The sequence below is a fragment of the Daphnia pulex genome, chromosome 8 (genome assembly GCF_021134715.1).
Source record: "Daphnia pulex isolate KAP4 chromosome 8, ASM2113471v1".
NCBI classification, from domain to species: domain Eukaryota; kingdom Metazoa; phylum Arthropoda; class Branchiopoda; order Diplostraca; family Daphniidae; genus Daphnia; species Daphnia pulex.
Window position 1 is genome coordinate 2,655,466 of NC_060024.1, and position 72,089 is coordinate 2,727,554.

At 37.9% G+C, this 72,089-nt stretch overlaps 2 protein-coding genes and 2 long non-coding RNA genes across 4 annotated transcripts; 2 read left to right on the forward strand and 2 right to left on the reverse strand.

Annotated features, from left to right (window-relative positions):
- Positions 1–18,347: 18,347 nt before the first annotated feature.
- On the forward strand, positions 18,348–18,851 carry LOC124200442. Its single transcript, XM_046596677.1, has 2 exons — positions 18,348–18,559; positions 18,642–18,851. Exons 1-2 carry the CDS (start codon positions 18,402–18,404, stop codon positions 18,817–18,819), a joined length of 336 nt encoding a protein of 111 aa, XP_046452633.1. The 5' UTR covers positions 18,348–18,401; the 3' UTR covers positions 18,820–18,851.
- A 2,943-nt stretch (positions 18,852–21,794) lies between these two features.
- On the reverse strand, positions 21,795–23,377 carry LOC124199544. Its single transcript, XR_006876874.1, has 3 exons — positions 23,082–23,377; positions 22,565–22,722; positions 21,795–22,503 (listed from the first exon to the last, which is right to left on the reverse strand). It is a non-coding gene; the product is annotated as an uncharacterized LOC124199544 (long non-coding RNA).
- Positions 23,378–30,554: 7,177 nt separating this feature from the next.
- Positions 30,555–31,058, forward strand: LOC124200441. The gene is made up of 2 exons (XM_046596676.1): positions 30,555–30,766; positions 30,849–31,058. The coding sequence occupies exons 1-2, from the start codon at positions 30,609–30,611 to the stop codon at positions 31,024–31,026; spliced, it is 336 nt and encodes a 111-aa protein (XP_046452632.1). The 5' UTR covers positions 30,555–30,608; the 3' UTR covers positions 31,027–31,058.
- A 4,755-nt stretch (positions 31,059–35,813) lies between these two features.
- Positions 35,814–39,501, reverse strand: LOC124200444. Its single transcript, XR_006877308.1, has 4 exons — positions 39,360–39,501; positions 36,510–36,601; positions 35,993–36,150; positions 35,814–35,931 (listed from the first exon to the last, which is right to left on the reverse strand). It is a non-coding gene; the product is annotated as an uncharacterized LOC124200444 (long non-coding RNA).
- Between the last annotated feature and the right edge of the window lie 32,588 nt (positions 39,502–72,089).

Sequence of the window (72,089 nt, forward strand, 5' to 3'; positions counted from 1 at the left end):
CTGAATTTAGAAGAAAAAAAATTCCTAAACGTAACTAAACGTTCCTAAAACGTAACCGACGTTAAAATTTCAAAAAGAAACGAGAGAGAAAGAGACTATTGACAGATTGAGAAAGGTTGGCTACTAAATGGTAAAAAAAAAATGGGATTAAAAAACAAAATTCAGAATTTTTTTAAATTCCTCTTCAGTTGGGCGACAGATAACAATGTTTTCATTAAGCAAAACTAAACATTTGAAAAATTAAAAAAAAAATTAGGGGTGGCAGAATTATTCACCACCATTAACTCAAATTATCGAAATCAAGAAATTGTCTTACTTATTTCTTTCAATTGCTGGCGTTCGCTCAGTGTCACCGTCGACTTATCTCTTTCTGCCCTCACCGGATATTTACTCGAATGATGACCGGCTCCATTGCAGCTTTTACTCAGTGACCGTACCGGCGGAAGCTTCCGTTTTCCTTTGGCACTTTCCTGCACTTCAGCACGTGACGCAGCCCTAGTTGTCTTACGGTAAACTACGATCATTGAAAAGTGCAAAAAAAAACAAAAAAAGAGTAATCGTTTTACGTCACCCACTGGGAGAAAACGACTTCAATACCTGTTCGAGATTTAGAGCGGTTGGCTGTTCGATTTTTAGGACGGGAGCCGTGACGTAGATCGTCGTCTATTTTACCGGCGGAAGGTGTTGCGAGTGCCCCCGAAATTGCGGTGGGACGGCAGACGTTGCTTGCTCCTTCCCCATAGACTGGCATCAGAGACAATTTTTTTTGTGTTTAAGATGTAACACAGAAGAAATTCTAGCAATACCAGAATCTCCATCATGGAGCTTGTAAATGCAATGGAAAAAATAAAAGTGTGTTACGACGCAAACTCTCCAGCAGAGTACGCATTAAGGAAAAAAATTAATCGCCTAGACCACCGCTGCCGCAGAGAGCAACATTTAAAAAGAAGGATTAATAACGAGCGAAGCACCTCCGGCAAGAAGACCAGAATCAACAAAAGAGATTGTTTTTCTTGTACGCAGCACGTTTCGCAGCAATTCAAGGACGACGACATTCCTCTGCATCAGCGGCTAGTAAACGAAACCCTTGGCCTGTCGCTCAAGTTCAGGTCCAACATCTCAATCACGTGAACCAATCAACAACTTCTTCAACAAATGCAGAGATGTAACTGGTTCAGCAATGAGGCTTAGGCTTTACAAGATTCCCCAGGGTCGCTCCATCTCGCGACTGTTAAAATGAATAATAAAAAAAGGAAAAATCATTTCCCTCACCGAGTTCAGTTGCTGGGAAAACACCTGGGAAAGACTCATGGCCTACCAAAAATTCCCAGTTAAAGTTGAAGTTATAAGTTGTAATTAAACGCAATCGTCGACATCTACAGAAGAAATAGAATTATCAAAAGTAAATTTCAAAAATAGGAATAAAATCAGTTTGGACGAATCCACCAATATCGAGTCCGTTATAGGTGAAAGACCAAGAAAGCATAACATGAGGAAAGAGCAACGGGAAAAAAAAGAGTGCTAGGTATCCGACACAACACAACTTCTCTTATGGTGTCTCCATCTTCGGCGTCAAACACACCCCATCTATCTCTTGAGTTGATGTAGCATCAGTAGGCTATTACTGCCGTCATTTGAAGCCTTTTCTTCCGTTTCATCCTCTAACAGAGATTCTACATTTTGGGTGAAGTCAAGAAGACAATTCTCCAAGAAATCAGTACCAAGAATCCAATGTTAGATCATCCAAGAATTCAGTGGCTTCTCGACTTACTTCCTTATGAGGAATGGCTTCTTGGACAACATTTTCTGGCTTCTTTTTCAGTTTGAATCTAAGTAGCCACAATGAGTTTGCGTCAATAAAACACCGCCTTTTATCATTGTTAAATATACCTCCCTGCTTGAAAAATTTCCTTCCAGTAGCTTTATCTACTACAACTTTTGTTTGCTTGGTAAAATGGTGGTAAAAACATGTGAAAAAGTGGTCAGCAAGATGAACTGCCACTCCAAGGTCCCAGTCCATGTCAAAACGTTTATACCGATTAAAATATGTAAAAATTAAGGACATTTTTAATGGCGATCTTATTAAACTGTTTTCTTCGATAGCACAGTAGATTTGATATGAGTGCTGGAAATAAATTGAGTATAAAACTGAAGTGAATAAAAATTAATTTTTATCTGAATCAATACTGATCACATTGAATCAATAAAAAGAAATAAGATTTTAATTACAGTATTTTATCTCCTGGCCTAGCCATTCCTCAGTTCTCTTAGATATGCTTTGGAATGCTTCTTAGTAAGCCTCCCGAGCTGCATAAGCAGCTCTTTAAAGGAAATAAGAAAGTCTTGCCTCGTAAAAGATAGCATTGAAGAGGTCAGATTGTGCGGCTTTCGTCTTTATAAAGTTTATGGAGGGCTTATTTTTTTTACAACAATTTGGTGGAATGACAATTTTTTTCGTCGCTCCCTACACCTTAATCAGAAAGGTCACAAGATTGGTGGATGCAAGTCCTAGTACAGAAATACCATTTTAAAAAATTACAAAACCAGCAACAGTTTTGAGTTTGTTGTGGGTACCCTTAAATTTGCTATTAATCTTGATGTGCTGCATAAACATTGGAAGCAATACTTTCAACCTTTTCCGGATTTTCATGTTGGCAGCAGGTGCAGGATACGCAATTTCCGACATGTTTTCCGTCTGGTTGTCCTTTACATAGACTGGATTTAGTCTTATAGCCTTGATATATGTTACGATTGAAAGACTGGGTCATGTGATTGTATCATCCAACTGGCTTCACTGTGTTGAATACCATCTGTCATGCTTGGAAAAAGGGAAAGAAAGAATTTGTTCTGAAGATTAACATAAAAAACAAGGATATACTTTCCACAAAGAAACACTAGAAGTCCAGTATGAACTCTTTCACTTATGGATATTCATCCACACGACACAGAAGTTCATGAAGTAATCATGAAGATCAATCAACTACAAAAAAGGATAGAAAAATAAAGAAAATATAATATTTGGAACTCGAAACCATTGTTTGACAGCAAAAGACTATTACCGTAATCTAAATCTAGCTCTATTATTGTTCGAACTATAGACTACAATATATGGGATGGATATCTCCACTAGGCTATTTTTCGTATCCCTCAGGTGAATGCACTGACTTTTTATTAAACACTAAGAATCGTCATTTATAGCGAGTCATTTCTTAAAAAACCAAATCAAATTGATTTCTCATTTAATTCATTTGAAAAAATTTAGGCCTGAATGGCATGTAAAAAATGCTGAATCTGAAAGACGCAGGCCTGAATTACTGGGCTGGTATAATTAGGTGATTACTTATTAGTTTTTATATTTCACCCAATTTTCTACAATTGCGTTCAACCTATTTCATGTTATCTAAACAAGGAGTTCGTGCCTAGGTATCAGTATTATACAGCAGCTCATTCCAATTGTTCTTCCAGAGAAAATTTGGACTTTGTCACCGATAACTTCGCCGCCGAGTGGCAAAGAGTCAAGCTGAAGCCCAATACATCCCCTCTTACTACCGATAGGCTATCCGACCATATACTCCGCCTACTAGCAGCCCTTCTCACCAAGGACGAGGTGAGGTCTCGCAAAAGTAGTGCATCCGGGAAAAAAACAAACAACGCCAAACGGTGGAATGAGGCCACAAGCTCCAGACTATCTTCAAACGTTACCCCAACAGGCCGTCTGGGAGTTGCCAGGCGTATGTTAGTAGGGATACACGGGATAAATCCACACGGGATGAATCAGAGGCTGCAGCTTCATTCCTTAGAGAAGCCTACAAACAACCGCTCCTAACTGCCTACTAATATTCAGGAAACCGAGGGTACCTACGATGACTTCCATTGGTTTCAGTCATCTGAGGAGAAACCAGCTGTCTTGTTATCACTCCCTCAAAACACGAGATGAAGATTCCTCAGCCTGGAAGTTGAAGAGGGTATCCAACATTCCTCCACCTGGATTCCGAGAGTCAACAACTGGAGGTGCTTTACGCAGCGGTGTGGTGACTGAAGATTCTACCTTCCTGGAAAACTGCCAGCGCTATTCCATAGGCCAAGAAGGGAACCACAGAAGACTACGGCATCTTCTCTCTACCTTGTACAAATGGTGTTCTATTTCCATCGCATTGAGACTCACCACCGTTGCCTTTAATAACTCCTTGCTGTCTCTCGAGCAGAAGGGCTTCTTCCCGGGTGTTCGTGACATCCAGGAGCACACTTTTGTGCTTGAGTTGGCCATCAAAGAAGTAAAATTTAAAAGCGGAACCTTGCCATCTGCTGGTAGGTCCTCGCCAACGAATTCGGCTCCCACCCACACGAATTCCTCATTAAGCTTTTTCTGAACCTTCCATTGCCGACTGCCCTTGAAGACATCCTCTCTGACATCTGCGAGGAAAGCATCTTTTAGTTGGTCGTTTCCCAAGAGCTTATCCCGATACATCCGACATCCGATGTCCGCAAGGTGGGAGGCCTAATCTCAAATATTTTCAATCTTGTCGTTGAACCACTCATCCTCAGCACCAAAGAGGTCCCAAAACTGGTTTCCCGCCCTTCTCAAAGGCACGGCCTATGCTGACGGCATCTCTCCCATCTAAATGTCATGGTTTAGGGGTTGCAAAACTTGGCCTCCATTTCAACGGAAGCAAGTGCTACTCCCTCTGCCTTATCAAAGGGAAGACGTCCATTGCCCATCCACTTTTCAACACAGGTGTCAATCTTCGAAAGGGGAAAGCGATGCTACCTTGGTTTCCTTATGGGTACTCAGCTCACTTTACTCTCCGCTAAGGACCTGCCGGGCAAGTTTACGAAGGTTGCCGAATCAGATCTGGCCCCATGGCAGAAGTCTTACGAGACAACCCGCTGCCTTCCCTGTCGCACCACTTGGCCACTGACAGCAACCAGATTCGTTCACAAAAATAACATTAGAAAAAATTTTTTTGGGTAACGTTAAAGGAACAAAAACATAAAAAGCGTTAACAAAAAATAACGAATGAAACGAAATACAGCGTTATAGTTTTGCTATCGCCCTCTAAAGTAAAGGGGGTGACAAGAATTTTTTAAAATCACCATAGTTTGAATTTAAAGAACGTTTGTTATCCATTTTTTTAGTGATCAGTGTTTCGGGGACTATGTTACGAACATAAAGTTAAGTAAGGCACAAAATTAAAATATTTTCATTAAACTAATTCATCTAAAATTTTTTATTCTACCTTAATGTTTTAAAGTAAGGCTAATAATGGAAGGATCAAACAAGTAATCCTAGTCCAAAATATTTTGATTTCGACAGTATTACTGGCCAGACTTCTTGTAAAATTGGGGAGTGTGGGCATATCCTGAAAACAAAGCATGCTAGGAAGTTGGAAAAGCATATAAAATCGTTCCATAAGGAAAAATACACCAGTTTAGAAATAGAAAAAGAAATGTGAAATCAGAGGAAGAATAACAGAAACGGAGCAATTAATAAACGTGGGAAAAAAGGCATTGAAATAGATAAATAGACTTTAAACGAAGCATGCATCAACTTGGTGGCTGTCCACGCGGACTACCGTTCTAGATGATGGAAGATGAAGGATTCCTAAAAAAACCTACAGAGAAATATGTAGCAATAAATTTTAAAATGTAAGATCCCTAACTCAATCTTACGCGAAATGGACAAGAAAAATTATTGCAACGAAAAACTTGTTACGGTAAGGTTCGTTTCCTTTACTTGACTTAACATATCCCTAGTCCTTAATGTATAATTTATCAAAGATGAGAAACTTATCTTACAACCTTTGGGAATGAGTGAGATATATGTTAGGCCCACCGGCCAAAATATAACAGATATGGTTATGAAAATTCTTGAAAATTACGGAATCTGAAAGCAGTGACTGCCATGAAAAACAATTCAGCTGAAAGTAAACAAGGATCAAGTAGCGAAGAGCTTGATGAAGACGAAAAATACTCCGAAGATAAAAATAGTGAAGATATGCAAACAAGATGAAGAATTCGTCCAAAAATTGGAAGATTTAAGTTGAAAAATCAAGATGTCGGAGACTTTCCATATGCAGGCTATACTCTTCAGGTGGCGTTCCTTGGTGCTCTGAAATTATAGTCAGTAGACAGACTCGTCAATCGGCCCGTTAGCGTTAGGTAATAAAAATCTTGAAGAACCTGATTTTCAAGAAGATTATTCTGCGCAGGGAGAAAGGAAAGAAACCCATTTTGTTCGGTAAACAAGCTAACCCCCGATACACAAACAGCCCTGTGGTTATATAATCGTGAGATATCAATTTATAGTCCCGAGTTCGAATCTTTGTGATATGAAGTTACATTTATTGGTAATGTCCTATCTTGTAAATGGAACTTAACATTAAAATTCTGGTGTCTTTTAGAATTAAAAGATTTTATTCAGGAAATGGCGGAAACACTGAGTTATTTTTTTGATCAATCGGAATACGAATAAATTTATTCTGTCAACGAAATCGTAAATAAGATCCACGAAACCAATACAAGAAGCTGGTCAGCAATTTTAGTAAACGAGAAAGAGGAATCGCGTTTTTGGAGCTTCAGCGGTTGGGTAGCGAAAATTAAAGCATCGTTAACTACTAGTTTCAGTTGTCATTCTCGCCATCTGTGTGATTTTCTTCTATGGAAGTATAAATCAAGAATCGGAGGGCTGTAGGAAATCTTGACCCATTTCGCTGTGGAGGTGCAAGAACGAACCCAAGAAAAAATATATACAAATCGGAAATGTACTGCCCTCACTTCAAAAAAAAAAAAATTTTAAATCCATATCACATTTCTCCCTCCTCAATAGACTATTAAACAATTAACGAAAAGCTGCTCGATAGTTCTCGACAGACTTTGTCAGTGTGCCCCAAGACATCATCGAGTGCAGTGTTGGGGACATATTCGCGGCTACATGACGTGTATAACCCTACCTCAATTTACATTAACATGTTTACTTTTCCTTACATGGAACAATTGTAAACAAACAGCTGAAATATCGATGAAAAACTAGGCGATTTGGGAAAAATTTCCGTTTAATTATCACTTTAACTTTTCTTGTACAGTCCAGAGCGTGTGCTAGAGATAGAGGTGGGGCAGCAAGCACAGTTAAAAAACGGGAAGTCGCCGAATGATTATTTATAGCAGGCTAGGCCGTGGAACACAAATCACAAGACGATTTTTTTTTTTTGGGGGGGGGGGGCTAGTGTCTTTTACGGCTCGGATTCTGTCCCCCCCCCTTTGCGTGAACGAACTATGGGGGGGGGCTACTATCGTGACTTCCACACGATAGTAACCCCCCCTCCACATTTCATGGGGGGGACATCTTAGGGGGGGATACAATCAAGGGGGGACTCATATCTGGGGGGACATTATCTCGGGGTGGCTACTATCCGGGGTGAGCTGGGGGATAGAGTAGGGAGGTCTAACATCGCATTACCAAAAAAAGGGGGGGCCAAAAATTCCATGAGGACCGAACACCTTGCGAATTTTTTATTCCAACCCTTAATCCAATGTAGAAGAGACCCTTGCCCTGCCTCCTTACCACCTGTATAACCATAGACACATTTTTCCCAAACTTTCTACCCGAAATAGTTTTTTTTGTCTCTCTCTCTCTCTCCTCCTCTCTATCTATTTATTTTCCAAATAGCTCGAATATATGTATCGACAATTTTTTTTTCTCTTTTTCTTCCTCTCCATCTCACACCTTTCTTCAGCCGCCATTCTTGATATTTTGACAAGAAAGTGCTACCAAAATTTTCCGAATGACATTAATTTAACGCTTCCCTGTGTCCACAGTTCTCTCACTCTCTCTCCCTGACTGCATCGCATCCCAAGAATCACCAGCTTATTCTGAATTTTCAATTCAGAACTGGATTCGAAAGCGGCGGTAACCACAGTGGCAAACGGAAGACACGTCCGTGCATATTTTATCACCAACTTGGCGATCACTCAGATACGCCAATCCATCGCCACGGTTCTAGAATGTGTCCTTCGCCCTGTATTTGGTCCGGAAACGTCATTCATGAACCCGATAACTTACTGTAATTTCCCCATCCTCAGGGGAGACACGCATTCAAATCGGCTACGGTAACCACCCCGCGACAGTCGTAGCGTACAGAGTAGAGGACAACGAAATAGGCTTTCCTCTCCTTATGGGAATGGATGCTATCTTAGCGCTACAAGGGGTTCTGTTGGTCAACGGGAACGAACAGATAAACCCACTCTTCGGAACGTCAAACGAAGCTAACGACCCGGATCCAAGGCCAGTGTTGGCAATCTGAATCTGAAATTTGTCTCTCAAGAATGGGCATCGAGAGTGAAGCGATCGTAACCCAATTAAGTCAACGACAGCACCATGACTTCTTAACCAAAACAACATTTCCCAAATGGAATAGTAGCCGTACAAGCCGATGACGACCACACGTTCCAGGCATTCGTCTCATTGCTCGGGATTGATTATTTCAGACAAGCGGATTTTAAGTTAAAATTCACAGAATCCACAATAACACGGCCGCTGACTTTTACAGTCCACCGTTACCACCCCTCCGCTAGAGCCATAACCGGGCCGACATGCCTCAAATGTAAGGTAAAAGGGCACGTATCGTCGCGATGCACGGAAGCACGCGATTGAAGAATAGGGGAGGAAACACGGAGTAGTTTCTCCCTCTCTCCCATCATACTGTTTTTCTTTGCTTCCGAGTTTCAATAATGTGCCATGTATATACTCAACTGCTTTAACATAGTAGCTCATCTGTGTCACAACATGGCACATAATTTGTATTTCTATTCTTTCTTCACACCAATCACTCCCACTGAACACTCATAATAACACAAAACTCTTGCTTATTTTTTTTTTGTTGTTGTGACAAATATTCCTCGTATGCAAAAAATTTGTCGATAATTAGAACCTCCGGTATATACCTCCTTCATTCATCTCACCGGTACTTCCTAAACGCACTTATCTTCATTTTCCATTTATTTACCCACAAGTTCCCATATGTCAGCGATCCAGCTTTCTCTTTTTTTTTTGCCCCGGCTTATTCATTCAAACTTATTACACTCTAAATTTTGAGACCCGTACTACGTAGTACGGGTACGTACTATGTGAGTACTATGAGTCTTAGTATTCCTTTCGTGGTAGTGAAAATATATTTGGTTAGTATGCGTGGTGGACCTGTCGGAGTCCAGAAGGTCGCATTTTTCTGTTTCAAGTTCCTTCGTCGTTCTCAGAGTTAAACTCTTCTGATTGTTGAAATTTATTTTCTCCTCTTCTTACATTACCCAAAGTATATAATATTATAAGTTTTATTCTGTGTACCCATAAAAAATCCTGATTTGTGTCCAGTCGCCACCTCGGCCCTGAAGATTATTCGGCATTCTTTGGCCCCCACGTCGATAATTTATCTGTCATTCCTGATTTTGGGTAATATCTGCTTATATTTATTATATGTACCTGGCCCTTATCTGTGTTTCCCTTCCATCAGGTCTGATTGCCGCTTTACCAATTTAAAAAAAGTCACTCTCTCTTCTCATTTTGTGTCTGTGCCTGCAATCCCAGGTATTACTCGTTGTGAAACTCATTATCCCACACAAACTAACACCCCCTATCTTTCCAGAAACCACACATTGATCTTTCGTACCTGGTTCTCTCGCCGTCTCTTATCGAATACAACATTCATTCATGCAAAGCCTACAGCCAGGTTTCGAGGAATATCATGCAAGGTTCCACCAGTAGGAACATTTGGTAGTTCGAAGCGGAGGGAGATCACCTCCGAGATCTATTTCTGGATATCCAGTAATTCAAGAACCCAGACAGCCGAGTCCTGTCTTGCAGGCTGCCGTCTCAATTTAAGAATTCAGCCAGTCGAGCCCTCGTACTGGGAGTTATATCCAGACGAGTTTCGTCTCACGCCTCTCCACCTTCACTACACGCCGGTGTCCAGTTATCGTTTCTCCACCTCAGAGCTTCATACCGAGCACCAGCATCAATACCGTCTTCATCATGGCCGAAAAGGTCAAGCCAGGAGAAGATGCAGATTACGATGAAGATTACTCCGTGGAGTTGGCTATTATAAAGGCAAAGAGAAACCTGTCTTGAAAAAAGTTTAGAAGAATTAAGTCCAAATTAAAACCATGTTTTTCTAGCTATGTATACCAGCTTTGAAAAGAAAAGTTAATTCAGCTTCAAGTTTTTTTTTTATTTTATGACCAAGATTTTTTTTATTTGATATGCAGTAGGAACTCATGAAAATAATTTACTTCCTAAATATACTGCATGATGACCATACGGGAAAATCAAATAATCTTTTCAAAAGTCGTCGACGTCATAGCTGTGTCTCATCTCTTGAGGGATAAACCTCAGCCAACCAACAGTATTGTCCTGTAAATAGATCAAAGCATCTATCGTAAAGGTAGTCCTTTTTTCATTCTTCATGCCATCCAAAAAGTCACGTTCACAAATACATTTCTGGCCTTGGTAAGATAAATCTGAGTACCGGTGAGTGTACTTTTATTTCATATTAATTTTCCGGTAAAAGTGAACTGTAAATGTATTAGATTTAAGAGTGAGACATGCAATCAATAATAAGAAAATACCATCAAATTTACCTTCTCTCAGAATCCTTTCATAGCAATCGGCTTTCAAGGGAACTCCCTCTTTCATGATTACACCCCCATCCTCAATATGAACTTTTATATCAGCATAGAAGTCGTAAACTTTATTCGGTTTGCATTCTACTTCTTTGACATATTCCATTTTTTAAATAATACCAGCGAGAGTTCAGGTAAAATAAAACAACACAAAATCTCAAGGATCTTCGAAGTAAGCAAGTAATACCGATTAACTGAAGCAGACGATAGTAGATGACAAAGGATATTACTATTTACGCATACCCGCAGTGCGCAGTGGGATTAAAGAGAATAAGAATAGCAATAAAATAAAAAAAATTAAGAAAATTGAATAAAATTTTTGTAAAAATAAATTTCTTTTGTCTTTTCAAAAACAAATTAAAATTTAGTCATAATTATTGTTTTAGTTGTTACTCTGAATACTTGAAAATGAAATATTTTTTAAAGTATACTGTTTAGTCCACCTGTCAGCTGATAGGACTTAGGAACTCAGAATATGCTCATCCATTTTTAGGATCAGAAATTTGCAAGTATAGGAGTGCCGGCTGCGCAAGTTTAATCTTGTCTACATTTTCAAATTGTGTTCTTCGATTTTTGGAAACTTTGAAAGGTAACAAATAATTAGTTGGTTTCTGGCTTTGACTGCTGTGTGCAAGAGCTACTATAAACATACTTTTCGTTTCATCAGATTGCATCCTACTGGATTCTTGCTGACCACGTGCGTTGGAATGGTTGCCATGTTCGTCGTCGATTCTAAGAGCACTGTTATAAAGTTAACAGTACAGGAACTTGAGACTCATCTTTTGGGGAAAGAGTTCAGTGGAAAACCACAAATGTGTAAAGAGGTAAATGTTAGATTTGTTAGCTTTTACTTTGTCGAACAAGTTCAATTAGTTTTTTAGCTTTCTAAACCCATCTTTGAAAAGACATGTGTTGAGCAAATTCAAACAACTTTGTATAGGCTTAACAACTATTAGTGGAACAATTAGTGTCGAAAAAGTTGAAATTAGTTTTTTTAGCTTTCAGAGCTCAACTCACTTTTAACTTTTAATCCATCAATAGTAAAGAATATTTTTATTTTAATAGGAATGAAAGAAATCTATAACGATACACCGAGGGAATCTATAGATGATGGTATTACATAATTCTATTTTATTGGTCCACACATTCTTCCATAAAGATTTACAAATTTTGCCTACAGATTTTATTTATTACTTAATTATGTTTCCCTATAACAGGTTTACTGAACTCAGTTGGAATTCGTACATATGGACGGAAAACACCTTCAACAAATCATTCAAAATTTTTTGCAACTAGGTATAACTTTGTACTAAAAATCAATATTAACATTCATTATTTTTAACCACATTTTATTATACAGACTTCCATCAGGATGTGATGTGTCAATGAATTCAATTGATTACGATCCAAGTTTAACTAAACGAAAGGGGAAAACAAACGAAATTCCAACTAGGTATTACTTTGTAAAATAGCTCATTATTTTCAGTTGTTTATATTAAACGACATTTTATACATAGACAACCACCAGAATGTGATGCGTCAATGAATTCAATTGATTACGATCCAAGTTTATCCAAACGACAGGGGAAAACCAACGATCGGACGTATGGTCGGAAAACACCTTCAACAAATCATTAAAAATTTATTGCAACTAGGTATATCTTTGTACTAGAACTCAATATTTTTATTATTTATTTTTAACCACATTTTATTATACAGACTACCATCAGAATGTGATGTGTCAATGAATTCAATTGATTACGATCCAAGTTTAACTAAACGAAAGGGGAAAACCAACGAAATTCAAATTCCAACTAGGTATTACTTTGTAAAATAACTCATTATTTTCAGTTTTTTTTAATTTTTAACGACATTTTATTACATAAACTACCGCCAGAATGTGATGTGTCAATGAATTCAATTGATTACGATCCAAGTTTATCCAAACGACAGGGGAAGACCGACGAAGTTAAAAGAAAACTACATCATGGTGTTACCGGTAAATTACATATTTTTCGTGTGGATATATCGGATATATCCCATTGAATGCCAAATGTCTTTTTTTTTATGGTTCAATAAAGATTGCCCGCAAACGAAAAAAACATTTACCTGTATGCAATTTACCTTTTTACCTTTGCGTCCTTTGCGCTCACCTATAATAGAAGATGTCTTTTTCGACAATCAAGAGCTTCTCGATCTTGACCAAATTGGTTTGCCAGACGTTCTTTCCCCTTCAATATTAAGACTGATTACAGAAAATCTCCACCAGTCTCATCATGGAACGATGGTCGTTTGCACGGTGTGTGATCAAATTTGCCGGAAAAGCAAAACGACACTATTCACTGTAGACGATCTACCTTCCAACTTTTTCAAAGATCTCTTGAAACCTAGTGGTAAAACCAACTATGCTGCCATTTTACATCCGCAGCTTTGCAGTCAGTATAGCGTTGCTCAACATTTTCGCCAGAATGGAGTGCGTTTCCGGAATTTGTTGTTATCACAAAGAGGTCTAAAGCTACACCAAGACGATTGTATACAACCAAGTGATTTGTGCTGTGTTCCCAAACTGCACATCTGTAAATCTGGATGTCTCAAATCCATTCGCGCGGGGACTACGCCTAAATTCGCTATTGCTCAAGGGAACTGCATAGGCCAACTGCCGTCATGCTTACGGAACATGACATACGGCACTTTAAGTTTAGTAAGACCAATCCAATCGTTTGGAAGAATGGTGTCGTATTCGTCTTCGAGTGAAATGAGTGGTACACGGCTCACCGGTCATCTCTATTCAACAAAACTGAACACAACACTCGTGAGGTCAAAAATTCCTCTGCATCCCAAAGACGCCCCCGTTAAATGTCTAGTTGTAAGCCCATTTGCTTCGGACAATTCGGCTGCAGCTAAAGCAAAAATGGCCAACACAAAAAAAGACTACATTATTGAACCAGACAAGATCGAAAAAACGTTGGCATTTTGTCGACATGTCGGAAACAAACCGATGGCCAGTATTGAATGCGACAACGAAATTTTAGCCAATTTACCGCGCGGAGAAGTTTCAAACGAAATGTATCTTATAGACGAAGAACCTTTGCCGAAAAAGGCGAAAAAAAGTAATGCTGAAGAACCAACTCCTGTCTCCCCTGATCAATTTAATACCGTTTCTTACGAATTTTGCGGCGGATCGTCTTTTCTTCGATCACGAGAAGAGACTGAAAATGTTGTTCCGCTTTCTGCCACAATCACCGTCGGTGCCACTCAAACTACCGATGTAAATGTTCATGAAATGGCTGCCAACTTACTGCAGTCTAATTCAGGTGCTTCCCTACCTTTGCGTACTTCTATTGCATCTGACGGAACCGTTCAAGCAAGTGCTGACGAAGCGAACACTTTTGTCGTCTGTCCATCTACAGTGTTCGCTTCCGAATCAGATGAAGATTATTTAGAAAAACATTACCCGGACCTTTTCCCGTTCGGCCGTGGTGGTTTCGGAGAAAAAAGAAAATACCGCATATCCCGCAAAGCCTATTTATCGTATCTGTTAAATCTAAGCACTCGCCAATTCCAGCATGTCGACTTTTTGTTGCCGTTATACGACATGACAACTCGTCAAGAAGTAAGCAACAAAGCGTTCATTCGATCAAAACTGCCATCGCGAGAAAATTCATCGGGGGGTGCAGTTTCTAAAGGTGAACTATTTGGAAGAATTTCAACCCGTGCCTTGAAAAAAGCGGGAGAATTTAAAAAAGCTTGTGCTGAAGCAGCGGCTAGGGGAGTTCGTTTGCCGCTAGCTCCTTCTTTCGTCGACGGCGTCAGTTTGGAATTTTTCAACAGCATCAACATTTCTAACCAGCCGATGCAGCACTCGCAAGCTGCTGCTATGCGAAACCGCCAAGACGTTTACGCTGCCCACAATTCACTTGGACCAGCTCAAATTTGGTTCACAGTAAGTCCTGACGACACAAAAACACTAAAAATTGTCTATTACGCCCTCGGACCGGAAAAAACGCTGGTTCATGAAAAATAACTCCATCAGGAGAATTCCCTTTCAACCTTTTAGCCGATTGCCCCGTAGCGGCTGCGCTTCATTTCGAATTTGTTCTCGACGATATTGTCGAGCACGTCGTTGGTTGGTGTAAAAAAACGGGACAACCCAAAAAATTGGGCGGACTTTTTGGAATCTGCAAAGCCTATTTGAGGGCAATCGAAGAGAAATCACGATTGACTCTTCACGCGCATTTTCTTATTTGGATATACGGCCACGTTGATCTTAAAGAACAGCTGCAAGAAGCTATCAACAAGGATTTCTTCAACGCTGAACGAAGTGAGCTTATTCCCGAAGAAAACTGTGAGGCTGTTGTACGTCCATCATCAATTGGTGAATTTTTGACTACTGCAAATGAATCAGAAGAATCCCATTTGAAAAGTATTCTCGATAAACTCGAAAGAAACCTTGATAGCTACGCTGTGGGTGAACTTCAACTGCCCGCTCCAGAAATGGAAATGCACACAGCATGTAGTAATCCTGATTGTACCGGTCAATGGGAGCTCATCGATCAAGAAGTGTTGACAAAAAGGCGATCGCGTCCGACCAAAGATGACGGTGAGCTGGAAGCTCTGCAGTGTTCCGTTTGCAACATCAAATCGAAGTGCAGTGATCGCATTCAAATGGCCTTTCAACACGGTTACATGCGTTGCCATAAAAAATCCAAACCGAACAAACAAGAAATTCTGGACCTAATGTGGGTAGGCTTGCGACCTAAACCACAGATTGAAGACACGCATCAACTGGATTGTTGGCTTTTGGATGTGGCCGTCATTCATGATTTAGTCAACATTCATGACTGGCGCCACCGCGCTAGTTGTTTTAAAAGTCGGAAAGAGCAATGTCGTTACCACTGTCCCCACGGTGAATCGACGACTCATGCCACACCCGAATACAATGAAAAGATAGCAGACAAGGCCAACGAATCAGCACCAAAGGAGATAATCAAAATTAATCTTCAAATCCAAAGACGAGCAATATTCATGTTCCTGACCGATTGCAACTTGGCCTTCCTCGCCGTTCTCAATTGCAACAATTGCACCCGATACGTCCTCAATCAACTCATAAGTATGTATTACGGTTGTTACACAACCAAACATACCAAAGAAAATGAGAAAGCTCTAGTAGAAGTAATTCGTGCGCTCAACGCGTACCAAGACAAATTGAATGCCGCAAAAGCAAGAGCCAATCAAGAAGAAATAAATGGAAGTAACAGTTCCGCGACGACGGAAAAATCGGATTGGTCTATAGGTTACAGTCGATTACTTGTTGCTACAAGAGCGTCAACTAACGGCGAAACAATCGGAGCCCCCTTGGCAGCTTTTCTAGCCAGAGGAAATCATCTTTTTCAAATGTCTCATGAAACTGCCCCACTGCTTCTGCTGCAGGCATTAGCATTCCTCAACGGAAATCATTTGAACGCTTCGATCAACAAGAACGGAATAATTATGGCCGCAGTTTTCGATTAAGTTTATCGAACCACCGATGATCCTTCTTTCTCACTCATGAACATGTGGGTATTCGTGGTGACTCAAGAACAATGCCTTTTAAGTAAATCAACTAGGCAGAGAAAAGATGACGATAATATGTCAGACGAATACGACCGTGTTCTCGAAGACGACGACAACAACAAAAACGGCACCAGTTACCGGACTCAACATCGTTTTCAACCCTCTCACCCTCTCTATGCAACTCATGGGCATCGCGAACGATATTGTCATCGATGGTCGAAATATTCAGCCAAAACATTGCCTGATATTCTTGATTTAGATAACCAAAAAGACAACATGATTGAAACGCGTGACGAAAAGCGAGAATTATACGCTCAGGGCGTGTTGATCATGTTCGTCTCGTATTGCACTCTTTCCGACTTACAAGAAGAAGGGGACACTTGGTGGGCGTCTTACTTAAAAAGAAAAGAAGAAATTGAACGCAACTCAACTACCATGACAATACTACACAACATCCAGAATTTTTATGAAAGCTTCTGTCGATCCGGAAACGACGTTGAAAATGAAGCACACTTTCATCGTCCCAGTGAAAATGTCGCCGGAAAACCGGACGATCTCGACAACGACGCCGTCGATCTCCTCGACGTCCAAGAACAACTTAACCAAGCCGCTACTAGCACCAACCAATTTCAAGACACTCTGCGAGATCCTTTCGTTGCTAAACTCGTCAGTTTGTCACAAAACCCCTTCAATTAGCTCCATCTGCGCATTCCCTGTCCATCTGTGCCATTTCCTTCTGGCTTGGAGGCCGAACAAGATCCAGCCTGATGACGTGGTTTCCTGGAAGTCTGAAAAAAGTAAAAAGTTGTTGAAATAATCAAATATGTATAATTAGCTTAACGAGTACCTCTAAATGCAATGACTGCTCCGTGAAAACAGCGATTGAGGTACTTTTCTCAACTTGGTGGCGCTCGCCATCTTCAGCTGGCTGGATAGCCGCTGAGAGAGTTTGAATAGTTTGCTGGGCTGAGCCTGCTGTCTGTAAGGGAATAAAAATGAACAACAATGCAAACATGTATGGCCAAAACTGCATTACCATTAACTGGGAGAGGTGTACTCTCAAAACTGATGGATCAGGTCTTTCTTCCGGTTTTTGATCCCAACACATTACCATGATTTCTGTGTATGGGGTCCTTTCATTCAGGTAGGGTTTCTTCCCCATGAGGACTGCATCCATGATCCCAGACGTAACCGTAAGCACGCTTCAACAAGAAAACTCTTTTTCCCATGGGAAGCTAATGTCTGGATACAGCATCTCGTACATCACCATGGCAAAAGAGTATATGTCACTCTGGAATGTCTTGGTCTTCTCAAGGAAGACTTCAGGGGCCTCGAAAGAAGTTGTTCCTTTCTTAAAGCTCCCTATAGTTGATGACCTGAGTGCAATCCGGGAAGTGATTTGACTGTGAGCCTGGCTCATATCACTCAACTTGAAAATAATTTTGGAACGGTCTGGTCCACTGAGTAAGACATTGCCACTTTTGAGATCACCATGGACAACCTAAAATAAATAATCATGGGAAGCATTACAAATGATTGTGGTTTAGAAAAAGTTTGAGAAAAACTTTTCTCGTTGAATAAGTAGTATACCTTTTTCAGTTTGAGATATTCCAGCCCACTCGCAATCTGTGACAATGCATCAAGCTTCAAAGAAAGAGGGAAACTGCGCTTCACAGTATCAATCAGCTGCCTCAAAACCTAAGCACTTAATGATGTTAACGTGATCAAGCTGCACAAGTTCTTTTGCTTCTTGTATAATTAGTTTTCTGTTGCAAGGAAGATTTGGCTTATCCAATTTAATTTGTTTCAGGGCAACAAGTTTCCCATCCAACGTCATTTTTAAACAACACCGTTTGCCCTAAACAACTGAAACAGCAGAACACAACAACAAAAACAATTTGAGGCCTAAAATATGAACTTTGGCAGGCTGCGTCATCTAGCGGAGTCTATAGGTTCTTGTGAAAGCCTCTATCATCTATCACTCTGGAAAAACCAAACAAAATAACGACAAATCAACGACAGTTTTTGTGACCTCACATTTCCTAGAACCAATAAACGATTCAGAAACGACCACTTGTAACCAACGTCCGAACAGCCACCTCAAACCTATAGGAGAAAGCGGGGACAAAGAAAAACTCAACTCCAATCTGCCTTAGTCTCAATTCCAACACGGTAAGAGGATGGCTTTAAAAAGTACAGAAACCGCCACTAAACGGCCCGCCAAAAAGAAACAAAAAGAACCATCACCAATGAAAAAAGCTTTTAAAAAAGAAAACGAAGAAGCCAAAAGTCTTTTCGGCCCGAAAACCATCTCTGAAGTGAATACTTCTTCTCAAAAGTAAGTAGCCTAATCCCTTTACATCCCAACAACTCATCATCTCATACTAACCACCACTTATTTTTGTTTTATTTTGTCCCAGTTGGACGCTAACTGCTCGCCTCGCTCGTTCTTTTGTCAAAACACTACCAATGAAAGTCAACACACTCAATCTCGTGTTCGTCGACGAGACTGGTGAAATTCGCGTCGAGGCCTGGCATGATAATTCGGCAAAATGGGTCGACAAACTAAAGGTAACAAAACACATATTACGAATATAAACAAAAAAAACTCACATTTTTCTTTTTAAAAGGTGGACAGCATCTACAAATTAACGGCGTGTACTGTGAGACAAGTTGAAGACCGTTCCAAAAAATTCACTCGTTTATCCCATCCCTTTAAAATCTACATCAACGAAAGATCGCACATCGACATTGTCACAATGGACCAAAAGGCAAAAGACGCATTTGCCAACCTACGTTTCCAATTCCAGTACTTGGAATCCTTATCATCAGCCTTGCCGGGAACTGTAACTGGTAACAAAATTTTCACTTCAATTTTTCCTAAAACAAACTTATTGTACTGTCCTTTTAACCCAAGATGTTAACGGATTGATATGCGATTTATCTCTCGACTCAGGAGAACAATCCATAGTGATCCGACAACACAATTCCGACATCAAGGTATTTTTCGTCAAATTTTCAAATTACAATTTGATTCAAACACTTAATTATTACCAGATCCTTGTCAAAGATATCCATTGGATGTTCACTGATGCAACCATCAAAGATCAATTTAAAAAAAAAAACTCTAGTTGCCATTCGTGGAGTACAGATCACGGAAATACTCCCCAACATCATCCATAAAAAACTATATGAAGATGCAAGTTTCATGGTGAGCAATATACCTGTTTAAAAGGGAAAATTTATAAACACTAACATCATTTGTTTTCACTACCTAGATCAATCCGAGATTCTCGGACCGAGAAACAAGGGAATATTCCCACCACTCATGGATGCCTGGCTTGATGACATTCTAAGCAGCGACACAGATGAAGACTCGAAAGATGAAGAGGATCAATCTGAAACAAAACCATCAGGTTCCAGCAATATCCAAAATTAATCAAGCTATCGTCAAAAACTGCAAAGAAAAATGATTACTTTTCTTACCTATAAAAAAACAATTCAGAAATTCAATAATTTTTCAATACACAAGATCCCCATTACTTACTGAATTTCTTCGTTCAAATCAGAAGCTGACTTTTCCAGTGTAAACTTGAACAAAAACTTTTTTTTTACATTTTAAACTTCGCGCTTTAAAAGAATTATTCGTAAGATTGGAGATGAGTAATTTTCGTAACAATTTTCGTAACAATGCATAGATGGCAGCCTTTTCAAAACACTGAACGTCGTCTGCGCGCAATTCTTCTCAAGCTCAACCGTATTGAAGATATTTTGATATTTTCCTCCTACAAATTATTTATCCACTTTTAATTCTTTTAGATTGGTTCATCACATATTGCTCAATGTTTCCACTATGGAGATTGTCAATACGAATGAAAAGAAGGCTGTAAATCCTATGATTCTAGGCTGCTACAGGCCTACCATATAGCTTGGAAAATCAATCAAATTCCCTTCATACCAGCATGTAATAAGAATTCATTCATATATTTTCTAAATATAGTTTTAACAGGGTAACATATAGATGTATGATCCAGAAGTGGGTACTGCTGGATGTTGAAATGGATCAACGCAAACAAGTTATTGATCAACTTTTTTTATGTTACTTTCAGGAAAGATTCTCTTTTGCGATTCAGAAAGTGAATCTAATAGTGATGAAAGTGTTCTAACTATTCCAGTTGGAGAATTTCAGCGTTGAAGAGAATCAAAATAATGTTGAAACATCCGACAGGAAGTTGTGCCACCTAATATCAAATCAAAAATGCTTCTGGATTTGGCTATCCTTGACTTGACACTCTTGACGACTTAATCATCTCTGTTCCAGAAGAAGAATGCATACCAATGGGGGCTGTGAATCAAATAATTGACCGTTTGGTGATTGTTTCAGCCAAGAAAGGGAGTCCAGCAATAGATTTAGATTCTAAGATCATGGCAAAATATTTTTGGGGCAGGTCTTCGATGTATTTGACAGTCAGGTCAGGAAACTGATTTGTACATGGTGAGCCACATTTATTTTGCATCTAAATTTATATGCAAATTAATGTTTCAAATACTTTTGCAGGTAAGATTTAATTCTTTGCAGCATGCACATTTCTGAACAAAGCATTCAGGTTGGAATGGGATATCGAAGTATATTTTGCCTCGCAGACTCGTCATACTGCCTTTGTGAAAGGAAGCGACGCGTCATGGGATGTGGCTTCCGTTCGCTGTGACACACCTGTCCGTCTCACCACGGGATGATGCCCAAGTACCCGACTATTAACTTATTTTTGTAAATTATCTCCTGATAATCTACTTGCGTTTAACTCTCTGTCTGTGTAATAATTCCAATATCAGGCCCTTCTTGCACGCTATAGTGTTATTGATTTTTTGTAATAGAAAAAAATTTAAAACATCCCTTCGGGTACCTTGCTAACGCATGTAGCTGACAATTTGAAGCAATTTGCACGTAGTTGTTTTATTTGGCCGCTAGATGGCACTAGTTGAATTTTTTTTTTTTTTTTATGGATTCGGCCTGCTATACTTTCGGCACGCCATACTTTTAAAGAGAATTGGCGGAAATTCTACCTGCGTAGACAATTGAGATTTACCGCAAAGCTAGTAGGATTTACACCAAATTTCTCTAAAAGAGGCCAAATTTTTCAAAAAGATAATATCTTTTTAAAAAGATAGGACACACTACGATTTGTTTTTAAAACATGGAACAGTTAAATAAATGGATCGTAAAAGAGTTATGAAATTTAAAAGTAATAATTAGTTACGTTACATTAATGCAAAAGCTATTAAATAACAGTGTTTCTCGTCTGATTCATTCAATGAATTATCGGCAATGCCGGCAAACCACTTCAAATGGGCGAAGCGACAAAAACCATTATTAAGAATTGTGTTGTCAGTTAACACCTCTTATGCATCATCCCCCCAAACTAAACCCAGAAGAACACAGAATTTTCGGACTTTTCTCATATTTTCGCGGAGCAAATCCAATTGTTGTTCGCTCTGCTTCATTTTTTGTGTGATGTTGATGGGGCTCTGAATAGCTAGATCAATATATGCACTGCCGGAAAGCAGGTGGGATTTCACAAGGGAATTTTGAATCTTAAAGCCGATTTCCCCTTGCAACACAACTGGGAACCTTTCCAATAAAGAAACAAGTGATGAATTTTTGAGCTGGGGCAGTGTAGTTTCCCCATCAGGATGTAATTTATGTTTGCCCTAATGCTATAAATGAAGATACTGAAACAGTTTTTATTGAATAATTCGGTTACTGTTCTAAACCCCATTAAACAAATTAATTTCCGGATTCACTATTGGTACTGCTGTTTCCATCACCATCAGCGTCGTTTGTTGTAGTTTTAAAATGATTTTCTAGCACGGCTTTTTTCGTAGTCTTTTTTTTTTCTTTGGACTACGCCCCCGTCTTCATCACCGGAACTCATGAGTAACAGCCCTATTTGGTGAAAAATTTCTTTTTCAGTTGCAACTAGGAGTTTCTCTCGGGCGAGGCACAGTCCTACGACATCTGTAAAAGGAAACAAAAAACAAAATTAATATTTTTCACCTACAACATATAGTAATTGGGAGGAAATGTTATCAAGTACGAATCCGAAAAGGTTCTTGTGAACTTTGAAGACATGCTTGCCCTTCGTAACTTTTTGGACCACATATTTCATCCGTATTTCTATGGTCATGCTTTGGAAATTCAGCAGTAGTATGGTATGAAGAACACGTTTGTTACCGTTGTGCCAAGCGACCAAGTGCGGATTAAAAAGTGCAGCATCTACGTTCCTGTTTGTTGCAAATTAGAACAATATATGTCCTCTTAAAAATTCGTATTGAAACTGTATACAAATTCCCCGTAAATTCCGTGTAAACTTGGCGATAAAAGTTCCCATCCTTATTTTTTTCAACTGTTCTCTTTTTCTGTCCTCGGTATTCAACTATTTCCTTCGATTTCACGTTGTCTGTTGTACGGTTCAAATGAAAAAGAGCCGGTAAGCCCAGCAACTATACATAGGTAAAATGCAGTTAATCCCTCGTAAGCATCCCTAATAGTGATTAACCGAATATTGTACCCGGACATCAATTCAACACCTTCGAATTAGAGAGAATTTCTAATCAGATGATTAGAAATTCGGATCAGGAACAACCAATTGTTGAATAAAAAATAAAACAAATTAAAGATAAAATAAAACTGGAACTTTTAAAAAAAACTTGATAGAAAATTGAACTGGAAAGAAGGAGCAATAATAAATAACTAAAGATAATGAATATAAAGGCTTAATTATATGTAACCGAGAGACGGGTGAGAGCTGACTGTCCTTTTGAGGGTCGAAAAACCGAGATGAGCGGAAAAAATTACTTACGGAGAAACATTAGCGATGTCAAACCCTTTTTCCACTTTGCGGAGTTGGAGAAGACGGGTGCACGAAGGGTTGGCAACTCAAGAAGATGGAACCTTTCAAAAAACATATGAAACAAATTATCGCGAAAAGAATAGATGGTCCGGCAGCTCAATCAGGAAAGAAGGGCCGGTGACATGAATAGGATGGACTGTCCGGCAACTCAGAAAGGACAACGACAAGAAACCAAATTAAATGTGTGGCCTACCGGTAGCACGGAAAGAGTGAGACTAACCCCTTAAAGCCGTGATATTGTTTTTGCCAGACATACATGAAGCTACGAACCAGAAGCGCTGTGTCGACAGGATAAGACGTAAGATTATAAGGTTTTCCAGCTTGGCCAGATGATTTTAATAATTAAGAATTAAAAGGAGTGATTAATGATCAGTGATTAGGTGAGAATACGGAAGGCTTTCCAGAAATCAATGGTTATTTGGGGATGATCATTATTGCATGGCCCATGCGGCCGCCAATCACTCAAATTCAATCATTACGGGATTAAGCTTCAGAAAAGAAACGGGATTCCACCTGTGTGGCTTTAGCTATTATCCTGTTGATGGAGAATGAATCCGAGGAGACGTGAAACGTAAACATGAAGGGAAGTAGGTCAGGTGGGGACTAATCAGATTTCAAACACAATTCTTCTTTCTTATCGAAGTGTCAGCTTTGAACAGCAACGATCTTGCCCAGAAAATCTGCGGGGGCCTCCCTTCCCCCCGCAAAGTACATCTTTCCCCAACCAAATAGAAAAAAATAATTTAAAGTAAACAGGAAGTAAAATGAATGGTCACGAATTGTGTCAGTAACTGGAAAACTATAAAAATAAGAATGTACTTAATACCAAATTTATATTATGTAAAGCAAAACACCAATCAAAGAATAAATTTATGGCTTGCAAACAACGGGTGCATATAAAACCAGAAATGTTTGTCAATATCAATTTGTCTTCGGTGAAATATTCTTTAAAAAAATTACCGTAAAATATTTTCAATGCAAAGTTTCTTTATTTGAATTATAGGGAAACAATGAAAAACAATTGAAACAAAACAATTGAACAAAAGTCAATTTAGCTCCAACACTATTTCTGCACAAAAAAACCGACAAACGTTAACGACCCATTGTACTTAAAATGAACAAAAACAATTCTTAATATAAGAATGTGAAAATATATTTTAATTTCGGCAAACTTAAATAAAAAAAGGTGAGCATATCGAAGAAACCAAAATCAAAGTTGAACTTATCAATCTAATATCACAACTCTAATCAAGAGAAAAACAACAAGCTTCCCAAGCAAGTAATAAATGCAAAATATTGAGGTTATACACAGCGGCGGAAGAGTACTTATTTCCTGCTATTTAAGTATGTACTGGACACTGAACAGTACTTAAGTAGGGTAGAATTTAAGTAGGGATTTTTGGGTACTTAAATCGGGAAATTCCATACTTTTATTTGTTTTTACCGTACTTATCACACGGAACATACTTAAACATATAACAAATGATTTTAGATAATTTTTTTTAGAGGAATAAAGTACTTTTAAATAATAAAGTGCCGAAGTCAACGTACTTTTTTTATAATTCTAAAACTTACTTGTAAAAACTTTCAAATAAGTATTTTATGGGAAAAAAAAGTGTTTTTTCCTACTTCATTTACTGTGCAAACTAAAAACGTTTATGTCTTGTAATAAGAGTGTCGTCGGCATATGTAACTGCAATATTTTTGTGCTGCAGTTGTCTGCGTCTGCTACAAACGTCAAAATTTTAAGAAAGTGCAAGAAGCACCATCAACCAAACTGAAAGTGCAAGAAAGTGATTCAAGTGCGTTGTTTTTTACATCAAGGCATTATGCCGCCAGCAAATACAGTGCAGTGTTCTATGTGCACTCTATTAATCTCAGTTGATGACCCAACTACATTTTTTAAGCATGTAAAACAGAAACACAGTAGTAGTTTACCCTTCCACATAATATGTAGACATCCAGCCACCGATTGCAACAAACATTATTATCTTTTTGTCTCATTTCAACGTCACTGGAATAAATTCCATGGAAATCAGACTAAATTCCTACAACCTATCCATGCTGGGAACATTCAAGGTCAGTACTTGGTAAAAATTATATTTTACGAGTGTAAAAAACTAAACAGAAATGTCTTATTGTTTTATTTAGTTCCACTTGGACCTGATGATGGCATTGTTGATGTTGCTGCACCTGAAGCATTTGATATTTCTGGGCAAACATTTTATCAATAGACGATAACTGAATTTGAGTGGGAGGCAGGAATGCTGTATCAACTAAGACAAAAAAAATTTCTTCTTTTTCAAGCACTGATGTTGGTGTCAGATATTATTCGGAATAGCTATGACCGGAATGTGGTTATGATTCAGGTATAAATATAGATATAGAATTGGATAATTTGGATTGGTGGCTATTTACATGATGGTGTCAATGAAAAGAACTGCTGGAGTTAAGCACTTGACAAACAGCAAATGTATTTTCATATTCTTGATTACTTTTATCTTGTTACTGTAATTCATACATGCTTATTTCTCTATCTGTTTCATTTATAGGAAAACCTGTGGGCTGTTGTGTCAAACAACATTTTCGGTAGTACAGCGTTTAACAAAGCAATTCAACTAGTTCATCAACAAGAACAAATGACTGGTTGCTTTGTGGCCAACACAAAAAAAGACTACATTATTGAACCAGACAAGATCGAAAAAACGTTGGCATTTTGTCGACATGTCGGAAACAAACCGATGGCCAGTATTGAATGCGACAACGAAATTTTAGCCAATTTACCGCGCGGAGAAGTTTCAAACGAAATGTATCTTATAGACGAAGAACCTTTGCCGAAAAAGGCGAAAAAAAGTAATGCTGAAGAACCAACTCCTGTCTCCCCTGATCAATTTAATACCGTTTCTTACGAATTTTGCGGCGGATCGTCTTTTCTTCGATCACGAGAAGAGACTGAAAATGTTGTTCCGCTTTCTGCCACAATCACCGTCGGTGCCACTCAAACTACCGATGTAAATGTTCATGAAATGGCTGCCAACTTACTGCAGTCTAATTCAGGTGCTTCCCTACCTTTGCGTACTTCTATTGCATCTGACGGAACCGTTCAAGCAAGTGCTGACGAAGCGAACACTTTTGTCGTCTGTCCATCTACAGTGTTCGCTTCCGAATCAGATGAAGATTATTTAGAAAAACATTACCCGGACCTTTTCCCGTTCGGCCGTGGTGGTTTCGGAGAAAAAAGAAAATACCGCATATCCCGCAAAGCCTATTTATCGTATCTGTTAAATCTAAGCACTCGCCAATTCCAGCATGTCGACTTTTTGTTGCCGTTATACGACATGACAACTCGTCAAGAAGTAAGCAACAAAGCGTTCATTCGATCAAAACTGCCATCGCGAGAAAATTCATCGGGGGGTGCAGTTTCTAAAGGTGAACTATTTGGAAGAATTTCAACCCGTGCCTTGAAAAAAGCGGGAGAATTTAAAAAAGCTTGTGCTGAAGCAGCGGCTAGGGGAGTTCGTTTGCCGCTAGCTCCTTCTTTCGTCGACGGCGTCAGTTTGGAATTTTTCAACAGCATCAACATTTCTAACCAGCCGATGCAGCACTCGCAAGCTGCTGCTATGCGAAACCGCCAAGACGTTTACGCTGCCCACAATTCACTTGGACCAGCTCAAATTTGGTTCACAGTAAGTCCTGACGACACAAAAACACTAAAAATTGTCTATTACGCCCTCGGACCGGAAAAAACGCTGGTTCATGAAAAATAACTCCATCAGGAGAATTCCGTTTCAACCTTTTAGCCGATTGCCCCGTAGCGGCTGCGCTTCATTTCGAATTTGTTCTCGACGATATTGTCGAGCACGTCGTTGGTTGGTGTAAAAAAACGGGACAACCCAAAAAATTGGGCGGACTTTTTGGAATCTGCAAAGCCTATTTGAGGGCAATCGAAGAGAAATCACGATTGACTCTTCACGCGCATTTTCTTATTTGGATATACGGCCACGTTGATCTTAAAGAACAGCTGCAAGAAGCTATCAACAAGGATTTCTTCAACGCTGAACGAAGTGAGCTTATTCCCGAAGAAAACTGTGAGGCTGTTGTACGTCCATCATCAATTGGTGAATTTTTGACTACTGCAAATGAATCAGAAGAATCCCATTTGAAAAGTATTCTCGATAAACTCGAAAGAAACCTTGATAGCTACGCTGTGGGTGAACTTCAACTGCCCGCTCCAGAAATGGAAATGCACACAGCATGTAGTAATCCTGATTGTACCGGTCAATGGGAGCTCATCGATCAAGAAGTGTTGACAAAAAGGCGATAGCGTCCGACCAAAGATGACGGTGAGCTGGAAGCTCTGCAGTGTTCCGTTTGCAACATCAAATCGAAGTGCAGTGATCGCATTCAAATGGCCTTTCAACACGGTTACATGCGTTGCCATAAAAAATCCAAACCGAACAAACAAGAAATTCTGGACCTAATGTGGGTAGGCTTGCGACCTAAACCACAGATTGAAGACACGCATCAACTGGATTGTTGGCTTTTGGATGTGGCCGTCATTCATGATTTAGTCAACATTCATGACTGGCGCCACCGCGCTAGTTGTTTTAAAAGTCGGAAAGAGCAATGTCGTTACCACTGTCCCCACGGTGAATCGACGACTCATGCCACACCCGAATACAATGAAAAGATAGCAGACAAGGCCAACGAATCAGCACCAAAGGAGATAATCAAAATTAATCTTCAAATCCAAAGACGAGCAATATTCATGTTCCTGACCGATTGCAACTTGGCCTTCCTCGCCGTTCTCAATTGCAACAATTGCACCCGATACGTCCTCAATCAACTCATAAGTATGTATTACGGTTGTTACACAACCAAACATACCAAAGAAAATGAGAAAGCTCTAGTAGAAGTAATTCGTGCGCTCAACGCGTACCAAGACAAATTGAATGCCGCAAAAGCAAGAGCCAATCAAGAAGAAATAAATGGAAGTAACAGTTCCGCGACGACGGAAAAATCGGATTGGTCTATAGGTTACAGTCGATTACTTGTTGCTACAAGAGCGTCAACTAACGGCGAAACAATCGGAGCCCCCTTGGCAGCTTTTCTAGCCAGAGGAAATCATCTTTTTCAAATGTCTCATGAAACTGCCCCACTGCTTCTGCTGCAGGCATTAGCATTCCTCAACGGAAATCATTTGAACGCTTCGATCAACAAGAACGGAATAATTATGGCCGCAGTTTTCGATTACGTTTATCGAACCACCGATGATCCTTCTTTCTCACTCATGAACATGTGGGTATTCGTGGTGACTCAAGAACAATGCCTTTTAAGTAAATCAACTAGGCAGAGAAAAGATGACGATAATATGTCAGACGAATACGACCGTGTTCTCGAAGACGACGACAACAACAAAAACGGCACCAGTTACCGGACTCAACATCGTTTTCAACCCTCTCACCCTCTCTATGCAACTCATGGGCATCGCGAACGATATTGTCATCGATGGTCGAAATATTCAGCCAAAACATTGCCTGATATTCTTGATTTAGATAACCAAAAAGACAACATGATTGAAACGCGTGACGAAAAGCGAGAATTATACGCTCAGGGCGTGTTGATCATGTTCGTCTCGTATTGCACTCTTTCCGACTTACAAGAAGAAGGGGACACTTGGTGGGCGTCTTACTTAAAAAGAAAAGAAGAAATTGAACGCAACTCAACTACCATGACAATACTACACAACATCCAGAATTTTTATGAAAGCTTCTGTCGATCCGGAAACGACGTTGAAAATGAAGCACACTTTCATCGTCCCAGTGAAAATGTCGCCGGAAAACCGGACGATCTCGACAACGACGCCGTCGATCTCCTCGACGTCCAAGAACAACTTAACCAAGCCGCTACTAGCACCAACCAATTTCAAGACACTCTGCGAGATCCTTTCGTTGCTAAACTCGTCAGTTTGTCACAAAACCCCTTCAATTAGCTCCATCTGCGCATTCCCTGTCCATCTGTGCCATTTCCTTCTGGCTTGGAGGCCGAACAAGATCCAGCCTGATGACGTGGTTTCCTGGAAGTCTGAAAAAAGTAAAAAGTTGTTGAAATAATCAAATATGTATAATTAGCTTAACGAGTACCTCTAAATGCAATGACTGCTCCGTGAAAACAGCGATTGAGGTACTTTTCTCAACTTGGTGGCGCTCGCCATCTTCAGCTGGCTGGATAGCCGCTGAGAGAGTTTGAATAGTTTGCTGGGCTGAGCCTGCTGTCTGTAAGGGAATAAAAATGAACAACAATGCAAACATGTATGGCCAAAACTGCATTACCATTAACTGGGAGAGGTGTACTCTCAAAACTGATGGATCAGGTCTTTCTTCCGGTTTTTGATCCCAACACATTACCATGATTTCTGTGTATGGGGTCCTTTCATTCAGGTAGGGTTTCTTCCCCATGAGGACTGCATCCATGATCCCAGACGTAACCGTAAGCACGCTTCAACAAGAAAACTCTTTTTCCCATGGGAAGCTAATGTCTGGATACAGCATCTCGTACATCACCATGGCAAAAGAGTATATGTCACTCTGGAATGTCTTGGTCTTCTCAAGGAAGACTTCAGGGGCCTCGAAAGAAGTTGTTCCTTTCTTAAAGCTCCCTATAGTTGATGACCTGAGTGCAATCCGGGAAGTGATTTGACTGTGAGCCTGGCTCATATCACCCAACTTGAAAATAATTTTGGAACGGTCTGGTCCACTGAGTAAGACATTGCCACTTTTGAGATCACCATGGACAACCTAAAATAAATAATCATGGGAAGCATTACAAATGATTGTGGTTTAGAAAAAGTTTGAGAAAAACTTTTCTCGTTGAATAAGTAGTATACCTTTTTCAGTTTGAGATATTCCAGCCCACTCGCAATCTGTGACAATGCATCAAGCTTCAAAGAAAGAGGGAAACTGCGCTTCACAGTATCAATCAGCTGCCTCAAAACCTAAGCACTTAATGATGTTAACGTGATCAAGCTGCACAAGTTCTTTTGCTTCTTGTATAATTAGTTTTCTGTTGCAAGGAAGATTTGGCTTATCCAATTTAATTTGTTTCAGGGCAACAAGTTTCCCATCCAACGTCATTTTTAAACAACACCGTTTGCCCTAAACAACTGAAACAGCAGAACACAACAACAAAAACAATTTGAGGCCTAAAATATGAACTTTGGCAGGCTGCGTCATCTAGCGGAGTCTATAGGTTCTTGTGAAAGCCTCTATCATCTATCACTCTGGAAAAACCAAACAAAATAACGACAAATCAACGACAGTTTTTGTGACCTCACATTTCCTAGAACCAATAAACGATTCAGAAACGACCACTTGTAACCAACGTCCGAACAGCCACCTCAAACCTATAGGAGAAAGCGGGGACAAAGAAAAACTCAACTCCAATCTGCCTTAGTCTCAATTCCAACACGGTAAGAGGATGGCTTTAAAAAGTACAGAAACCGCCACTAAACGGCCCGCCAAAAAGAAACAAAAAGAACCATCACCAATGAAAAAAGCTTTTAAAAAAGAAAACGAAGAAGCCAAAAGTCTTTTCGGCCCGAAAACCATCTCTGAAGTGAATACTTCTTCTCAAAAGTAAGTAGCCTAATCCCTTTACATCCCAACAACTCATCATCTCATACTAACCACCACTTATTTTTGTTTTATTTTGTCCCAGTTGGACGCTAACTGCTCGCCTCGCTCGTTCTTTTGTCAAAACACTACCAATGAAAGTCAACACACTCAATCTCGTGTTCGTCGACGAGACTGGTGAAATTCGCGTCGAGGCCTGGCATGATAATTCGGCAAAATGGGTCGACAAACTAAAGGTAACAAAACACATATTACGAATATAAACAAAAAAAACTCACATTTTTCTTTTTAAAAGGTGGACAGCATCTACAAATTAACGGCGTGTACTGTGAGACAAGTTGAAGACCGTTCCAAAAAATTCACTCGTTTATCCCATCCCTTTAAAATCTACATCAACGAAAGATCGCACATCGACATTGTCACAATGGACCAAAAGGCAAAAGACGCATTTGCCAACCTACGTTTCCAATTCCAGTACTTGGAATCCTTATCATCAGCCTTGCCGGGAACTGTAACTGGTAACAAAATTTTCACTTCAATTTTTCCTAAAACAAACTTATTGTACTGTCCTTTTAACCCAAGATGTTAACGGATTGATATGCGATTTATCTCTCGACTCAGGAGAACAATCCATAGTGATCCGACAACACAATTCCGACATCAAGGTATTTTTCGTCAAATTTTCAAATTACAATTTGATTCAAACACTTAATTATTACCAGATCCTTGTCAAAGATATCCATTGGATGTTCACTGATGCAACCATCAAAGATCAATTTAAAAAAAAAAAACTCTAGTTGCCATTCGTGGAGTACAGATCACGGAAATACACCCCAACATCATCCATAAAAAACTATATGAAGATGCAAGTTTCATGGTGAGCAATATACCTGTTTAAAAGGGAAAATTTATAAACACTAACATCATTTGTTTTCACTACCTAGATCAATCCGAGATTCTCGGACCGAGAAACAAGGGAATACTCCCACCACTCATGGATGCCTGGCTTGATGACATTCTAAGCAGCGACACAGATGAAGACTCGAAAGATGAAGAGGATCAATCTGAAACAAAACCATCAGGTTCCAGCAATATCCAAAATTAATCAAGCTATCGTCAAAAACTGCAAAGAAAAATGATTACTTTTCTTACCTATAAAAAAACAATTCAGAAATTCAATAATTTTTCAATACACAAGATCCCCATTACTTACTGAATTTCTTCGTTCAAATCAGAAGCTGACTTTTCCAGTGTAAACTTGAACAAAAACTTTTTTTTTACATTTTAAACTTCGCGCTTTAAAAGAATTATTCGTAAGATTGGAGATGAGTAATTTTCGTAACAATTTTCGTAACAATGCATAGATGGCAGCCTTTTCAAAACACTGAACGTCGTCTGCGCGCAATTCTTCTCAAGCTCAACCGTATTGAAGATATTTTGATATTTTCCTCCTACAAATTATTTATCCACTTTTAATTCTTTTAGATTGGTTCATCACATATTGCTCAATGTTTCCACTATGGAGATTGTCAATACGAATGAAAAGAAGGCTGTAAATCCTATGATTCTAGGCTGCTACAGGCCTACCATATAGCTTGGAAAATCAATCAAATTCCCTTCATACCAGCATGTAATAAGAATTCATTCATATATTTTCTAAATATAGTTTTAACAGGGTAACATATAGATGTATGATCCAGAAGTGGGTACTGCTGGATGTTGAAATGGATCAACGCAAACAAGTTATTGATCAACTTTTTTTATGTTACTTTCAGGAAAGATTCTCTTTTGCGATTCAGAAAGTGAATCTAATAGTGATGAAAGTGTTCTAACTATTCCAGTTGGAGAATTTCAGCGTTGAAGAGAATCAAAATAATGTTGAAACATCCGACAGGGAGTTGTGCCACCTAATATCAAATCAAAAATGCTTCTGGATTTGGCTATCCTTGACTTGACACTCTTGACGACTTAATCATCTCTGTTCCAGAAGAAGAATGCATACCAATGGGGGCTGTGAATCAAATAATTGACCGTTTGGTGATTGTTTCAGCCAAGAAAGGGAGTCCAGCAATAGATTTAGATTCTAAGATCATGGCAAAATATTTTTGGGGCAGGTCTTCGATGTATTTGACAGTCAGGTCAGGAAACTGATTTGTACATGGTGAGCCACATTTATTTTGCATCTAAATTTATATGCAAATTAATGTTTCAAATACTTTTGCAGGTAAGATTTAATTCTTTGCAGCATGCACATTACTGAACAAAGCATTCAGGTTGGAATGGGATATCGAAGTATATTTTGCCTCGCAGACTCGTCATACTGCCTTTGTGAAAGGAAGCGACGCGTCATGGGATGTGGCTTCCGTTCGCTGTGACACACCTCCCGTACGCGACAGATAGCTTAAAAGTACTTTTTTAAGCTTAGAAAAAACGCAAAAATTTCGTTTTTTACTAAAGATTTAGTAAGCTTAACTTTGCAACACACAGAACCATGAAATATATAAGCTAAACATAGCTGTTCCCGTGATGAGCTAAGAATTGCTGTTTTTTCTGAAGCTTGATTCAGCTTACTCTCATCTATCCTAGAAAAAAGGGGGAAATAAAGAAATGGCGCGCGCGCACCTTTCTCTAAGCTTAACTAAGCTAACTTTTATATTTCTAAGCTTTTTCGTAAATTCTGGGTCACCTATCCAATTGCTGATGTGATGAGGGGTTGCTGCGTTCTTTGTTGACGGTCACCGTTGGTCCTGATGTGGCATTATTTGATATGTTAAATTTCTCAATAATGAATACTGCCAAAATTACACCAGATATATTTTTCTCTTCTCTTCTTTTTCTCTTTCCCTTAATTTAATGCATCGTTATCACTTATTACTTTTAACATTGTTCTTATTGAATATATATCTCGATCTAAATTTAGCCTTTAGTTGATATGGCGCAGGTAGTTGAAAAGCGCAGGGTATATCCGTAAGAAATAAGACTATCAAATAGTCAATTTATCGGTAAAAATAATAATTTACATTGTAGAATCCAGATTAAGAGAGCAGATGATGTACATATTGATTGCAGCATATGCTGATTATTAATTAGGAGAAAAGTTAGCTGTTTTCGGCTGTTTTCAGGTTATATAATCGTTACTTTTCTAATCATAGCATAGAATAAGCTTACATTAACTTAAGAATTATATAGCATAAAATCAAAAAGAAAATCTTAGCTGTTTTCAGCTTATTTTTTCCCTAGATGATAAAACGAAAGCTTGTCCAAGCTTTTATTTTCATTACTTTTATTATTTTAAGTAACTTTAAGGTGAATCCGGGTGAATCAAAACCAAGGAAGAAAAAGTAAAAGTAAGTTCAAGCTTACTAAAAAAAGTATGACCTGAGTTTAAGTCTGCTTGGTAAAATATAAGTAATTTTCAGCTTAATAAAGCTTGAAGACAAACATCATCGACGGAATAAAAAAAATCTAGCTACGTTAAGCAAAACAAACCTAACTCTTGGGCTACTATATGAAATATAAGCTAATGTAAGCTAACGTAAGCTTGGGAAACAGGGAAAAAAATAAAAAAGCACTTTTAAGCTATCTGTCGCGTACGGGCTGTCCGTCTCACCACGGGATGATGCCCAAGTACCCGACTATTAACTTATTTTTGTAAATTATCTCCTGATAATCTACTTGCGTTTAACTCTCTGTCTGTGTAATAATTCCAATATCAGGCCCTTCTTGCGCGCTATAGTGTTATTGATTTTTTGTAATAGAAAAAAATTTAAAACATCCCTTCGGGTACCTTGCTAACGCATGTAGCTGACAATTTGAAGCAATTTGCACGTAGTTGTTTTATTTGGCCGCTAGATGGCACTAGTTGAATTTTTTTTTTTTTTTTTGATGGATTCGGCCTGCTATACTTTCGGCACGCCATACTTTTAAAGAGAATTGGCGGAAATTCTACCTGCGTAGACAATTGAGATTTACCGCAAAGCTAGTAGGATTTACACCAAATTTCTCTAAAAGAGGCCAAATTTTTCAAAAAGATAATATCTTTTTAAAAAGATAGGACACACTACGATTTGTTTTTAAAACATGGAACAGTTAAATAAATGGATCGTAAAAGAGTTATGAAATTTAAAAGTAATAATTAGTTACGTTACATTAATGCAAAAGCTATTAAATAACAGTGTTTCTCGTCTGATTCATTCAATGAATTATCGGCAATGCCGGCAAACCACTTCAAATGGGCGAAGCGACAAAAACCATTATTAAGAATTGTGTTGTCAGTTAACACCTCTTATGCATCATCCCCCCCAAACTAAACCCAGAAGAACACAGAATTTTCAGACTTTTCTCATATTTTCGCGGAGCAAATCCAATTGTTGTTCGCTCTGCTTCATTTTTTGTGTGATGTTGATGGGGCTCTGAATAGCTAGATCAATATATGCACTGCCGGAAAGCAGGTGGGATTTCACAAGGGAATTTTGAATCTTAAAGCCGATTTCCCCTTGCAACACAACTGGGAACCTTTCCAATAAAGAAACAAGTGATGAATTTTTGAGCTGGGGCAGTGTAGTTTCCCCATCAGGATGTAATTTATGTTTGCCCTAATGCTATAAATGAAGATACTGAAACAGTTTTTATTGAATAATTCGGTTACTGTTCTAAACCCCATTAAACAAATTAATTTCCGGATTCACTATTGGTACTGCTGTTTCCATCACCATCAGCGTCGTTTGTTGTAGTTTTAAAATGATTTTCTAGCACGGCTTTTTTCGTAGTCTTTTTTTTTTCTTTGGACTACGCCCCCGTCTTCATCACCGGAACTCATGAGTAACAGCCCTATTTGGTGAAAAATTTCTTTTTCAGTTGCAACTAGGAGTTTCTCTCGGGCGAGGCACAGTCCTACGACATCTGTAAAAGGAAACAAAAAACAAAATTAATATTTTTCACCTACAACATATAGTAATTGGGAGGAAATGTTATCAAGTACGAATCCGAAAAGGTTCTTGTGAACTTTGAAGACATGCTTGCCCTTCGTAACTTTTTGTACCACATATTTCATCCGTATTTCTATGGTCATGCTTTGGAAATTCAGCAGTAGTATGGTATGAAGAACACGTTTGTTACCGTTGTGCCAAGCGACCAAGTGCGGATTAAAAAGTGCAGCATCTACGTTCCTGTTTGTTGCAAATTAGAACAATATATGTCCTCTTAAAAATTCGTATTGAAACTGTATACAAATTCCCCGTAAATTCCGTGTAAACTTGGCGATAAAAGTTCCCATCCTTATTTTTTTCAACTGTTCTCTTTTTCTGTCCTCGGTATTCAACTATTTCCTTCGATTTCACGTTGTCTGTTGTACGGTTCAAATGAAAAAGAGCCGGTAAGCCCAGCAACTATACATAGGTAAAATGCAGTTAATCCCTCGTAAGCATCCCTAATAGTGATTAACCGAATATTGTACCCGGACATCAATTCAACACCTTCGAATTAGAGAGAATTTCTAATCAGATGATTAGAAATTCGGATCAGGAACAACCAATTGTTGAATAAAAAATAAAACAAATTAAAGATAAAATAAAACTGGAACTTTAAAAAAAAACTTGATAGAAAATTGAACTGGAAAGAAGGAGCAATAATAAATAACTAAAGATAATGAATATAAAGGCTTAATTATATGTAACCGAGAGACGGGTGAGAGCTGACTGTCCTTTTGAGGGTCGAAAAACCGAGATGAGCGGAAAAAATTACTTACGGAGAAACATTAGCGATGTCAAACCCTTTTTCCACTTTGCGGAGTTGGAGAAGACGGGTGCACGAAGGGTTGGCAACTCAAGAAGATGGAACCTTTCAAAAAACATATGAAACAAATTATCGCGAAAAGAATAGATGGTCCGGCAGCTCAATCAGGAAAGAAGGGCCGGTGACATGAATAGGATGGACTGTCCGGCAACTCAGAAAGGACAACGACAAGAAACCAAATTAAATGTGTGGCCTACCGGTAGCACGGAAAGAGTGAGACTAACCCCTTAAAGCCGTGATATTGTTTTTGCCAGACATACATGAAGCTACGAACCAGTAGCGCTGTGTCGACAGGATAAGACGTAAGATTATAAGGTTTTCCAGCTTGGCCAGATGATTTTAATAATTAAGAATTAAAAGGAGTGATTAATGATCAGTGATTAGGTGAGAATACGGAAGGCTTTCCAGAAATCAATGGTTATTTGGGGATGATCATTATTGCATGGCCCATGCGGCCGCCAATCACTCAAATTCAATCATTACGGGATTAAGCTTCAGAAAAGAAACGGGATTCCACCTGTGTGGCTTTAGCTATTATCCTGTTGATGGAGAATGAATCCGAGGAGACGTGAAACGTAAACATGAAGGGAAGTAGGGCAGGTGGGGACTAATCAGATTTCAAACACAATTCTTCTTTCTTATCGAAGTGTCAGCTTTGAACAGCAACGATCTTGCCCAGAAAATCTGCGGGGGCCTCCCTTCCCCCCGCAAAGTACATCTTTCCCCAACCAAATAGAAAAAAATAATTTAAAGTAAACAGGAAGTAAAATGAATGGTCACGAATTGTGTCAGTAACTGGAAAACTATAAAAATAAGAATGTACTTAATACCAAATTTATATTATGTAAAGCAAAACACCAATCAAAGAATAAATTTATGGCTTGCAAACAACGGGTGCATATAAAACCAGAAATGTTTGTCAATATCAATTTGTCTTCGGTGAAATATTCTTTAAAAAAATTACCGTAAAATATTTTCAATGCAATGTTTCTTTATTTGAATTATAGGGAAACAATGAAAAACAATTGAAACAAAACAATTGAACAAAAGTCAATTTAGCTCCAACACTATTTCTGCACAAAAAAACCGACAAACGTTAACGACCCATTGTACTTAAAATGAACAAAAACAATTCTTAATATAAGAATGTGAAAATATATTTTAATTTCGGCAAACTTAAATAAAAAAAGGTGAGCATATCGAAGAAACCAAAATCAAAGTTGAACTTATCAATCTAATATCACAACTCTAATCAAGAGAAAAACAACAAGCTTCCCAAGCAAGTAATAAATGCAAAATATTGAGGTTATACACAGCGGCGGAAGAGTACTTATTTCCTGCTATTTAAGTATGTACTGGACACTGAACAGTACTTAAGTAGGGTAGAATTTAAGTAGGGATTTTTGGGTACTTAAATCGGGAAATTCCATACTTTTATTTGTTTTTACCGTACTTATCACACGGAACATACTTAAACATATAACAAATGATTTTAGATAATTTTTTTTAGAGGAATAAAGTACTTTTAAATAATAAAGTGCCGAAGTCAACGTACTTTTTTTATAATTCTAAAACTTACTTGTAAAAACTTTCAAATAAGTATTTTATGGGAAAAAAAAGTGTTTTTTCCTACTTCATTTACTGTGCAAACTAAAAACGTTTATGTCTTGTAATAAGAGTGTCGTCGGCATATGTAACTGCAATATTTTTGTGCTGCAGTTGTCTGCGTCTGCTACAAACGTCAAAATTTTAAGAAAGTGCAAGAAGCACCATCAACCAAACTGAAAGTGCAAGAAAGTGATTCAAGTGCGTTGTTTTTTACATCAAGGCATTATGCCGCCAGCAAATACAGTGCAGTGTTCTATGTGCACTCTATTAATCTCAGTTGATGACCCAACTACATTTTTTAAGCATGTAAAACAGAAACACAGTAGTAGTTTACCCTTCCACATAATATGTAGACATCCAGCCACCGATTGCAACAAACATTATTATCTTTTTGTCTCATTTCAACGTCACTGGAATAAATTCCATGGAAATCAGACTAAATTCCTACAACCTATCCATGCTGGGAACATTCAAGGTCAGTACTTGGTAAAAATTATATTTTACGAGTGTAAAAAACTAAACAGAAATGTCTTATTGTTTTATTTAGTTCCACTTGGACCTGATGATGGCATTGTTGATGTTGCTGCACCTGAAGCATTTGATATTTCTGGGCAAACATTTTATCAATAGACGATAACTGAATTTGAGTGGGAGGCAGGAATGCTGTATCAACTAAGACAAAAAAAATTTCTTCTTTTTCAAGCACTGATGTTGGTGTCAGATATTATTCGGAATAGCTATGACCGGAATGTGGTTATGATTCAGGTATAAATATAGATATAGAATTGGATAATTTGGATTGGTGGCTATTTACATGATGGTGTCAATGAAAAGAACTGCTGGAGTTAAGCACTTGACAAACAGCAAATGTATTTTCATATTCTTGATTACTTTTATCTTGTTACTGTAATTCATACATGCTTATTTCTCTATCTGTTTCATTTATAGGAAAACCTGTGGGCTGTTGTGTCAAACAACATTTTCGGTAGTACAGCGTTTAACAAAGCAATTCAACTAGTTCATCAACAAGAACAAATGACTCGATACCGACTAGAAGCAACCTGGAATAAATTCTTCCCAGCCGTTAGGCCAAGGGAAATAATTTTGAATCCTAATGAACCATCTTACGAATGGATTAATGACCCAAATTTTGGTGAAATAATTTATGAAGTGTTTGAGATCGGATATTTTATACCTTTCCTAGAATCAGTGCAGCAATTTCTGTCCATTAAAGTTGTTTTTGATCGTAATGTTGAATTTTAGCTCGTATCACAGTTCAGCAAACCCCACTGATTATTCCGATGTTTTGAGTGGGAGTTATATAAAGAAGCACCCATTGTACATAAAACACAGTGGCCAGATTTTGTGTTTTCAAGTATATATAGACGAAGTAGAAGTTTCAAATCCACTTGGTAGCGAAAAAGGTAAACACAAAATCTGCGTTTTTTACTGGACATTATTGAACATTCCTCCCATTTTCCGATCTTCTTTAAGAAGCATTCAGTTGCTTGGAATTGTGAGTAATGACTTGTTAAAAGATCGTGGGGTAGAAGTGTTTTTAAAACCCTTTATAGATGATTTGATTCTTCTTCTTGATGGTGTTACTTTAACAATACGAAATAAAAAACGGAAGTGGTTTGGGATGTTAGTGAATTTTGTAGGGGATATTCCTGCGTCAAACTTTGTTGCTGGATTTAAGGAAGGAGTAGGTGCAGCAAAATTGCATTGTCGTTCTTGCTTAATTGATCGTGACGACATAGAACTGATTCATCTTGAATCAAATTGTGTTTTTCGGGACAAAGACACTCACGAAGTTCATGTTTTGCAAATTGAAAACGTAGAACTTACTTAGGTTGAAAGAGAAGGTCTTTCTACAACCTATGAAGTGAACCGTCGTTGCCCATTCACTAGACTAGGATACGTTGATCCAACTAAAATATTTTCATATGACTTAATGCACATTGTAAACGAGGGCATCTTGAATCTGGTTGTCGGAAAACTACTTCGTCATCTTATTGTAACAATAAAGTTAGATTTGGATGTCGTAAATCGCAAAATATCAACGTTATCGTGTGATAGAGAATTCACCGTTCCACCTCCGATCAGAAAGAAAGAGGTTATGGATTTAACTGAACTTTCATTCTCGTCATCTGAAATGGGCTCAGTTGCGATTGCTCTAGCCGTCATTTTGGCTTAGTTTGTTTCAAGTGACGATCCACACTACGCAAATTTCCTTCTACTTCTATAAATAACAGCTTCACTTCAATGCTATTCATTTTCTAAGAAGGACTTGACGGTACTTGAAAAGAATATCGAAATTCATAATACCAACCATGTTTTGCTATACCCAAAAAACCCTGATGAACCTGGAAAGGCAATAACACCAAAACTTCATTCGCTTCTTCATTTGGCTAATCAAATAAGAATGTTTGGCGCTCTTTTAGGAATTCTTTGTGCTTCCGGTATGAGTCAAAGAATGCCAGATAAAAAAAAATATGAATAGAAACTGCAATTTTTAGCAATGTGCCTTGGTCACTATCCTCCCACCACCAAAAGCTAGTGGGCTTAGACGTTGCAAGGGATGGCGAAGGACATTTCTTTGGGAATGCGGAAAATTTCACTGTTCACGGTCATCATTCACCGATAGATATTAAGTACGCTTGGTGGGCACACATCGCTTACGAAAAAACTGATTTGATTACCAATTCGAAATTCCAACCGCTTAAATCACTGAAAATCGCTGGTAGAATTTGCAACAAGAAAACGGTATTTTTAAGGCGTCCAGCATGTTCTCTGGATCTGGAAAGCAAACCAGTTTTTTTTTAGAATTGCTGATTTTTTTGTGGCGGGCAACGTATATTTGGTAATGGAGGAATTGGAAACGACATGTTTTTGCCCCGATCGGTTTTCTTTTTGTGATCGCGCATTAAACATATTTGCTGTTGTTCCATGTAGTGACTTAAGTTTTAATGCTCCAATGTATTCCTTTTATTATGATAATGAAATCCATTTAATTCCCAATTACTATCATTTCTAAAATAAAACAAATCTATTTCAATAGTAATGCTGGGAAAAAAATTGTATGCTGCTTGCTTCAGACGAAGCCTTGCAGGTGGCGAGGAGTTGGACTGACGTTCATTTAGAGTGTTTAGGTATATTTAAAATAAAATCAAGGAATGGTAGGTATGTAAGCCTCTTCCGACCAAGTTGTCTGCTGATATCGCTGATATAAAGTAGTCAGTTCTTTCGCTCGTATTGTCTCCAAATAATAATTCAAGCATGGCTAATAAAAAAAATATTTGTGAAATTTTGTTCTTTTAAACATCAAACGCAAGTCAAATGTATTCTCATACCAAACAGTACACAAAGAAACGACGTTGCAGTGCTGAGGAATCTGCATTACAAAGAATTGTTGGCAGCTTGCTCTATTATTTATCTAGGTGGAAGTAAATTAACACCTATTAATGATATTCTTCTGCTAAAATATGACGAAGACTACGGGCAAGCTATAGACCTCAGTTTGTCTACGGTGTTTGATGTTTTGGAAAAATATTTTCTAGTAAAGCTACGACAAACTGAAGATACTGCTCTGATAGATGACAATGCTAGTAAAAGTCATGATGGTGGTAAGTTCTTGATGCTTCTTTTTAGGAATTATGCCAAATTTATCTCTTTTGCTCTTGCTGTTATTTCTTAGGAGATGATGTGAATGCTTGTCAACTTGGAAACGATGCAGCCAACTTGGATGTAGTCAACTCGTGCTTGGATGAAGTGAATGATGGTGGTAAGTTCTTGTTGCTTCTTTTTAGGAATTATGCCAGATTTATCTTATATTTGCTATTGCTGTTATTTCTTAGGAGATGATGTGAATGCTTGTCAACTTGGAAACGATGCAGCCAACTTGGATGTAGTCAACTCGTGCTTGGATGAAGTGAATGACGGTGGTAAGTTCTTGTTACTTCTTTTTAGGAATTATGCCAGATTTATCTTATATTTGCTATTGCTGTTATTTCTTAGGAGATGATGTGAATTTTTATCAACTTGGAATCGATGCAGCCAACTTCCATGTAGTCAACTCGTACTTCGATGAAGGGAATATTATTCCTTCTGTCTTTAGTATTCAAGGAGACGAGGATCAAACATCAATTGGTCATATGGAAAGAAGTGACGAAGACTCTAGCACTGAGAAGAGCACTGAGAAGAGCACTGATATTGATACTGCTATGTCATCAGAATGTAGTGCAGCAAGTTCATCAGGCAGTACTGATTTTTTAAATAGCACATCTGATTCCGACTCTTATGCACAGAAAAACAAGTCACTAGCAAAATCTAAAGTGGCTAAGATAGGACGAAAACGAACTTATGCTTTCAGCAGTACTCAAATAGGTTAATCATTTACCATCTTATTATGTAGAGATTGAAGTTTTCTAATTATTTATTGTGATATTCAGCTTCTGTAACGGATACTTTGGGAAATGATGAAAACCCTTGTCTGCCAAAGAAGAAAAACACAGCACTTCATATTCATCCATCAGCAGGTGCTCGCGTTGTTGCTGGTATGTTATTAGGCCAATATAAGGAATAATCATTAGCTGTTGGTTAAATCTTAATGTTTTTTGTTTCTTATTAATAATTCGGCATGATACAGTTGCTATTGCAAAGGGGACTGGTATTCAGCCTGATGTGGAAAATCATCAACGTCAACTTCATCCCAATAATCCTCTCACGCCGGTTTTTGGTATTACATTTTTTTCTATCTAATGATTATGTTCTTAGACTGTTCAATTAAACTTAATTTTTCATTTTCGAATTCAATTGATACTCGTTTCGTCGCAGTCACTCTTCCCAAAGAAGGGATAGAACCTTGGGAAATAAATGAAAAGCTGGCTAAAGCTATCAAAGAAGGTCAACTCACTCTTCACTACAACCAATTTATTTTGGTCTGCGCCAAGCATCTATTGCAAACTCATCAAGCTCATCGATTCAAAAATCAATACAGAAAATACGCCGACGTGATTGTCACGAAATATCCTTGTCTGAAAGACGTGGGAAGAAACTGTTCATATGTAAGTTGCTCATCGTTTTTTTATTACAGTGCCTCACGTACTAACAAAATAAATTTTTTATCTCCTTGTAGGAAACTGTAAAAGATAAAATAGTTAAAGTTATTCAGAACCAAACGGGATCATCTAAAACGAAGGATGTTAGGAAACTTAAGCGAAATTCCGTCAAATCTGCTGCTGCAGCTGCTGATTCACTTGTTGCCAACGAAGATAAGGCGTCGAGTATGACAGAAAATGATGGTGATGGGAGTGATAATGAGATTGGACGTATGGCAAAGTTTTATTCGAGACGTTCTTTTGTCCATTCAAACAACAAGAAAACTAAAAGCGTGATTCTAGAAAGTATTCCACATTACAAGGAGTTTGTCAACCTAATACGGATTAAGATTTAATCTTTATAATCGTTTTATGTAATTTTTTGCATGATTGTCCAATATAGGTTAAAGAGGATATCCTGAAAATACCAGCTGTTTCGGTGATAGGCCAAGGCCTTTTCAGGAGTAATTTTGACGATCTAATTGACAATTTGAGGCGCTACTTCATTTGGATGAAAAAGCCAAAGTTTGATGAAGGAGTTAGAGGCACACTCATGATTTTATTGGTTGTAAACCCATTGTGTTCCTCAAAACAAGGAGCAAAGTCGAAAACATCAGTAATAAAATCACGTGAAGTTTATAAAAAAGAGCAAAAGAAATAATATTACCAATCGTGATTTTTTTTTAATTTCAGAAAGGAAATTCTGTCGACGTAAATTATTCCGGTGTGAATTTCAGCTCTGTTATTATTTTTTTTTTATTCTGAAACGAGCATTCATTCTATGTTAATTGTCTGTGGTTATTTCATGAATTTTTAAAAACATTGCTGTGAAAAGTATGGGAGAGGCTATGTTCAACTTACTAAGCTTGTATTATGTTTTTGACCGTCACTACCCGGCCGTGTATGGCGTATTACTTTAATACTTTTGCTGGAGTACTACTGTCTGCGCAACAAAGAATCTCCTATTAGAGGAAAAAAGGCGACCCGTCCAACTGGAGAAATTTTATTAATAACTTTGAAGGTTTTTTGGTTTCCTTTCTACAGGAGACTGTGTGATGATTTCTAATAGCCTCTGTGTTTATTTTATATGCTGTCGTGACGTGTTTCAAAATAAACAATTAAAGAAGTAAATGTTTTCTTTGCAATTAAAAAATGTGAAATATTAAATAAGTATGTTCTGTTACATTTAAAAATAAGTATCATCATGTATATTTAAGTACCATTTAAGAAGAAGCCCTTTCAGTAATTTTAGTATGTTATGGCTTGTAAGTATGTTAGGAATCAGTATGTTTTACATACTGACATAGGCAGCTAGAAATTACAGAAAAGTAGGAGAAAAATATAAGTACGATAAAAAATAAGTGTAACTGGCCTTTTATTAAGTATGTAAAATAAGTACTCTACCGCAGCTGTGTACTAACAAATTATAATTCCCATTACTAAAAAACCCAAAAACCAGAACATTATTACAGCTTATTTGTCACAATACAGATAATAAAATGATCTACTACTCGAACAACATTGCTAAAATATCACAGAGAAAATTTCGATGTAATAGGAGAAAAGATATCACAAATTGTTTGAATTGTATGCTGTAATAGAAATTGTAAACAAATTTACTTTTATAACAATTTGTCGCTACATTAATTTTTTTATCAAATGTTTCACAAATCAATTGTATGAAAGCAAACAAATGTTAAAGATACTTTGCTCAGCTTCTGAATTATGATAAACAAATCTTGTTTACTATCTTTAATTGAATTTTTTAAAAGGAAGGAAAAGGCAATTGATAATCAATGTTTATTTTAGAGAACTGAAACATACTAAATGTCTTAAAAAGAGGTTACCAATATGAAAAGAGCACAACTGATTTTATTGGATAGTCAGCCAAAGGCATAAAAATAACACACCAAATAGTTAAAGACAAGTACCAGTACTAGAAGAGAAATCCCATAAAAAATTATAAAATTCGCGATCCAGAAAATGAAAAGCACTCTTTTCACATGCAAACAAGTTCCTACCTTCAAGAAGCGGAACGTGATCTTACTGGTACACTTCCACATTTACCTCAAAAGTAAAAAAAAACATAATAGTAAACTTCTTAAAGTCCAAAACGACCACTTCATTATTCACCAATGACAAACTAACGTTGTCATCGACTTTTTCAAACAACTAAAAAAGGCAAATTTATTTTATTGGGAGTTTCTATACCTCTGCTTTATCCTATTACGAAGGAAAACAAACAATTCCTACAATAAAACTTAACTTATTAAATACCGAATGCACCCAAGGGGCTTTTATTCGAATTAAAAAAAAAACATTGTACCATTTAGTGTTCCCCATTTGAGAGGTTGGAAGGCTTGGAAAGATGTAAAAAATATATTTAAAATCGAAAAATCACAGAAAAAGTCTTCGAAAGAAAAATTATTTATATATCAAAATCAAATTACCCGATATGTGTATTTAAATCGCAATTTAAATCTTTTAGGATTTAAATAACCTCGCTAAGGTTCACAGATAAAGATGGGGATATGTTTGTGTTTCATACAAATTCTCCAATTGTATTCCATTTGCATTCTTCATTGTCAAATTCTAATCTAGAGTTTTTTTTATAAAATTTTTTTCACGCTTAAGAATTGTCTATACTTACTTAGCATTTTTTATTGCATTTACCATGTAGCATTTGAAATTATGATTATAAATATGGTGAAAATTAGTCGATAAGAACATGACATCCGTAAAAAACTGGCTAACAAATTTTCAATTCCAATATAACATGGAGCAAGAAATCAATGCAAGCATTATAGAAATGACTTATGAGTCCTCCACTGATCGTCAACTAACAAATTAGTCCATTATATATTGAGTTTAAAAGTGCCGTTTGAGTTCGTTTAGGAGTTCAAAGATAACCAAGATACACTTTTCTTTACTCAGTTTTGAGTGATAGCTTCAAACAAGAATTCGTGAAGCTTTTTTCAAATAGATTCAGTGATCCATCTCTTTCTTGTATCCTTGGAGATAAGGTTCTGTTCCTCACCGAAGGAGAATCGTGCTTTCCTTTTAGACAGGCTGACGTAGCAATCGCCTCGTTGGAGGAAATTGATATGAAATGTTCTCAAGAAGAAGATTATAAAGGAGAAAGTCATTTCCTTTTTTTGATTTGTTCTTGAAATCAGTAATTACCTTATTTTAATCCAAACAACAGATAATTGCGCACGCTGCTTCGATAAAATGTCCCGCAACTGTAGTAATCAGATCATCTAATACGGATGTTCTTTTCGTTAGTATTTCAATTTTTTCATAAATTAACAAGAACAATATAATCTACTTTGAGACTGGAATAGCCAGAAAAAATACACAAAAATTGACCAATGTTACGGCTCTTGTAAAAGAGCGTGGCGCGGAGTTGTGTAATTCTCTCGCTGGATTTCAAGCCTACACCAGATGTGATCAGATTCCGATGACTTCCTTCACTGGGAAGGGAAATCTGATCCCCTTAAAACTTCTGAAAAAGAACAAGACGTATAAAAAAGCATTTGCTGCGCTGGGCTCAAGTGAAGCTATTCCAAATGAAACGTTAAAACAAATTGAAAAGTACACTTGTGAACTGAACAAAATTGCTAAAAACACCAATCCAAACCTGGAACTACATGTTGACGATGCTTGATTTTAGCTCTTTGCTTCTAAGTATGAGCCCAAGAAGAAGACCAAAGAAATCTACCACCATGCAAGACTGCCTTACTTGAACAGGTTCTCAGAGCAAATTGTGTTTCATCCATTTGAATTTTTCTAACTCCTTCAAGTCTTCAAGTCATGTTTCCTCCTGAAAAGAGAATGGTTGGAATTTCAAAACGGATAAAAATGGACGTAACCAGTTCAGTATTAACTGGTTTGAAGACGACATGTTACCACAGAAGCCGGATGAAATAATGGAGCAAGTACCAATAGAGTCTACCAATGAGTCCAATACGTCCCCAACGCCAACCACTGACGAATCCGAACAGTAAGAAGAGGAAGAGAGCGATTCAGATGATTATCTCGATTATGACAGTGAGGCAGAGGAAGTGAGAAATTTGAAGAAGTCGATCGTTTGCTGAACGGTGAAAGAGAGGCGAGGAGAGAGGAGACAAATTAATTCTTAGAACTCGCTTCTTTGCTTGACTGTTTGGTAATGTCGGCAGTTCCGGTTCCCTTTACGAAGGAATAACAGAGTTGTGTGGCAAAAGGATGTCCGCATCTTCATGATCGTTGAAAAACCAAATTAATAACAAATAACGCTCGTGGAAAGAAGATTGTAATTTCTTTTTTACCTTCTTGGCATTGGTAATTTGGTGAAAGAGATTATGTGTCAAATGGGAACGGAGGAGGGGAGGTAACAGAAGACACATTAATTGTTTGCATCGTCTTCTTGGCTGCTCCTGATTTTAGATCTTTTGTTATCCTTTTCATTTACGACACCTTCTGTTTCAAGTCTCTCTCTGTTTTTTCCTTTTTAATATCGATTTGCTGTCCTTTATTTTGTCTCGAATTTTACTTTTTTCGTTTTTCCTGGTCAAAGCACATAGTTTTTTTTTGTATATTTTGAACTATTTTATACCGGTTTCTCTATATTTTCTTCCTCTTCTTTTGTCTTTTTGTCTGATTTCCTTTTATTTGTTCCTGTTTTTTTCTCTTTTCACTCTTTCAACTGTTTCTTTTTCTGTTATAAATATAATATTTAGGAATGGTAATAATTACAGAATGTTATGAGCATACTGTTTTCCTACCTTCTTCAATGGGCTTTCTCTTGTCAGGATTCTCATGAAGTACTTATTCATTTTCATTGTCTTGGTCGATTTCTTTTTCTTTGCTAAACTAGATTAGAAATATTTTCATGTGGTCATTGACCATTCTTTAAGATTACGTTGGTAAGTAGGCCAACAATTAGTATGAAGTTGATATCCGCTGACGTTCAGCGAGTATATAACCATGTAAATGCACTGTATCAGGGGTCTCTTGCAGTAAAAAGTCGAATACAAGCCAGTACGTACAATATTAGCACAACTATAAAAGTAGGTATAAAAACATGTTAAAACCTGTTCTCTTCCTTATGCTTTTTCTCTCGAGCCATACGCCATTTTATGCACAAAACTCATGTATTTTCACTGAAAACCTTTTTTCATTGAAAATATTTACTCATCTCAATACATTTGTCAAACACCTTATTTTGTGTTCCAGTATCGATGCCACAGTTGGTTTGTAAGATTGACGTCTTCTGATTTCGCGTATTTAATTTCACCACCACTGGTAAACAAGAATTTTGTGTGATGATAACTTCCGTTGGAATAGTGAATCAAAAGAATTATCGGAGCATTGAATTTTTTGTCAATGTCAGAAAATTTTGTGTTAATGCTCTCGTGGAAGTGTGTGGCAGTCCAGTATTTTCGCCATTATATAGTTGTCCACGTTTTTTTTCAAGTATTTTTTTAAATAAAATTTATTTAATAATATAAAAAATTTAAAATCTTAAAAAATTTACAGAAAACAAATTACCTTTGAACAGATTAATTCTCATTCGTCTTTGTTTAAATTGTCTTCCCATAATAGTTTTAGGTGTGGAGACTGTTTTTACCATCGAATTACGGCTTCATCTAGCCTCTTTCCTGCCAGATCTGGTCCATCATGATCTATTTCAGAATCATTGAGTGAATAAGAATATGTGAGGAATGAAGAGGCTTCCATGTTTTGGTTTTGAATGCGTATGGTGAAAGAATCTACAAGTTAAGCAGCCGTTAAAAGTGAGAAAAATTTAATAAATGATAAAATTCTTTGACATAATTTACATAAATCTTGTGTTAAGAGTTGCAGTAAGCAACCATGTGACAGGATCAACGAGTTCTTGTTTCTCAAAAAGACATTTTTACGTCTGTGAAGACCATTTCAATATTTGTCACTTTGAAAAATGTCATCCGATGCAATTTTATTAGTCATATTTCACTTCATATTATTACACTAGGTTGAGAACTTAACTTACTGTAAAAGTGATGAAAGAAAAAAAAAATATGTTGAACAAAATTTCTTACGGAAGGTCTTTTTCCGAGGCAATGAAGACAATAGCCAGTGTATCAAAACAATCAGATGGTATCTTTTCACAAGAACAACGACTTAGCTTCCACAAATTTGATTGTTTTTCTTGTTCTAGAAATTTTACTTCTCTTTTAGTAAGCTTTCACTTCAGTTACGCCCTTTTTCACTCTATCGATGAAGCCGACCTTAAACAGCCAGGGCATGTTTGCATCCCCTAGCACATATTACACAGTCAAGGCATATAGCGGAATTTATTTTAGAATTAGTAGGGTCTATTTCAGTTTGAACCCAATAAGTTTCACTATGGAAATTTTTCAGGGTCGTTGATTGCCTGTCCTTTAATTGAACATATCCTGAATTTCCCAGGTTATGTTCAATAACTGTTATGTCGTTTTAGTTGTATTGGTTGTTATGTTGTTTCCCCAATTGAACAATAGCTGAATTTTCATATTACTCACTGCCATTTCTCGTTGTTTTTACAAAAAGTATTTTCGGAGTAATGAAGTTGGCATTTTTTTTAAATCAGAAAACATAGGAATAAAGTATATTACCTAACGAAATGGAAAAACTACGACGCGGAATTCAACTCGTGGGAGCCCATCGAAAATTTGCAACACTGCTTGGATAAATTGAAACAATTTCGTAGAAGGTGAGTAATAAACGAAATTAATAAAAAATTGTAATAAATAATGTTTCATTTTTTTAATTAGATTTAAAAACAGTGGAAGAACTGTTAAGAAAAGATCTGATGCAGAATTCAAACAGCACCAGTGGGAGCTAAGAAGACGAAACATCCCTGATCTTATTCGATCTCACTCACCAGAATCAAGCAAACGACCTCTGGAATCCGTGTCGTCGTCGATCGCAGATCGCTCCGACGTCGTCATGAGTAAGGAATTGGCCATTATTGACGATTCCAGCAGGCGATCTTCAGCGGAAAAAGAGTCACCAGAAGTAGCTGTTCCGTCACTGGGTCAATTGAAGATACAACAGATACATAACGCAGGATTCATGGCTTGAATTCAATTTGTATCTCAATATATCGCTCTTAATGCCAAAAAAATTGACTTAGCTGCCTAAAGAAGAAGGTTTATTTTTTTTATTCATTTATTTTTCATTAATTAATTTCATTTATTTTCATAATTTTCGTTATTTATGTGAGAAGCCTAAATTGCCTGCTCCGTCGATTCCTTCATCTTCCGCCTTCCTTTCTTTTCCAGAGCAACAACATGATCCACCTCAACAGGCCTGGAGCAAATCACCGAGTCCAGCACAGGATGGTGGTGGTTCACACAACAAGGAAAGAGTCGTCCCGGCCGTCTATGTGGAGAAACATGCGGTGGCTGCTTCGACAACATATTTCGGCAAGCGCAGTAGATAACAAGAACAAAATTCGCCGAAATATATAAGGACGTGCTACAACTGTCACGTAAAAGGAAATTTTGCAAAAGATTGTACCAATTCCCCATCTGGATTGGGTGGCGGTATGGTGTCATGTCGGAGCCGTACATCTTGCTATGATAAGGAATGTCGCGATCCATCCAATGTCTAATAATATGGATATCTACTATGGAAATGTTTTTTGAAACTGCTTAATCAATCCCGTTCAGGAGACGGTGGGACATAATGAACACGGTAGGGTAAAAGAATGACGAAATTAAAGTTCTTGAAAGTCTTAAATCCATAAGGGGATTTTTTTCTCATCACTTTATCTTGAGAATTTTTATTAATTTATAACTTGAAACCAAGCTTTCTTCGTTATCCCCCATCCCCCACGACGCAAAGAAAGTAAAAAATGAGATTGAAGTAGGCCTATATCCTTTTATCATGCGATGTACCCTTGATATCGTATGCGGTTAGCGGCCGTTCAAATACGACTTCACGACCGTATAGGGGGGAGGGGGTTGGTCTTAATTTGACGGGAGTGTGACGAGGGGAGGGGGGGGGGGGGTTGGCAACATGAGAAGTCCTAAGAAAAAACAAAAAAACATGTGCTGCCATAATGGCTTTTTTGCAGGATCCACGTTTTAAGAAAAGTATTTCTTTTGCCTCTAAGATAACATGTAAGTACTACTAGTTTTTTTTCTTTATCATGTCCTCTCAACTCTTTTAAAAACCCTTAGATGGTTCAACTTCTAATAATTCAACATCCAATTTCCTTACTGTGCCTGCATTTTTAATAACTGCTGGAGTAAGATACCCCAGTTTTTTTTTAATGTTTGGTTTACCTTTTTACTAATCATTACACTTTCTCTTTTTTAGGCTTCAACAAGAACACGCTCTGCCTCCTTTGATGCAACACCTAATACTCGACAGGCCAACAATGCCAATAATACTCCCAACCAACATATCGAAGAAATCAAAAGCCTCCAAAAGTTTTTGGAGGAGCAGGAGCAGGTGCATGTTAAGGAGCTTGTGGAATCAAATATAAGTTATCAAGAACTTCAGAAAAACTACGAACAGGCCATGGACAATGATAAAAGATATTCTTACTTTTTTTTATGACAACCGTCTCATGTTCTTTCAATTTTTCAGGGTCAAGAACTCCCAAAAAGTATGAATATCTGAGGAAAACTAAAGTAGAAAAGGCAAGTTTGAACTTGTCTGGCTTACACACACCAACCCACCTCACACCAACCCTCCCTAATAAGGAAGACACAGTCAAAACTGATCAAAAAAGGTGAAGAACATCCAGATCCCACGGTTGCCTTTGAAATTGAGAAAAAACCCTGGTAGACCTCGAATTGAAGTTAACCAACTAATGTTTTTGAGAAAGATTATTAAAATCTCTCATTTTAAAAAAAGGAGGGGGGGGGGGTCAAAGTCCTTGTGACGTGGCGTTTAGGGGGGTTCAAGATTTTGTGACGGTCCGTGACGAGGAGGGGAGGAGAGGGGGGGGGGGGTAAAATGTTCCCAAAAACAGCGTGACGTCGTATTTGAACGTCCCCTTAGTTCATCATGCTTCTAATAGATTGTACTACTTTTACCCAAGAAAATGTTTTTATTCGAAAAGCTCCCTTCTGATGGAGGGATGCCCTAGTATCCTCTCTACTGATAGCTAACTGGACCTCACTCATCCCGGCATTATAAGAAACAACCCATACTACTGGAGGAGACTCAAGTTCTAGCGTGAAACCCTCCCGTACGACACCCAGAATCCAGGGGTCCGCAGAGATGAGCCTCCAGGCCTTCCAATTATGCTTGATCCTTCCCTCCAATAAAATCTGGGCTAACGTGATTCTTATACTCTCGAACAAAATTGACACCCAGGGTGAATCAGTGCTCCGTGTCCGTAACTGTAGAAGGCTATGATCCCCATCAGGAAATTTTAACAGAAATTTTGTTTTCATTTCTTTCAACTTCTTTAATTATAGTAGGGCAGTAGGCTATGGCTGAAGCTGAAGCTGTTTTAAAGATTGATGGGATTTCTCAAGGTCCAAATGCTAGCTGTTCATGCCCATTCTGCGTAATATTTTAATTGTGACAATGCATAGTTTGCATACTCATTACTTTTAATAACCAAAATATTTTAAAAAATTTTGTTTTAAATTTAGCAGGTAGATTTTAAAGAACGCGAGTCAGAGTTCGACGGGAAAATACATTTAATGGTTACTAATTCTTTTACTGTTTTGAATTTGACTAATAATAGAATTCTCCCGATTCTTCACACTTGACTAATTTAGGAAGAAATTGTCCAAAAAGTTCTGCGGAGGCGCTTACCAAAGAAGGTTCCAATAACTGCATTAATGTTGACAGTTGAACTTCTTCATGGATATTTCCAGCAAGAGTCTGCTTGTCATGGATTTGAGTATACAACTTGTCGAGTCATTGATGCAATCAAAAGTAAATTATCAGTAAATTGGTCTTTAGTCTTTACCTTAAGAAATCAACACTGTTAAATAATTTGCTTATTCATTAACATTTGAAAGAGTAAACCAAACATTTTCCATGGCGAGTAAGGTATTTGAAAGGAATCTCCAAACATGGCTACAAATCCAAAAATTATCTAAAAGAGTATAAGAAATGGTTGACATACCCCTTGTTGACAAACCTCCGTTTGATGGTCGGCTTCATTAAAATTAGCTGGAGCGCCATTGTTGCGGCAAAAGTCATAGGATATTCCCTGCTAACTTTAATTCAGTTACTGTCTTGGCCCTAAAGAATATTTGCCTTTTTTTGCCCTCATGTCATTGAGAATGGTGTCCACCATTATTCATTCCTGGTCTGATTGCCACTCTTATCAGTTTATACGAGCCACTCTCTATCCTTTTTCTGTGTGTGTTCCTGTAACCACAAGAACCACACATATTGGCATCACACCTATTTCTCACATCGTTCATTTTTCTCCCCTATTCAGTCATTGAATAGAAGATTCATTCACTCTTGCAAGGCTGCTTACAACAGCCAGGTTACGAGAAATTGCTTCAGGTTCCATCAGCAGGAACCATGAGATCCACCGGAACTGCTCTGATGCTGATGAGGGTACCCTTGTTCAGGGTTGGTGGCTTTGTTGCTACAGTTCCGGTGGTATCGTTGCCTGCTGCCACCAGAGGACGATGGCGGTAGCTAGGCTGTTAATGCCCCTAAAGAACTGCCCATATTTCATCAGTGTTTTTACCGTAGAGAAAAAGCTCATTGTTCTCTTTCATCAACTAAAAAAACCACGTTTGGTCCCACGACGTCACGACGAGCAGAAGGAAGTAAAGGAAGAATGACAGGAAAAAAGAGCAAGTACAAGAAGAAGAGCCGGAAGAAGAGCAAGAAGAAGAGCCAGAAGAATAGCCAGAAGAATAGCTAGAAGAAGAGCTAGAAGAAGAGCCTGAAGAAGAGCAAGAAGAAGAGCAGGAAGACCACAACGGAGACGTAGAAAAAACTGGGCAACTTGCTAAGGTGCAAAGTTTAAATGGTGACAAGAGAAATGGTGTCAGTGAAGACGAAGACGATATTGCACGGGTTGATGTGATGTCAGTGAGGGTGGACAATTGAATTCTGAAACTGTAGCAACCAATTGTTTTACCGGTTTACCAAAAACAGCAGACGACGGGACAGTTGTTTTTCGTAGAAATGAGGAGGAGTAAGGAGTTAGCTATAAAAAAATTTCCCCGCACTGTCATTTTTTAAAATTTGTATCACTATATTTCCTTTTTTAGCAGCCTATCTGGCTATATGGGCTTATATGACAAGTTTTTTGGAGAAGTTGGAGATCGACTGTTCAAAACGGGAGCTCAAATTCAAGCGGTGTTACTCGAGGGATGGCCAATACTACTTTCCACTGCCACTGAAAACGCGACAAGATGTGATAAAATTGGACGCTGAGCTTCCGGTGATAAAGATGGTGGCGTAGTAGAAAGGAAAAAACCGGCTATGAAACGAGCCGCAATCAGGTTGGTCGCAGACGACTTGTCGATAAGTATGGACGAATTGCGCCGTCACTTTTTAGTAGTAGATGAAGATAATTATCGACTAGACGATGCTTATAGACTAGTTGATGCCCATCGACTCGCAACCCGTAAAAAATACACTTTCACTTGGCAACGTTGCCTATGCAGCGCGGGCTCCACTCTTTAGCCGCGAGGATCTCCAGCACTACCAACTACTGATTGGGGGGGGGGGGCTGTAGGAGAAATTTCGCGGCTGCCAGCTAAGCTCGAGGTATCCTTGCTGCATCCGCTACGCAGACACTCGCATCGTCAAAGTCAGCGGATTTGTTGCATTTAAAAGCTTCATCGCATACACGGTTCAACCCACTAACCTCTGTTGGAACATCCGCCCGTTCACAAATCACTGCACCGTTGGGTCGCCCTCTTAATGATAGGAGTATTTTATAAAACGTGTTTGTTGTGACATACGTGATGCTTATGTTCTAGTCGATAAGCATCACCATAAACTACTACCAAAAAGTGACGGCGCAATTCGTCCATACTAATTCTGCAACCATGTTGCAATATTAAACATATGATATTACTATTTTTATAAGTTTTTTTTATTTTGTTAAATTGATACATGAATATCTGCTTGATTGTTGGGTAACGGTTGTAAAACCTCCAGAACAACTTAGCTGTGGTTGAAGTTTCGATCCAGTTTACTCACCTCAGCCGAAGCCTTTCTTTTGAGACCATCCATAAAACGACTTTTCTTTCTTGGCGGCTAAACAGTTCAACTGAATTGTAATGGCCGTGTCGTCACTACCCTCGGTGCTTTCATTTGCATCATTATTGGTAACGAAAAATAAAAAAGATGTAACTAGACGCGAACTCGGGCGAAGTAGCAGTAAAATTTATTGTTTATTTTTACATGGGCTACATATCCGGCGATCGTTTTCTAAGCAGGAATTGAACCTAGGATCTATAGTCTAATAGAAATGAACTCTAACCACTACACCCTGTGAGATGTGTTAATAATTATCATTCTTTATACATAACAAAACGCGCTATGAGAGGCAGCTGTTCGGCGATCGGATTTACGAAAAAATAACAGACGATTATAAAAGTTGAACCTAGAAAGTTTAATGTGTCAGTTAGACACTCCAACCACCACACCATATGAGATATAAATTTTATAAAAATTATGCATGATTATATTGCCTTTGATTTTAACCGTCTAGGGACTTTATCCGGAAAATCCTAAATGACTGTGACAATCGCCAATCGATTATCGTTACGAAAAAAATATCAGATTACTTAAAGAGTTGAACCTAAGACCAATAAACTTAAAAACGCCTGAGAGGTGCTTTTACCACTACACTGTGGTTGATAAGAACTTGTTTGTTATACAATGTTTATCAAGCTATATTTTACTTATCTTAAACTTTTAAACTCCCTTATTACAGGATACATCATACCTCATAAAAGAACTGTACTATTGATGTGTATGACATTTGATAATTGTTTATTCACCTTCATTTTTATACGAGTGCAATAACGGGACTAAGTACCACTTTAGCTCTTCGTTATCAAATAAGATAGGGGGGAAGGATTCAAGGGAAGAGCCATATATTTTGCCAAGATTTCAGACGGCCGTAATACTGAAGTTGCAACGCTGAGGCTACTGCCCGAAAATGTGTGAAACCTGGAAGACACATTAGGTCTTTAAAAAGCATTGTCAAGGGCAAGAAATTTTCGGGCTTTTATATGTACAACTCTTCCATTAACGATTATGTCAACACAGACGTAGGCCTCCAATTTGTCAGAGAGGAAAACATTATTGGTAAATTTGTTAGTAAGGACAAAATGAACAAACACCAGTTTTTTGGTGCACCCTTCTCCCCTATTAATGCATTTTATTGGACTTCTGGGTTTGTGGTTTAACTTGCTGGATGCAATGGCGAGTTGCATTTTATTTGTTTTTATTGTTCCACATGCCGTAGTTGGAAGCTGATATTTGCTCTTTTCTAAACATCGGTTACCAATTTTCGCTGCCAGAAGGTAACCACTCCGCAAACATCTGCGAAAGATACTTTGAAAGTTCTCAAAAGGGAAGGCCGAATTAGTTTCGACATCAACACACTGATAGTTTTTTACGCCCTCCCACAAATAATGAGTCACCTGATGGCTAACGAATCTACAAGGTAGATTGTGAAACTGGTTTTTTTTTCGAAGGAACCAAGGAGTAACATACCGTATTGCAAAAGCATTACATGTTCAAGATAATGATCTTCAAAAATCCCCTTAAAAAGAGGATACAACAGATAATAAAGAATAATGCGCTTCACATGAATTTTATAATTTTTGCAAGTTGAGAGCTTTCCGACATATCGATCGAATTCGTATCGCCGACACTCATGAAAAAACATAATTCGCATATCAGCCTCATCAATTTTTTGGCTACTTAATTTACCCTCTCCCACCACAAAAACAAACCCTTCCAGTCGACGCCCTAATGCTCCTTCTATTGCAGCGTGCATTGGGTCAATTATAAAACCTGTCACCATCGGGAAATTTATTTTGACAAAGGGGCTTATATCAGTGGGACTGTTTACGTGTTCGTCGTCGGAAAAATTATTAACGTGATAGTTCAAGAAGTTCGCATTAGTTCTACTTGATACATTAACATCTCGATACAAAACAGTGCAATTAATCATTTGTCCCCTCTGGATACAGCGATCACATGCCCAGTAACCAGTATGGCCTTTCGTTCGTTTCAAATGGGATCTCATGGGGCCGTCTGCTATTAGGCACCGAAGAGAAACAGTAAAACAGTGGCTTTCAGTACACTCTACATCGACATTCAACGGTGATAAATGACATAATTCAATCATCAGTGCATCGAGAAAACTAGAAATGTTTTCAGGTTCCCCATTAGTCCATTACCAACATCAAAGCCTATCACAAAAACAGATGTGTCCGATAGGATTACGATACCTTCACTCCTTGGAGCAGTGGGTTGTATGGAATGTAGCCTTCCTAATATAGGAGTGATAGTAGCAGCATTTGTTTCTTTATTTAATTTTGCGTCGTCAATATTAATATTTATCTCGTAATGCGGCAATTCTAAATTGGTTTCAGCTTTACGCTGAGTGAATTCACCTCTTAGCATTGTCTTCGCTCACTCAATTTGAAATTTGGAATCAAACGCTTCAATCTAAGAACAAAGATGTGTAAGAATGAGGACAAACTTACAAATTCCAATTAAATTTTGCAGCTCTTTTACCCTGTCATGCCAGATTTTTTGTAAAAGATGTGGCTCTTTCTGATACACGTCAAAGAACTGAATAAGGTCAGCGTCACGATGAATCAGCCCGGCCGATGTACCATTTAAGGCATTATCGACACCGAAGGGAACAAATTTGCCACCATTAATCGGGACAGCAGCAGGTAATTTCTTTGTAAATGGCTCATTACTGGAATCGGGCCAATCATTTCCGTCAATTGTCATCAAATCTTTTCCCGTACTAGGTAGTAACGGATAGTTTGGGGTGGATTCATAGAGCTTTAACAACGTCAGCATATATGTGAGATGATTTTGTTTTATTAGTATATGCTGCAAAATGACGTAGTAACTTAATTAAAGACATGGAATGACGCGTTTCATCCTCATCCTCTATAAAACAGAAATGTAAAAAAATATTTTCTTTTTTATCATATCTTAATTATTTTTCTATACCCATAAGATCATCCTGGATATTACATTCAATAATATCCGAGCTCTGAAAATCAAATATTTAGTGAATTACTGTGAGATTATTCTAGCAGACACTTTCTAAACAATATGTACCTGATCATATTCTGCTGTTTGGGTTTGACTGATAATGGCAGGCTTTAAACTAAATTTTGATATCAAATCAGGTGCATTTTCTACATACGTCCAAATATCATTGGGTACTCCATCCTGCACCAAACCTTAACTATTTTTGCAGCTTTATATCGTAATTTGGATACGTGTCGTGGTTGTAGTTCATCAAGACTGTGTTTTCTTGTTCGATGTCTAAAATAGCCAGTGTAAGTCAGAACATTTTCTACGTCCCAATGTGGTGAGCAGTGAGCACGACCGTGATGGCAATTTGACTGAACTTCTCTACATGATTCCCGAAAACTGGCTCGACACGGACTGGAAACATTTCGTTTATCCGGCTCCTCATTTCCATGTCAATGGTTTTTACCCTTGGGATTGGAATTTGATCAATTTCAAAAAAAGGCGTTTTCCCGAGATGACGTTCGTTGAATATGAAATCATGGACATCATCACGGAATGTGGCAGTGGTAAGTTAATTATTAAGAAGTTTATAGGACGCCATTTTGTTACAATTGCTTTTGGATATATTATTTCAGTTACTTTTGAAGCTGCCACCGAAGAAATAAGAAAAATTAAAGATGGTTTAGGTATGAGCCGAAACCTTGGACATGACAATCAGGCTGCATCAAATATGTTCAATTGGTCTACCAAGCAACTGAGTAAGTCTTCATCCCCTGTTAGGATCCATAAGTTAAGTTTTCATTCCAACCTTTTTTTGTATATAGATTCGCCTGCTGGTTCGCTTAGGTCCTTAGACGCTGGAAATTTAGGAGAAAACACTAGCTTCGCTGCTAGTACTCCTCTAAGCAATTTATCACCAGGTATTATTCTTTGCAATTCACGCTATATTTTGATGGACTGATTTATTTTAATTCGCTTGGCAGTGAATAAAGTCCATTCAGGGAGCCGACCCTTCCCAAGCAAGCCTTCGGTGGCCAAAAACATGGTGTTCACCCATCACCTATCCCACGGAGTTTAAATAGGTCAAGATCAAGCAGTGTTGGTGGATCTAAGACGCCACGAACGTCTTCTGACGTACTTTCATGCAGTATAAGCATGTCTCCATTGTCGGAAGTGGCCGGTGGTAAGAATAAGTCATTAAACCTTCATCCTCTCTATATGATCGTTGTGGAACTAAAAGCTTCAATTGATTCTTCTAGGATCGTCGCAAGTAGCAGATGGTAAAAATGAGACCAACAGCTTAAGCGTTAGTGAAGCCATGTGGAAATTGAAACCAACAGATGCTCGTTTAAAGAGGACAAGCAGCTACCCAACAACACCAGTGATAGGTGGTATAAGAAAAACAGGCAGCTCATGAAGTGTTAAAGCCAGATCGCAGTCGACACTAAACCTAAACGTAGCCAGTTCGAGCAAAGAAATCAACCACCGTAGCTGGTATTTTTATTAATAATCTATGTATCATATATATTCTGACTCAGAAAAAGAAGAGTGTCTTCAAGATAATTCTGCCAATTCAGTGGAATTTTTTGAAGAGAGTAAAAGAGTTGGAGTCAGAAATGATGTTCTCAGTAAAAAAAATTACGCAATGAATCAGGAGATAAGAGATCTTAAAGAACAATTAGTCAGTGCTAAAAGACTGAAGATTTCTTCTGTAACTATCCTGTTGTGTATATTTCAATTTTTCATTAATTTCAATGACAACTATACAACCTTTAGGTTCCTCTGATACAAGGATCCAGCATATTAATTGGAAAGTCGGATCTCAATGTGTTGGCTGTTGCAAATGCTTAAAAAAAATTTGAACCTTATGATAAATCTTTTATTGGAAGCCATTTATTCCAGAACTTACTTGGAAAATAAGTCATTGTCTGGAAGAAGCTCAAATTTATCGAAGAAAATATCAAACTCAGAGCACATCAAGAGTGGTCTTCCTGAAAATGAATTGGAGGATATCAGCTGTAATTTTAACATAAAATTTATTTTGAAAGGAAGTCTAATTTATGTAATAGTGTTTATTAAAGAATCCTGGAAGGAGATGCACGATGAAGTTCTCCCGGACAAAAAAAAACTACCTTATTAGAAGTGCAATAAGATGTAAATTAAGCACTGAATGTCGCGCATTGAAAAAAGGACGATAAGGAGTGTATTACAAGCAATTAACTCAATTCTAAACTTTTAAACGGAACAGAATAAATAAAACAGAATAAAAAACAGAACACTTGTATTTTTGATTAAAATGTGACCAACAACATTAGACACACACGTACACCCCAAACCGATAGTCTGCAATGACACATTTTCAATTGGAAGGTTTAGAGTTCAATTCTAGATTGTTAAATTTTAGCAGGCACGGCAGGAAGCACGGCAGCTGTCAGCTGCTCAATAAAGCTTTTAGATAGCTAGTAAGCATACTAATTAGTTAGGGGGCAAATGTATAATAGTGGTACCAGTAGGAGGATTACTGACTTTCTGCAATGGAACAATGGAAGGAGTTGGGAGATTAGTAACACTTGGTCCAATTGGAGCAATAAGCAGTGGGGAGACATTAGAAGCTGTAACAACAAGGGTATTCTTCTTCATTTGCCACTGGTTTAACTGCCGGGAGATTAGTAACTCTTCGTGCAATTGGAGCAAGAGTCAATGGGGAGACAACGTACGCGGTATCAACAGGGGCATTCTTCTCCGTTGCAACTGGTGTAACTGCTGATAGATTAGTAACACTTCGTGTAATTGGAGCAAGAGGCAATGGGGAGACATTAGACGCTGTATCAACAGGGACATTCTTCGGTGCAACTGGTGTAACTTCTTCGTCGTCATCACTATTCGTAACTTCACTGTCAAATTCTTCAGGAATCTTATCGCTGAGATGTTCTCCTCTAAAGGTTGGCATTTCTTGCAGAGCTAAATATAAATTTAGTAAACAAACAGTTTTTGGGGCGCTACAAACAGAAAAAAAAACTTGAAACTCACCATTATCTAGAACAGCTTTATCCTGGGCCAGTGTTTGTTCTTCAATAGGTTCATCACCTTCATGAACATAAAGAGAATTTTTGTCAGCAACTGGAGGAGGAAGTTTTCTGTCGAAAATTGCTAGTTTCTTGTGAAAAACCTTACATACCAGTTTGAACACTGGTGTTTTTTTCAATTTTCTTCCGATCTTCATACATACCTTGATTCTCATTGATGACTGCCACTGATCTCATGTGCACTTTCCACTGCTTCTCGATGTGACAATTTCAAATCGGTGGTGGGGAATTTTTGTTAATCCACATCCGATTGCAGAACTTTTTTAAACTCTTAACTCTGCAAGATTTTTAATTATTTGAAGACGCGTTACGTACAATCTACTAGCAAGTTTAACTTACCAACTGTATCGTCTCCTTGTCCTTTCAAAGCTTCACGTAGTTTTGCAGAACAGCTTTCAAAACTGTCGACTTTTCCCTGGAAAGACAGGAGACGAAGTCCTTGCAACTCTTTACAAGAAAATTAATTAGTAAAACTACAGTACCCACCAAACTATTAGGTACACCCCCCTAATTTCAGTGCATTCTTATGGCACTACGTGTCCTAGAAAAAATGCAATAACTCTTGAACCGCTTGGGCTAGATTTTTTTCCTTTTGGCCCTGAGTAGATCTAATGATGATCTACATTTTTTCCACACATGAAGTTGTCGTAGGATTAACCCCCACGGCGCTACGGTATCGTTCAGTTTATTAGGTACACCCGTTTTCCCCCCATATGCGCCGTGTTAAATACGGCGTTTTCAAAAATTTACAAAAAATACTAAAAATCAAGCTAAAATCTTTTCCTTTGTGCCAAAAGATGCAGAATTCTTCACTCTATACGAATATAAAGAATGATTTACAATCAAACCAACTCAGAGAACCCTTCCCTATACCTCAAAGTTTTCCACTTCAAAATTTGTCGAAATTTCTAATGCCTATGGGGGCGACAGTGCAAGTGTGTAGTAAAAAGTACAAATTTTGAAGTGGAAAACTTTAGGGTATAGGGAAGGGTTCTCTGAGTTGGTTTGATTGTAAATTATTCTTTATATTCGTATAGAGTGAAGAATTCTGCGTCTTTTGGCACAAAGAAAAAGATTTTAGCTTGATTTTTAGTATTTTTTGTAAATTTTTGAAAACGCCGTATTTAACACGGCGCATATGGGGGGAAAACGGGTGTACCTAATAAACTGAACGATACCGTAGCGCCGTGGGGGTTAATCCTACGACAACTTCATGTGTAGAAAAAATGTAGATCATCATTAGATCTACTCAGGGCCAAAAGTAAAAAAATCTAGCCCAAGCGGTTCAAGAGTTATTGCATTTTTTCTAGGACACGTAGTGCCATAAGAATGCATTGAAAATAGGGGGGTGTACCTAATAGTATGGTGGGTACTGTAATTTAATTTCTTGATAACAATGGTAAATTACTTGTTCTCTGCTTCTTCTTCATCATAAAAACAATGGCCATAAGAATGGGGATTTGGGAAAGATGTCCTTTTTTGATTCCTAAAAACAAGAATATAATTAGAAATGATTTATAGGGGTCGTAAATAAAGACTCACCAAGACTGATGAACTGGTGAACGTAAAAGGCATGCTACTTCTTGTCTAGTCCTGTTATAGAAAGTTTATAACTTAGCAAATAACGATTCAGAATGGGGACAGTCAAATGTTCCAGCATAATTTTATCTAGGCAAATGATCGATGATTTAGAACGGGGACAGTTAAATCCTCTAGCATTATCGGCCAGGTTTGAACTGTAAGATCACATGTTGGGAAATTACTAGTACGCTACTGACTCAGCTACTGTTCCCTTACATACAAATGTATCACACTAGCAATGAATCACTAGAAGAATCACTTGGAACATTTTTAGGTCTCACATTAACGGTTTCGACAATTCTAGCTTAATTTAATTACTCTGATATATTTGATTGGCACAAGGAACAGTAGCTCAGTCAGTAGCGAAATGAGCTAGTAAAGTCTCTACCTATGATCCTGTAGTTCAAAGCCGATGACATTGCGAAAATAAAGTTTAAATTTTGTTTCCTTACAACTAACTGGTGAGTGGTGGTGGTGATGGTGAGTGGTGGGAATGAATATTAGGCGAGGGGAGGTGGGTGATGAGGTAGAAAGGAAGAGTTATAGTTAGGGTGACTATTCGGTACTCGCGCCCTTTTTCCCCAATACAACGACTTAAGTACCCAAATAGCTCTTTTAGTAGATTTGCACAAGCCAGTACCCTTTTTTTCAGTAGCAAAACGCCACTGTGTGTACACGTGTGAAAGAAATGATGTGCTGTTGCTTGTCTCTCTCTGTTACATAATGTGTCATTGGTGAAGGTAAGACACACTGACTGAGACTAATGATTTGGTGTACGTAAAAGGAATGCTTGTTGTCTAGTCCTGTTACAGAATGTTGTAAAATCAGCAAATAATGACTCAAAATGAGGACGGCTAAATCCTCCAGCATGATTTGCAGAGTAAGATCTTCTTTTAACTAACAGACAGCCAAATCATATAGCTGAAACAAAAAACAAACGATTTCGGCGACTGGTTGGATGAGAAGCACGCGCCTTCTGCTATTTTATCGCTAAGCGCCGCCGGACTGCTGTTACAGACGGGTATCTACGAGAAAAAAATTAGGTTAAATATTTCGCACTAGAATATGCTCTACTCTACTAAGAGCGCAGGGTGCTAATGATTAAGTTGTGCGTGATAGTGTCAATTTAGCGCAATTCATGTCATCGTATAATATACGAAACGCACAAGCTCTAAATAAATATTTAACGCTACATCACGCATCGCACTAAATTCAATTAAATGGACGTGAAGAGTGAAGCAACAATTGCAGCAACTAGTTGGGTGGGTAGCGCGTTATTTCGGCGCTTTTTGCAGGTCCTTCCGTTATTTTTGCGCTGTCGATCACCCGTCCGCTGTTTTCGGCGGCTCGCGCGTATTACGTTAGTGATTTACCTTTGATTAACTCGACTATGATGCGCAAAATTTAGGGCTATTTTTTCTATCATTACATTTGCAAAACGCGCAAGCACTAAAATAAATATTTAGTGCCAATTAATGCGCATCCAATAAAATTTAATTGAAGGCAAATTTTATGCTGAAATAAAAAGCGTTAATATTTGGCCGTTGAATTTCGGGCTGGCCAGACTGCCCCTTGTCGACGAATGATCTTTTCCGTCTGAACAGCGGCCCAATATGGACGCTTTTTCCTATTTACGGCCGTTTACTTTCGTTACCCAATAAATAAATTGAAGATGATCGACCCACTTTCAACACCGGAAGCGGGTTGAGATGGAGTATCCCCTGTTGGCTGCCGCCGCCGAGGTGAAACATAAAAAAAACTCAGGTCACTTAGCACGGTTTGCAGCTATGAATTTTAGCCAGAATCCAAAATGGAAAGACAAAGGGAGAGTGAAAAAAAGAGGGACTGACCCCTTTCTTCCCCACTCTATTCTTGATTCCATCTTTCTCTTCCTTGACTGTCCTTCCTTTCGATTTCTTTTCTTATGGACAATGTCAATGCTTTTTGGTTTGAGGTTGCTCCAATCTGTGAATTTTGGCTATCTAAGATGGCAACCTCGAACCACTCTATAAAGAATTTGGCATGCGGTTATGTTTTCGACCACTAGGTGGCTACCCGTTTAATAATTGTCAGTTGAAAATAATTTACTTCAAAAGGGGAGAAAATGAAAAATAACATGAAAGAATAATTATAATTATTAGTTGATTTATTTTTAAATACAAATAGTAGCATTTTCCATTGAATAAAAAAAAGAATCGTCACAAAAAGAAAACATGGCAATGATGCGAAGCAGACGACGATAGCAGACAACGGTTGGCGGTGAAGAAAAAAGTGACTGTTTTTCGTTGCTACAAACGGCGCAGTGGGCGCACCATACTAATAACACCCCATTTTCTTGTCACTTGTCTAAAAATTGTTAGTGAGCCTAATGGTATTTCAGACCAGCCTGTCTGGTTTCATTTATCTTTTTTATTTTGGAGGGGGGGGGGAGGGAGGTTTCTTCCAACCTTTTGCTTCGTTCCATACCAAAAATTTGGGCTAAAAGCCGAACACAGTTCCTCGCAATATGGATAGGTGGTTGTTTTTGTTTTTTATTTTGACTGATTTTTTAAGGATACTGTACGTATATGAAAATGATGCTTTCATTGTAGAGAATATGCAATGGGCGTCAGATGCAAAGCTTTGATGCGTCCTCGTCGTCCTCCGGCGTCAGCCATTGTTTCTGTCAAGCACAAAAAATATGTGAAACAAAATTGTGAATGACACAATGATGCAAACACACACCAGAAGGAAACAAGGAGATTAGGAAAAACCAATTTGACGTTGTTACGATGTAAATTGCTCTTAACAATGGCTAGCGAGACTTGTGGTCACCACATTTCGAAACTGTTCGAAACATAGGGTGCTGTTGCCATACCACTTCATGACGACAAACCTTAGAACACAAAGAGACTTAATCACCTTCCGAATTTTCTACAGTACACGGAAGACATAAACTAAAAACTGTTAGGATTAAACAAAGCTTCTTTGCTTCTTTAAAAATGTTATGGTCGTCTTCTTCTTAAATCACCCCATGCATCAGATCCATAAGTTTAGCGGACATTGCATCCGCTTTACGTGAAAACGTACATCTGTACCCTGCCCGATTTTAGTGGCATCCAGGTTGAGTGAGTCTTTTCTTTTCCTTTAGAGATAGGTGTATTGCAGCTTGAACACTGTTCACTGTAAGAACGGATGTTAAAATGAAAACTGGTCGGCGTTAATAATGAGCTTAAAAGGGGATACCAGCTTACTTTAGAATTCAAATGAAACTGATGGTAGAATTTAATGCAAAAAAAAACATATTGAAGTTAGTGATTAAATCAATTTAGAAATTCCCATGATGAAACAAAGAGGCTTCTCTGAAGATAATGTGGTCGTCTTCTTGTTCAATAGTTTCATACATTAGATCGAACATTTCCAAAAAATTTGCGGGACATCGCATCTGCTTTACGTGAACACAAATATCTGGCCCCATGCCGATTTTAGATGCATCCAAATTAAGTGAATAAGCCAGCCTCAAATCAAAAAGTTAAAATTTAAAAATAAATTTCTACAAGAAATATTTTACATTTACTTGTAAACGATGTTTTTTTTTATTCCCAGATAGATTCTTGGAGAAAACGAGCAGGTCAGTTGAACTTTGAGAAATAAAATTCCCCGAAAAGTTGTTCACTTGCAGTGTAAAAGCAACCGGCAGATTAAACAAACTTTGCATCCTAAAATCCAATTTTTTTAAATACAACATGGCACCTGAAGGAGGAAACAAAACATATCAAAATTTCATATAAAAATCTAAAATAGCATTATATTAGAATTACTCAGTGAAGTGGTGGTCAACGATACAGCTGGTGGTGTGTTTCAACACAAATTCCTCAAAAACATAGGATTATTTAATGAGAATGATCCGTTATTGAGACCTTAGCGAATTGTAAAATGTGAGTTCGCAAGCCCGTTCTCTGGAAAATTTCAGAAAATTATTCTGGGCAGACGCAATAAGTGTGCAATCCAAAATAACATCGGATTTCCTAAATTTCATAATTATTTGATGTAGTTAAACCATTTGTATTTAAAATCTTACCATTTCGTCAGAGAAAATGTGGAATTAACTTCTAGGTAGACTCCACAAAGCTTTGCTGAATCTTGGATTATTTTTTTATTGTGACTTGGCTACAAACCAAGACCAAATTCAATATCATCATGGTCTTTTTGCATCATCAAGATAACAAAGTTCCCTAATCCAATGTTGACCAAATATTCTTGAACGATAAAGATGATATTTTGAGAATACCTGATCTTTAATTGCTTAATTTTTCTTTTAACAATCCCTCCATTGGTTTGCATTGCAAGTCTTTTCTCCTTTCTGAATTGGGTTAATAAACTTCCAGCTGACTTTGTGACTTTTTGTAGAGCTTGCATACGGTATCTAAAGTTAATTGTTATCAGAAAGTCAAGTCAAGAGTCAGATACAATAGCTTATACTATAGATATACTTACTCCTGTCCTACGAATTCCATGTTAACTAGATTGTCAGCCATCCGCAAAAGACTCTTGTTTGAAAGCATTTTCCCTCTCATACTTTCTATGAAAGACTGTCGCAGACTCCACTGGTCATCAGGTTCAAAGATTTTTCTGTTGAGATAAAAATTTAAAAAAAAATAATAAGTCACAATAATGAATCAGCTTACCTGAAGTTTCCGATTGGCAGCTGCCGATGATTTCTATTCATTCCAGAATCTAACACAAAAATAATCCAGCACAGATTTGAGCAAGTAAAAACGTCACACGCTTTTCATAGGCTTTATGTTTATTTATTTTGGTTTGTTTATTTATTGTTGGCTCGTTGTATCGTTTGTATTTTGTTTTTATTATCAATCGGCTTTTCCTTCTTCTTTTCTATTCATCAAAATAAAGATTATTATTTTAAAAAATAAAGTTACACCTGAACAGCACACAAGACACTTAACTCTTCTGAATTACAGCGGGTGGAATAGGTAGTAAACTGCTTTTACTTGGTCAAGTGCTGATCGTTTAGCAATTCCTATACAAAAATTTAAAATATATTGCTATTACCAGTTATTCTTTGTGATGCTTACATTAAAACGGTTTATTACGAACCTTTTTCTTTACTCGCTATTGTTTTGGTCTTAAGTAATGACTTGGAGGTAGTAGGTCCTGCAAAAACGTATGAAATATTGTTGGGTACTCCTAGAAAGGCTGATTTTATTGCTGTAAGCCCTGGTTGGTATCATTGTTTTGGCATTGAAGATGCTATTTTCTATTCTCTTCATAATTCAGTAAATGCAAAATTTACATCTCAACGTTGTGAACTCGGCTTATTAGTAGGTTGTGATGGTACAAATGTGGGTAAGAAAACAACAATTTTCTGACTTTTTAACAGGCAATTTTGGCCCATCATTGGGAAACTTTGTCTTGATAGAACAGAACCCTTTGACATAGAATTTATCAAGGTAACGCAAAGCTTCACAATGTCAACACTTATCTCACATTTCCGTGACGGAATGTTAAAAGACTTGATCAATGACGGGTTTCACTATAATGGATGTCATATTAAGATGAAGATCTAAGCTTTTTCTTTGTGATGTACCGGCATGCAGTTTTCTAAAAAATCTCAATCCTTGTTACATATATGGATGTACAAAATGTGAAACAAAGGGTGACTATGTTGTCAACATATCCAAGAAAGGGGGAAGAGTCACACATCCAGAGATTGATGCTATGATGAGAACTGACGAGTCATTAAGCGATCGGGAACAAGTCCACCATTATGCCGGATCATCTCTTTTGGAAACATTGACTATATAGATATGATCGAAACATTCTGTATTGATCCTATGCATCTATTTCACATGGGAGCAATGCTGAAATTTGCTTTTATTTTGGTTCATGCCAGAAGAATGATGAAAGTAAAACTTTCGTGGCAAATGATGAAGGAAGTTTCAGACATTCTTGTGGAGGTGTGGAGTTTCAAAGGAAAACATGAACACTTGATGATTTTTCACGGTTTAAAGCGATTGAATTTTGTTTGCCTCTTTGCGAAAACGAAGACAACTGCTAACCTCGACACTGATGGCTACCCGACACTGGCTACCCATACGGCCGACACTTGCTACCCCGACACTGGCTCCCTATCGATTTGCTACCTCTAAAAATATACCCAATTTCTAGGCAACACTTCTTAGCTGGAATTTTAGGTGCATGGATCCTGCTCAACACGCAATAGGGATATGCGCGATGTAAATCAATCATTGATCTCTAAAAATTGAAGAAGGAGAATAAAAGGCATGCGATCATTGGCCCCCCAGACACCATTCCCATGGCCAAATTTCACACCAGCACCCATGATACCAGCTTATGATGCGTGCTGGTCCACACTAGCACCTATGATACCCGCCTGTGTATTGTACCTAGTCTAGTATAGCCTAACCTTCGGTGAGTGTGGCCATGGGGCTGGTGTTTTTGGGGAAAAAGTCGCATTGCCAAAAAAAGAAAGATGTTACAGCTAAGAAATTGGTTTCCAGTTTGTTTACGATTAAATCATGCGAAGCATCGTAGTTTTAGTTACAATGGAGGTGAATCAAAACTCCTACATTGGAAGATGCTATGGTTTTGTAAGCCTTAATAGATTTGGAAAAACTACGTTGCTTCGCATGATCTCACCAATGATTGATTTACATCGCATACTTATCCCTATTGCGTGTTGAGCTGGATCCATGCACCTGCACCTTATATTCCACCTGTTGCCTAGAAATTGGGTAAATTTTAAGGTAGCAAATTTTAGATTGTCAAATTGACGGCCGTATGAGTAGCCAGTGTCGGGTAGCCAGTGTCGAGGTAGCCAGTGTCGACACCCTGGGTAGCCAGTGTCGAGGGTAGGAGGAGTCCATGCCACTTTTTTATACATTTTTCCAATCATTTTAAAGAATGGACTTCCGGATGAATTTTATCATCACTTCCTTTTGCTTCACGTGAAAATTTGAAGTTTTTCATGCCAAGTGAGTGTCAAAGATGAAGCATGAAGGTTTACGCTATAGTCTGTTAGTCTTATTTTTTTCCAAAAGTCCTTATGGAGACCAATTTGTAACTTATAATATTCATAATCTGCAACATTTAGGAGAGGAATGCAAAAGATTAGGTTCACTTGAAATGTATAGCTGCTGTTTTACGTTTGAAAATCACATTGGGAAGTTAAAAAAACCTGGTTAGCAAGAGTTCAAAACCTTTGCAACAGCTTATCGAATCGATCGATCGAAATTTGATCTAATCAATGTAAAGAAAAATACAAGCATTATTAAACTGCTTTGTGAACATAACCATGGTCCAATGATGAAAGTTCTTTGTGGGTGGCAGTTTTCAAAAGTTTGCTTTAAGGAACTCAGGTTAAGTATCAAAACTCCAAACAACTGTGCTATTATGGAAAATGATTATGTTGTGTTGATCGATAACTGTATTGAGAAAAGCAATGGACCAGTGTATATGTTTTAGGAAAAATCAATTTTAAAAACTCTGAGTCATTGTATGCTTTCAATCGATTAGATTCAAAACTGATTTGGACTCAAATTGTCCACTTATTGTCTCCCAATATTGACTGTTGGAAATTGAACTTAATGTCGGCTAAGGCACGCCAAATTCCAATTATTTACAACATAATGGCAAATTGTTTTGGAATTGCTACGTTGCTGAACTTTGATTTGTAGAAAAATTTGTTCTTAATTAACTGTCTTTTCTTTTTTTATATATTGCATCCATTGCATCGTCTTCATTGTAATCGTGCGCACGACCCGGCTAGCGTTCAATCTACAATGCGGAATCGGCCTTTCACAACTTTATTTCATAGCAAACTATGTTTTCAAATAATCAAAATTTTATTTCTTTTCATATTTCATCAATTGCATCTTCACTTAAATCTTGAGCATCTCCCGCTTTCAATCGGTGATGCAAAATCGGCCTTATTCAAAATTCATTCATAATTTCTTTGTTTAATTGCTATTTAACATTTTTTTTGGAAAATTTTGTTTCATTTTCATTTATTGTTTGCATGTTGACATGTTTCAGATAATATATGTTTAAAATATTTTTTTACATTTCCTGGATAAACTTATTTGAGGACGATATTCCACGTTGATTTTTTATACATGTATAAAAAGTTTTCTCTTTGTAAATATGTTTTAGATGTAGATAAGATATCCAAAAACAAAAAAGACAGTAGAGAGAGAGAAACGTATCTCCAAGATATCTAAAAGATATCTCTTTCTATTAGGTCGAGGCCTAGCAGTATATGATAGAATTTAAAAGATTGCAAATATAAACTATTCAGAGACTACATGAACCAACATTTCCATTTCTGGCCAACTGACCACAAACATAAACGTTGTTGACATCAGCATAGTGTTGAGCAAGCGCCCAACAACAGTGCCCTTTATCTCCCTTGATCCGGAAGTGAAATATATTCATGATTTATTCTTGAGTCTCTATACAAGATTGACTACAGGTGGTCAACCAAAAGCCCTTGCCGAGAAATGGGGAGATGCAGATAAACGGAGAGCTGCAATAAGTTTCTTATACAAAAAGGTTCTCACTTAACAGGAAGAAATTGGGGTCAATCTACCCCAATGAAACGATAGGATTCAGAGCTTTCGAGGAGCTTTCGAGATCCAGTTAACGAGGGCCTGCCACAGACCTTCATGAGGCAGGTCCACGTGAGCCAGCCTAATAAGTCCGGATGCACTTATGCGCTCGACAAAGTGAAAATGTGCCGTTGGCGCTCAATTACTCTAACCGCGCAGAGTTAATTCCGTACCTTATCCGCGCATTAAATCATCCTGAGATGCGATCTGTAATGACAGGCAACACACCTGATTCCGTCAATTCTTTTCTCGTCGAGATGGGCATCTTGGAAAGTATCACGGAAAAGTGGCGGTAATAGGAAATATGCTCTATCCATTGTTATTAGGAGTGGAT

Excerpts from the sequence above, each read along its gene's own strand:
- LOC124200442 (XM_046596677.1), top strand. The coding sequence starts at position 18,402 with ATGGCTTTAAAAAGTACAGAAACCGCCACTAAACGGCCCGCCAAAAAG. Across the intron at positions 18,560-18,641 it reads GTGAATACTTCTTCTCAAAA|TTGGACGCTAACTGCTCGCC; the intron begins GTAAGTAGCCTA and ends ATTTTGTCCCAG.
- LOC124200441 (XM_046596676.1), top strand. The coding sequence starts at position 30,609 with ATGGCTTTAAAAAGTACAGAAACCGCCACTAAACGGCCCGCCAAAAAG. Across the intron at positions 30,767-30,848 it reads GTGAATACTTCTTCTCAAAA|TTGGACGCTAACTGCTCGCC; the intron begins GTAAGTAGCCTA and ends ATTTTGTCCCAG.